The sequence below is a fragment of the Schistosoma haematobium genome, chromosome 1 (genome assembly GCF_000699445.3).
Source record: "Schistosoma haematobium chromosome 1, whole genome shotgun sequence".
In the NCBI taxonomy this organism is placed as follows: Eukaryota; Metazoa; Platyhelminthes; class Trematoda; order Strigeidida; family Schistosomatidae; genus Schistosoma; species Schistosoma haematobium.
In genome coordinates, this window is record NC_067196.1 from 75370900 (window position 1) to 75442988 (window position 72089).

General features: G+C 36.1%; 2 protein-coding genes across 3 annotated transcripts; one reads left to right on the forward strand and one right to left on the reverse strand.

Moving 5' to 3' along the window:
- Window positions 1-6832: 6832 nt before the first annotated feature.
- On the forward strand, window positions 6833-22605 carry CTDSPL2_1 (CTD small phosphatase-like protein 2; the record flags this gene model as incomplete). Of its 2 annotated transcripts, XM_012939869.3 has the most annotated exons (8): window positions 7156-7318; window positions 8235-8305; window positions 8869-9407; window positions 11914-12112; window positions 12718-12860; window positions 13455-13581; window positions 18383-18478; window positions 19128-22605. In XM_012939869.3, 8 exons carry the CDS (start codon window positions 7156-7158, stop codon window positions 19215-19217), a joined length of 1428 nt encoding a protein of 475 aa, XP_012795323.1. In that variant the 3' UTR covers window positions 19218-22605. The 2 variants fall into 2 exon arrangements, with proteins under 2 accessions (XP_051075150.1, XP_012795323.1); XM_051209689.1 differs by having other exon boundaries at window positions 6833-12860; window positions 18383-22605.
- A 159-nt stretch (window positions 22606-22764) lies between these two features.
- EFHC1 (EF-hand domain-containing protein 1) lies at window positions 22765-59581 on the reverse strand. Its single transcript, XM_051209690.1, has 12 exons — window positions 59450-59581; window positions 59083-59395; window positions 58671-59046; window positions 56190-56326; window positions 54647-54874; window positions 52434-52584; window positions 50615-50802; window positions 47956-48096; window positions 37511-37644; window positions 33226-33492; window positions 28564-28756; window positions 22765-26916 (listed from the first exon to the last, which is right to left on the reverse strand). The coding sequence occupies exons 2-12, from the start codon at window positions 59128-59130 to the stop codon at window positions 26845-26847; spliced, it is 1935 nt and encodes a 644-aa protein (XP_051075151.1). The 5' UTR covers window positions 59131-59395; window positions 59450-59581; the 3' UTR covers window positions 22765-26844.
- Window positions 59582-72089: the final 12508 nt, after the last annotated feature.

The following is a 72089-nucleotide window of genomic DNA, read 5'->3' on the forward strand; positions in this document are numbered from 1 at the left end:
TTCATTTGAAATGACTGAAGTTATTTTAGTACATAATTTTACTTACGAGTAGAGTGGTACATGTCACTCAATAAGACATTTGCTTAGTTCGTTAACTGGTCATGTACGCACTGTATTCAAATCAGTACCAGTATCCCGTTCTTTTCAGTTTATTTACGAGGCTCATAGTAAAGATAACTGCGTTTATTCATGTTAATTTCGTCCTTAAACCACCTAGTATATGTATGTAGTAAATAAAAATCTTTATAATTACATCATTCATACTTTCAACTAATATCAACAATTGAATATTTGTAAAGTTATTTAATGACAGACACTTTATTGTTTAGATATTTTTGATGTGTTACTTACCATATGAGCATTATCGATAGCTTGGCATTTAGCATAAACAATGAGATACATACAGAAATATTTTTGAATATGTTTGATTCACGTAGACACTAGGTAACTATTAAAGAAATATATAAATATCAGGAGTTTTGTGGAGATTTTAATCATTTCAGTAGTTGAAATCATGAGTCATTTGAAGCTAGACCACCATGGAAAACCTGAAAGCACTGGACGACTGTTTTGTCCTAGTATGAGACTCCTCAGCAGTGCGCATCCACAATCCCGCCTCCTGCGAGATTCAAACCCAGGACCTATCAGTCTCGGGCTCGAGCGATTAACCATGTCTAACTTCAACCAATCCACGAAATTGCGCCACCGTACACCATTGTCTTCAGTGAGTTGATATCTCACAACAGACCTGGTTAAACTCCGCTGGTCACGGCTTCTCACTAGAACTCTATGAGTGTCTCTTGAAGTCAGTCACTGGTGAGCAGATGATTGATATCAGAAGGGGTTTTGGGGAGATTTTAATCATTTCAATAGTTGAAATCATGAGTCATTTGAAGCTAGACCACCATGGAAAACCTGGAAGCACTAGACGACCGTTTCGTGCTAGTATGGGACTCCTCAGCAGTGCGCATCCACGATCCCCTCCGCGAGATTCGAAATATGTAATTAACGCAAGGTTCTTAAATATTTACATTTAATTATCATTTCCAAATTATATCTTTCAACAATTTATTTGTTATGTGAAATCAAAAGTTTTAAATAGTCAGATTCATATGTTACGCACACACATACACACACACATTGTTTCTACAGTTTCTGGAGCAATCTGTTTTAATTAATAATAACATGTTTATCCAGTATTTTATTTTTTTCTAACCACGTATAAATTTGTTCAGGAGAAGCGATTTCGTAAAAATATTTATCCATTTTAGTAATAAACATTTTACAGTTATCTAAGGAGTTTGGTGAACTAACATAATTTCTTTACATTTATAGTTTTTCTAGAACATACCTAAATTATTGTATAACACATTTCTCCGTTCTATTTAAGGTATTATGTTTAAAAATTAGTCAGTTAAGATAAATTCACCAAATTCTCCTTGTTATCTAATTGGGTTTCTTGACATTTATTTAGTGTTTGATATATAAATGTCAATGAGTTATTTTTTTGGTTAATTTAAAGTATAAAATATAACAAATAATCATATTTCATTAAAAGCTTTAACTACAAAATCTTAATTATGACATTGTTTTGTATAATGACCCTTATATCAATATACAAAATTCTCCATCATCATTAGATGTGGCCATTTTGTTTGCTCGAAACTATTAAATTCAGATTCAGCCACATGTAAATCTCGTTCAAATAGAATTGTTTTTTGTACTTTGAATCTATTGTTCTGTATTATAAGTTATTATGAAATGTAAAAACGTTGCACGACCTATGTCGATGGAGATCTGATTACCTAGTATTTATTGGCTATTCTATCTAGTGGATATCAAGAATGTATATATATAAGTGAAGTAATGTGTATTGTTTTTTTGATGATTTCATAACTGTGAGTATAACCATTACCTTAGAGAACGAAACTCCACCAAAGTTTATTTCTTTACGATGGTGGCATTGGATTATTAATAATATTCAAGTGAAGCAATTATTTAATTATTGTTACAATAATTCATGCAGTACGACTTATGTTACTGGCGAATGAATTATAGCTCACTATCTTGTCAATTAAGACAATTTTTTCGTTTCATTACTCACTCTTCTTGGTTTTCGTCACTGGCAGTATTTTGTTACCCTGCCTTCGGTTGTCTGGTTTTGGAATTAGATTCAACCATCCTTTTCGATTTAAACATTTGCTTTCTGACTGGTATATTACACTAGGTTTTCAGGTAAACTAAGTTCGAATACCTTGCCCGTAAAAGAGGTTATCAGTTTCAAATTTCCGTTTTAAAAAATGATGGGAACGTTGAATCCTCAAGTAACAAGCCTTCATAAGTGAATTTCTCATTTTATGATCGATGAAAACTCAGATGAATGAGCTGTCTGGAAAACCGGTGCTCCAGGTGGTTTGTAAAATACACAAGTCAGATGGGAGTAACCATTGCTATGCAAATTGCATCACAATACGTCCAGATGACTTACCTTGAGAGAGGAAATTTTACGCTTTCTGAAAGAGCTAGATATACCAAACACTATCTTATTATCTACAGTGCCGGATATGTTGCTGCAAAATACTTGGAGGTTGTCAGTAGGAAGTTCACTATTCACACATGTTTCGGTGAATTGATTAACCAGGATCATTGTTTTACTAGAACGTTTATCATATGAAAGCTTCCTAACCGTAATGATTTTCGACCAACAGCTTTTTACATTCTTGCCCAGATATGAGATGGGCGGTCTTCGAGTATTGTTTATTCAGGATAAATCAACCTAAGAGAGAGAGATCATCAGGCAGTAGACTGGTATCTAGGACTGGTATCTAGACTGCTCTTTTCGGTTTTTTGGATTACTGACTTTTGGGTGAACTGTCTTATTTAGACCAAATATGCTTCATGTATTCGGAGTTTAACAATGCCTTTACCCGAAACACCTTGATAGGCAAAGGATACTAACCCATTCAAATCAGAAGTTAGAAATGAACGGGTTCGAATATATATATATATATATATATATATATATATATCGTGAAGTTATCGATATGTCGAGGAGTGACTGGTCTTAGCTGGCTAGCAATTGCAAGGGATAAGTAGCAGTGCGTACCCACTCGTGATCTGGTGAGGATGGATGACTGAACGCCTTCAGCTGGGTTAGTCCAGTAAAACTAATGTGGTCAGCACCAAATGTCGAAGACATACAGAGCTTTTGATTTTGGGGATTTATTTACCACTACAGATCACTCCCTCCCTAGTTGGGTAGTGATGACCCTAAGACGTGGCCAGTCAAATGTTTAAACCAGACGCGCTCGCCGTTGACAACCACTCTTCTGGTAGCTTGCTATATTCAGCAGTATCTGATGGTCTTTCCTTAATATAATGGGTCAGGTGGAACAATGCAGCAATTTAAACAATTTACAATGAAAGTTTCGATTCGTCGTATTCTTCACTGAATTTTCGTATTTTCCATCCATCCTAGAAAACAAAAAAGGAAACAGAAAGTGCATGTCGAAACACACTCGTACGATCATGACGAATAGGAAAGTGAGCAAACTAAAAAAGTGACATGTATGCGTAAAGATAACGCGCGATAGCGTAAAGCAATTTTTACACAATAATTTTTCGATTTTGGATTCTTTCAGATAACGAATATACCCATACATATGGGCACACTAGAATAAACATGTTTGTTTTTTGTCTTAGTTATAAAAACAAACTGGACGAAACATATGTTATAGTGTCCTTCGAGTAGTCATTATTTCAGGGTCCTGGAAACATTATATCACTTCCAGAGGGTGTTGTTTTGGGACAGTTCTCAGATACCAGATAAGTTTCATCATGATTGTTGATTTTTGTGTTTAGCATCGTAACTGTGTGGCTCGTGGCGTTCCATTGTGTAAGAAGAAAATCAAAATTATTAAGGTTTCTTTCAAAGTATTTTGCTTTAAGATGGTCAGTGCTGAAGTTATCAATGGTTCCGTTGTAGTTGGTGATATAGTATGTGAATTTTCGATGGAGGACTAAATACAATGCTTCGTGTGCCATTTCGAGAGGCCGTTGAAGTGAGTCGCGACGTACAAAGGCGTGTGTACTATATCGTAGGACATGTTGAACGTAAACATCAATCAACTGAAGTTGAGTGGAAACAGGTTTAAGTAAACATATGGCGTTTGTTAGCCTGTTTGTGTAAGAGTTTAGATGCATATTCATTGAAGGAGATGAAGGATCAAAGAAGTCCTCCTCTTCTCATAGTAGGTAGTCATTCGGAATCGTGTGATTCCGAGTAGTGTCGTAGGATAATGGACAATTCGAGATTGTAACTGGTGTCCATGGTCTGCAGTGGTGGTTGAAGGATAACCGAAGTTTGCTGCCCAGCGCTCGACGAAGGCATAGACCAAAATTTAAGTAGTAATCTCTTTGAGAGGTAATGATTCTGCCCGTCGTGTGAAGCGATCTACACACATCAAGACGTAATAGTATTAAATTGACACTGGTAAGGGTCCTATCTAATCCAGATTAACATGTTCGAAACAAGCGTTGGGAGTTGTGAAATATCCTAAAGGGTATTCGTTGTGTCAAATCACCTTAGAGTTATGACAACTTTCACAGGGGATAGCCAACTCCCTCACGTATTTATTCATACTAAACCAACAACGTCTTCCTACTGTGAGCCTGATGGTTGCTCAGACACCCGAACGAGAAAGTTCGTGCAACTTATCCAAGACGTTGTGTGATTAATGTTTCGACACAACCGCACAATCCTTACCTATAGATAAATCAGATGATAACGTTTCCTCATCAGTTCTCATCTGTTTGACCCGTAGTCATAGGGTAGTTGAATATAACTCGTGCTGAAGATCAGTGTCTTCTTCCTGACGCTAGGTGAGTTGAGGAACACTACTCAAGAAAGTTATTCGAGACACAGCTTATGCCACCACATTGTTTGCCCCCTAAATATGTCATATATCTGAAGTAAATAGTCCGGTTGTCGGGACTGTCGAGGAGAGTACCTTCCTGACGACGAGCTTAAAGGAAGTGTCACAGGTTTGTGGTCGGTAGACAACGTGATTTTCATATTGTTTAATGTGCCATGCGGCTCAGTGAAAGGCTAGAGTTTCCATGCCGTAAGTTTTATACCTTGATTCATTGTCTTGCAACTGTTTCGAGAAGGGGAATTAAGGTGGTTGATTGTTGTCAACTCATTGTTGGAAAACCTATCTGGTTACTAAGACGGATTCATCTACAGAGATATTAATGGGTGCTTTGATGTCCTGGTGTGCTAGCACAGTTGATATTGCGATGGCTTGATCATGTGTCAATTGCATTCTCACGAGAATTGATGATTTTCGCGTTGCTACGAAGTTGGTCTGTTAAGAGTCCTGTATGAACTGTCGATGAAAACTTACCAGGCCTTCTAACGCGCTTTTCAGAAGGCGAATACCTCGAGAATCATTAGTGTGTCCGATAAGGTTCAGCGATTTTTTCCAACCGAACATTTCTAAATGCTTACCATCTACTAATAAAGGGCTATTTCCACAGACTACGGTTGCTGTTACTGATAGAAGAAGTTTCCTGAAGGGTTTTTCATGTCAGACGACTTGAAAATTAAGAAACTGTTGGATTTTCTGAGATTTCTAGAAGATTTACCATACTCACTGTGTTTCTAACCCTAGTCAGGATTATCTGACCTCCGTAATTTACAGATAAATCGTTGTCGCGACGTTCTTCCTCGAGTAGTTAGCAAGCGTTCCAAATTATGACGAATACTAAGATGCGAGTGAGAGTACGAAAGAAATCAGCGACATGGTGTTGTGTCGATTTAGGTTTTTCTTTGTCAGAATAAACCTCTGGGCTGAAGGTTCTGGTGATCTCGATAATCCGATCGACAAATGCAGCCAATTCGTCCTCGGCGTGTTTGTGAAATGAGACAAGAACCGCCTGCACCTGTTGATGAAGCTTAGACAAAACGAACTGTTTAAACAGGCCCTCGTCAAAGTTCTCTTGATCAATGACTTCTTGCATACGTAGTTACATTTCTTTTTCTGAGCCAATGCACAGTTCCATATTGTGGAAAAGCTGATCAAATATTTGTTGGCTGGTTTGATCTCCACATTTAGGAATGGGGTTCTTTAAAGAGGTGCAAGGTTCTGAAACATAAATAGTGGACATATTAGGTGTGAAGATGACACAGGTATTCAGTGTTTAGCAACGTTTTTACCAGCAACACCTTCTAATATATTTTGTACCCACCGAGAGAAATCAAAAGACAGAGTCGAGGAGATCGGAAGAGTGTATTTGGCGATTACCAATACATCGGAGTTCTCTGATCTAATCTGGCTAGCGATTGCGGTAGACGTTGAACACAGAGTTATCACACGTGATCTGGTGCAGATGCATGACTGAGCGCCTTCAGCTAGATGAGTCCACCAAAACATATGGTCAGCATCCAATGTCGAAAACTTACAGAGCTATTTATTTTGGGGATTTATTTACCGCTACAGGTGTGACATACCTGCTAAAATGGTCCATTGTTTCACATGTCACGGGTAACTTTAACAAATGCTATTCGTCTTTGATAAGGAATGAAAGACTTTCACACATAATTATAGAGTGTTTGTAACCACCCCAGGCGAAACTGGGATTATTCGGGGTAATTAAAGTAACGGTGATGAAGTAGGATGCATAAACTTGAACAGTTTGGTGGTATGATTGGTTCTCGTGTTACTATTCTATTTCAATGATTGATTTCATCCCTTCTAATCTAGTCGCTATGTCACCCTGACGATTCTCAATATTAAAACGTTATGTTTGTTTAAGTCAGTTCTTAAACGTTGTTGGCAGCTTTTCGAACTGTATGCCGCTGTAGGTCTTAATGCTCTTGGAATTTATTTTGTTGTCAGTCGCAGTTATGGTTGCAGACTACTCTTCTCACTAATTTGACTTACGAACTCAACATTTGGCTTAATTTAGTGCTTGAGATGTGATGCTTCGTGTTGACTGTTGAGGTGACCACTGGCTTGGAGTTATATTTCAGTTTACCTAATAAATCCTATTGGCTTATTTGCTGAAATCATTAAAACTTCTTGTACGAGACAATTTTCCCAGATTTGAACTGCCTTCATATTTATTTCATCAAAGGGACGAGTATACATTACAATGCTTCGCATGATTCACAGCTGGTCTGCTAGAAGGCGTCTTAGTGGATCAAGCTACCCCTTAAAAAGAAAGGATCCTAAAATAACCCCAACAAGGACTAAAAAGCACCAGAAATGTATAACTCTTCAGAAATCTAGTCGCACACCAACGGGACTACCATCAGGTGAGTTTCTATTGAGGGACTTTTTCCCCATGAGCCTAGCTGTATGATGCTATATCTCTTTATGATTTAGTGAATTCTCGGTGAACCTCGCTCACGAGTTGATTCGAAACTTTCACGTTGAAGTATTTTGTCGAAGAATTCGGCTTCAGATTGTCAGGTGGCAAGTTCATAATTCGCCGTACCGGTGAGACTGATTTGTGGGCGACCTTAATGACCTTGGAAATGTCCACCTACTTACTAGGGCTTATCGTTTTCATCACGAACTGAAATCAGCCAAAATGCAAAAACGCTATTTAGACAGATGAATGAATAAATTTCCTGTTTTCATACATCTGATTGGTTGGTCCATAATCCGTCGGTTAACAGTCCTGCCCCATACTTGAGGGACCTGAGTTGTTCAAGTCAAGGTTGTTCGGCAGCCCTTTATTCCCAATTGCCGTTGTCCGAAGGAATGCTGATATTCAGTAGCGATACTTATGGATAACCTCGAGATTCGTTATCAGTGGGCTCACTGATAATAATTCTATTTATTTCACCCTGGAACATTGGATTCAGTGTTACGAATATCGTTTGTCAGTTGCTGATGGTAGGAGAGAGTGGCAGTATTTATCCCTATTAAATGGACGAAATATAAACTTGCTCGTGCCAATCAACCATAGTAGTCCTCCTGATTATGTTCTGATAACCAAATATCCTCTCATCGAGAGCTTACATGAATTAAAATTTTGTGTTATTTTTGGTGGTTCATTCATTCTGCTTGATTACACTTAAGAATTAGATCAAATCTTCAACATGTTATTAAAGTTACGCTATTAGGATTCTTATATTTACAGCTTTTCATCGAAAAATATTGACTATCCTTTTTTCCAAGTTATGCAATAAAGTGAAAGTGTTTTTATTTATCTTCTCATTTTAGTCACAAAACCAAGAGCGCGAAAAATCCACAAAGCGCCTATTCCTGAATCTCAAAGTGTGACCAACCACAATGTAAGTATTGGTTTTGTACCGGTTATGTCGTCCATTCCTTTCTTGTTTACCTATTTTTTCGTAACGTACAATCAATTGCTAGTAACCTATTTTATATGTAGTCTCAACGGCTACTAGAATTTACTCTTGAATTCAAACTAATCATAATCCATAGTTCAAAGTGATGAGATTAATTTGTGGACGACCTTTGAGCGACTCTACACTGACCTTGAATGTCCACCTAATAACTAGGACCAAATGAGTGTCATAAATATGTGTGGAATTAGAAATATGATTTATGATTTATGATTAAGATTATGAAGTCGATTTAGGGTTTTCATCACGAACTAACATTAGCTGTAATGCCAAAACTATTTATCCAAATGGATGAGTGAATTTCGTGCCAAAATCCAAGGTCTGTTATCGTATACGTGAATAGTTCATCCATAAATTATAGTCTCGCCGTTGAAGTCATGAGAACTTGTAGATGTATTCTCATAAGCCTTAGTTTCACCTTATGCTTTCTCTTCGTTCACAGCTAAAGCATCATCTCCATAAGTGAACGTATTTTTGTTAAATTTCAGTTGCTAGGTAATATAGATATTCAAATCCCTTCAGATTGTTGTCATCGTAATTCAGCTCATATGAAAATTCACCATAATAACGTCATAAACCCTCCAAATTTATCTTCATTGTGTACTTCTGATTCTTGCGAAAATGCCAACGAAGAGTTATATCATAACTGCCAAAACCATGATAATTCAGAAAATGATCATGTATTATCAAAACTACAAAGTACATCAAAAACAGAATCATTGGTGGAAATTAGTACAAGCTTACCTGTAAAACCAAACCCAAATGTTACGCTAATTGAGTGCACTGAACAATTTACTTTTCCAAATTTGATTACCAGTTCTGATCAACAAGTCGATCCATCTGGTGATATGAAACCTCACTTATTCAGTGAGGTTGGATTTATTGGCGAAGATGAAACTATGCAACCTTCGGACGAGGAAAGTGAGCCAAGCGATTCCTCGTCTTCCATCGCTCCTCCGCAAGAACTTTCTACGGAAATCTCTGCAATCGAAGAGTGCGACGATGGGGATTTTGAGGAAGCTGACGCGTAAGTTCCCACATTTACAGATCACTAGTGAACTCATAAACAGTGCAAAATACCTAAAGGCTGGTTGTATTACCTTTTGTTATGATGATGGCAAAAAATTACTACTAGCATCTTATTTTTATGACCAAAAGTGATTGGTTTTTATGTCAGTAACCGTACCAGTGCTTACCTCACGTCTGGTTTCCTTAATGTATTAATGGGGTCGTGTTCTTTACATTGTGCTTTTTCGCAAAGCTTTTGCTTAAAAAGACGCTGAAAGCATTATCACGGCTGAGAATAGTAACCAATAAGCATCGTTCTTTGTTACGTTTCATGTAAAAGGTATTAATCTCCTTGACCGGAAAAACGTCATTGATCCCTTGATAAATTTAAACCGTAAGAACAAGATTTCGAGGAGCGTTCCTTGACTATATTTTGTTTAATACTAATCTCGTTTATTAATTTTAGATTACACAACTCTTCTCTTCCCCAAGAAGCTTTCTCTACATATTTTACCCAGATTAGGATAGTAACTAAACGGCCCATGTTAGATGTGGTACAGTGGTAAATAATTTTCATTTTCCCACACTCCAGATAAAGCGTATGAAGATGAAGGAAGCTGAGTAATTTTAGATCTCGACTGTATTATCTGCATAATTTTTACTTAATACCCTAACACTTAAGAAAGTTTACTGAAGTCCGTGGTCCAATGTTTTCTTTGTGGTTCAGTAAGTTAATCGAGTTTTTATTTCACTCTTCATCATGCATTTGTCTCCCTCAAATTCGTTAAGTGTCGGTTGCGTCTTAGTACATTGCCAAATGAGTTTTACTAAGATCCTCGTTTTGATCATACGTGTCTTCGAAGTATTGCTCGTATATCCTGGGACTATCGAGTAAGTAACGCAGTTGTTAGGAAACGGGTACTAGATAAGGATGGCAAATCAATTGATGACGTAGTGAAACTTCATTAGTTGAGATGGCTGCGACACGTGTTACGTATGCCCAACGACCGACTGCCTCGACGTGTGATGTTCAGTGGTATAGGAGTAGGTTAGAAGAAAGCTAGGGGCGGCCAGACCAAAACATGGCACAAGTCCATGAAGTCACTGACAAGTGGACTGAGTCATGTTGGTAGGTGTAGACTACCTGGTTGGGGATCGCGAGATGATAGCAACCGATGGTTAGAGACCCTGAATGACATGGTTCAAAATCGTTTGCAATGGCGCAGGTGCATAAACTCTTTGTGTTCTCTCAAATTTTTATTTCTCCTTATTCCTCCTTGTCTTTTTTTTCTCTTCCCAAATTTATTTCACTGTATTATACTCTTTAAATAATATCTCCAAACACTAATTTTCCCAATTACTGCTCATACTCTTATTACCTCTACCACTACGGGATTTGAATCGACCACTGCATATGTGTGCTAATGTGTGGCAACTCGAACTGATGTACGTACGTACGAAGTTCTACGTTGTTATTGACTGACTGACCTCGTTTTACTCCCAGTTGTAAGTTCCTATAAACATTGATATTACATTCTATTTTTATCTGGTTATTATCGGTGACTGTAAGATTTATCCACTGCTCCAGTTGTTTTATTGAAGGTTTATTCTCTAGCATCTAGGTAGCTGCATAAGTGCTGGTGGGGGTGTGAGTGATGAGATCAATGCACGTATAGTGAAAGCCAGAGCAGCTTATGCCAATCTGGGCCATCTTTGGCGCCTTCGTGATGTTAGTCTGGCTGTAAAAGGTCGGATCTACAACGCGTCGGTGAGAGCAGTTTTGCTCTATGCTTGTGAAATCTGGCCTCCGAGTTGAGGATGTTAGACGACTCTCTGTGTTCGATCATCGTTGTCTCCGAAGGATTGCTGACATCCAGTGGCAACACCATGTTAGTAATGCAGAGGTTCGGCATCGTGTGTTCGGGCACAGAGACGATAATGCAATTGGTGTCACCATCTTGAAACACCGAATTCGGTGGCTTGGACATGTTCTACGAATGTCGTCCCAAAGAATTCCACGTAGTGCATTACTTGCCGACGCTGGGACTGGTTGGAAAAAGCAGAGAGGTGGCCAGTGTATGATATGGTGTCGTGGTATGAAAGAAAGCTACAAAGGGCTGGCTTCTGTTGGTCCTTCAGGACTCTAGCTGGGGTCCGAAAGATGGCGCTACACAGTGGCTAGAGACGTTATCAGATATGGCTCAGAATAGAAGCCAGTGGCGATCCTGCTGTAACCTTCTTTTACTTTCTTCATAAAAAGTGGTTGTGTCTTCCTTAACTGAAAGATTTCTTTTGATTGTACCTTTCCGTTCCCCCATTTTTACCATTATTATTATTACACCACCTTACATCAATCTCTTCGTTATTATTCTCTCTTTTTTCTTTTCCCTCCCCTTAAATTCTCATTGTTTTGTGTGGCGCATATATATTTTGCGCATTCTTTTACCAATATTTATGTGTTCAAATAAATAAATGATAATCACAGTATCGTAGAAGTTTCATTCGTTTCGCGTTTTTATTTCCAGATATGCCTTCATACGCAGCCTCCCACCACTGCCTCCTGATATTATTTGTCGTCCACCGGCGCTGCCGAAAAAAACTCGCTCCTCTCCAGAGTTTTGTTTAGTTCTTGATTTAGATGAAACTTTGGTTCATTGTAGTTTGAACCCTCTTTTGGACGCTCAGTTTATTTTCCAAGTTGTTTTCCAAGGTGTTGTCTACATGGTACGTTATCAAATTCTATTTTCCTAATGTTATTTAGATCAGAATGTAGCATTAGATCATAGGATTGCCATCAAAGTTATAGCATGTATCCTGTTCTGGAGGAGGCTTTCTGTTTTGATTTGATGGACTTTTCGGTTGTCAAAATCAATGAATAGGATGTTAATCGATAGATGAACGCTGTGATGTAGGTTGAGTGAATGGTGTCTACTTACAAGGTCGTATTATTGACTTGAGCAGTCAAATGATTAGAAATCAAAGACAAGACCACTAGTCAAATGAATAGTTTTTCCCTGTACTAAAATAAAATGGTTATTTGTAGAATACAAACAAAGTGAACATAATAAAATAGTCATAAGAGATTAGAAGAAATGGGCTTGTATGTCACTCATTATTCTCCAAGTAATTGAGTATAGACTCTTCAGCCGAATTTCAGAGTATCATATCATATAAATTAGATTCTGCCTCGCTATAGTAATGGCTATTAAAAAAAACCGTTTATTTTATTTACCTTACTTAGTTTACCATAAAACTGTCTACATGAATGCTAAGTTTATATATAAATTACGTATTGTAGTGGATTTTCGCAACTTTTTCACACTATACAGGTGTACGTCCGAATTCGACCACACTTATACGAATTTCTTACCAATGTATCTGAACATTTCGAAGTTGTGCTTTTTACAGCTAGCACGAAAGTATACGCTGATCGTCTTGTAAACTTGATTGATCCTAAAAAGAAATGGATTAAGTAAGTTTTCCTTAATCTATGTACCCTATCTATTTCATGTTCATTACCTCGTAGACCTACTAACTAACATTTTCATCTGTTATTTCAAATTAACGATTTATTGTCATTCACAGCTCAGTTTCCGTAATCATTTTATTGACTACGGAACCTAAAGTCTTCTGTTACATTGAATTGTAGTCACTTTGTTAATTTCTTAAGGGTTGATTCTATGGGCCAGACACAATGTCATCCACGATGGTACATTAGATGCCACTCATATTTCTTTTGGGAAGAAGCATTGGTTTAATTCCCAGTTTCAGCTCGTTCTCATCAAAAATGATCTATTACGTACTATCAATGCCTTGGGAGTTTGCTTCACTCCCGATTAAGTGTAGGATAAGTTCCCAGAGGCGTAGAAATTTGATTACCATAGTAGTTTAGTGATGTTGAAGTATTATGATGCAATTATTCTTTTCTACAATATACTTCTTTTGAAGTTATCTGCTTTTTCATCGTATTTCAATTTGTTTTTTTGTACTAGATTATGCTTTGTTCAGTAAGAACTTGTTTGACTTTGGCATAAGTACTAAATTGCAAAATTTTCTCCCTTTCTAGGCATAGATTATTCCGTGAACACTGTGTCTGTGTAAATGGTAACTACGTCAAAGACTTACGAGTCCTAGGCCGAGACCTCCGCAAAACTGTGATTATTGATAACTCTCCGCAGGCGTTTGGCTATCAGGTATTTGTTTTATTGTTAATAATTACCTTCTATAAATATGAGTGTCATCATAGTATTACGTTGGAATATATTTCTAGTGCGTCATTACATGATTATTTCTACCAGCCTAAATATTTCATTGGTATTATCATTTTCATTCATTTGGATTTTTCGCTTATCTCCTCTTGGTGCTCTAACTTTGAACATAACTAATATGGTTGTTGCATTGATTCTGTTTACTGTAACCAGTCGGAACTTCAGGCTCCTCATGCTTGTGTGTGCGTTATCAGTTTGGTCGTATAATTCAGTGTATCTAATTGGCAATCGTATTGCGCGATAATAGTATAAGCTAAGGACATAACCACTTTCTTTGTAACTGATTATTAGTTGGTGTAGCTAATTTAAGCGAAGGTTGGTCAGCTACAATGTAGGACCAGGCACATATATTCATCGATCCAAGTTGCCACATCTCATTATCACAAGATAAACACCGAATTCATAGAAGTAGTTACTTTCATGGTAGTAATATGTAAAAAGAATATTGCATATAACGGTATGAAAGAATTAGTTCGTAGAAAGAAAGGTATAAAGTAATTTTAATCTCATAGTTTAACGGAAGACAAAGAGTGTATACACCTACGCCATTGAGATCGATTATGAGCCATGCCACAGTGTCTCCTACCACGGGTTACGATAGTCGCATGGACTCCAAACAGGTAGTCTACATCTACCAACATGGCTCACACCACAAGTTAGTGACTTCAAAGACTGATATCACGTTTTGGTTTGGCCACCCCTAACTTTCTTTTAACCATCCCCAACGCTAGTCAACATTGCGCGTCGTAGTAATCGGTGTTGAGACACACGTAACTCGTGGCCGAACCATCTCAGTCGATGAAGATTCACAACCTCATGATTTGCCACCATTTTCTAATACCCTACGTCTAACCTCACTATTACTTACTCGGTGATCCCAGCAGATGCTGGCAATATTTCTAAGACATCTGTAAGCAAATACTAATAACTTACGAGTATTCTCAGCCGTAAATTAGAATAGAACGAACTGTTGCGCAGTATACTCGTCCCTTAATTGGTAGACGAATATCTCGCCTTCGCCATAGGTGACGTAAGTTGGCAAAAGCCAAGCGAGCTTTTCGAATCCATACAGATATTTCGTCAAACATCAACCCATTAGGGCTGATAATTGAAGTTGTCAAAGCGTTCGACTACTTCATTCTCTATCCTTAGTTCAGGTGTTGACACAGACCAGTCCTGAAGCAACAACTTGCACTTAGAGGCGGAGAAATGTATCCCAAACATTCTGGCATTGTTGCTCAGTGCTACTGAAAGACTTTGTATTTTATCAGCGTCTTCACCAAACAGGACTATGTCATCTGCGTATTCTAAGTTCATAAGTGGACCTCCTGGTATGAGATTTAGACGACGAGAACGTTATTTCCCGAAGTAGGTCTATGATGAAACTAGATAGAAATGGAGATGGTGGATAGCCTTGACGGACACCACTTGAGGTTCAAAATAAAATGGCAGTTCGCCATAAGCTCTTACTCGACTGGTATTGTTCGAGTAAAGAGCCTTCACAAGGTTTTAAGACAAAAAAGACCACCATTATCGGACGCCGATAATAATGCCTGTGTTCTAAAATCTGTGAATATGTGGTCGATGCAGCCACGACCAGCTCTGAAGCCAGTTTGGTTTTCTCGTGTTTGCAGTTCACGAGTCTTTGTTTGGCGTCCGATAATTATTGAGGCTAGTATTTTAGACGCTACATTAGTGAAACTAATCCCCCTATGGTTAGCACAGGATGATTTTGACCCTTTTTTATATATTGGGACAATCAGTGATTGCCACCAATCAGATGGGATTACGTCCAGTCCCCATACTTTAACTAAAATATTAGTCAACCTAATCGCTGAAACTGGACCACCATACCTATAAACCTCTGGAGCCAATCCATCTGGACCAGCTGATCTTCCTCGTTTCAGATTAGCTATAGCTTTATCAACTTTAATCCGAGTCGGGGGGCCTATCTCAATGTTCCATTCAGACTGTTTGGGAATGTTGGGTAGCTGTAGAGTATCTGAAAGCTATCTGAATTGCTCTTTAAAGTATTTCGGCCACCGTTTTAAACGTCTGGACTGGGAGCACATAAGTGTCGTCATTTTCCGAGATGGTCTCACACTTAACTTCTTAATTCCAGTTTGTTTTATTAGTCTGTAAAGCTGTCTTGCTTTACCTACAGCCGCTGCCTTTCCCATCTATTTTGCTTCCGTAGGACGAATTCACTTGTCTGAATAGATCCTTATCCTAAGATCATTGTTCCAAACCCTGCCCCTTCTGATGGGGTTTAGGTTTACATTTTAGGTAGTCCAGCTTATTTGGAATTACTTCCTTACGCCTGTTACTCCTCGTGAAGGAGCATAGGCCGCTCACCAGCATTCTCCATCCAACCCTGTCCTGGGCAATCCTTTCCAGCTCCTTCCAGTTGCTATTCATCCTTTCCATATCTGCTTTTACTTCCTGACGTAATGTGTTCTTTGGCCTCCCTCTTTTCCGCCTTCCTTCAGGACTCCAAGTTAGGGCCTGTCTCGTGATGCAGTTTGACGATTTGCGTAGCGTATGTACTATCCATTTCCATCGTCTTTTCGTAATTTCCTCTTCAGCTGGAAGCTGGTTTGTTCTCTCAAACAAAAGGCTATTGCTGATGGTATCCGGCCAATGGATGTTGAGTATCTTGAGTAGACAACAATTTATAAATACTTGTACCTTCTTGATGGTGGTTGTTGTAGTTCTCCAAGTTTCAGCTCCATACAGTAGAACTGCCTTGACGTTCGTATTGAAGATTCTCACTTTGATATTGGTTGAAAGTTGTTTTGAGTTCCATATGTTATTCAGTTGTAGGAATGCTGTCCTTGATTTGCCAATCCTTGCGTTTACGTCGGCATCGGATCATCCTTTTTTATCGATGATGTTTCTCAGGTATGTGAAGGACTCTACATCTTCCAGAGTTTCGCCATCAAGTGTGATTGGATTGGTGTTTTCCGCTTTGCATTTGAGGACCTTGGTTTCCCCTTTGTGTATGCTGAGGCCTACTGATGCAGAGACTGCTGCTACACTGGCTGTCTTCATCTGCATCTGTTCGTGTGTACGTGATAGGAGGGCTAGGTCATCTGCGAAGTCCAAATCGTCTAATTGGTTCTGAGCTGTCCATTGTATTCCGTTTTTTCCTTCAGATGTCGAGGTCTTCATAATCCAGTCGACCACCAGAAGAAAGAGGAAGGGAGAGAGTAAACAGCTTTGTCTGACTCCGGTAGTTACTTGGAATGCATCTGTCAGCTGTCCTCCATGCACTACTTTGCACTGTAGTCCGTCGTATGAGTTCCGGATAATATTGACAATCTTCTCAGGAACTCCGTAGTGTTGAAGAAGTTTCCATAATGTCCTCCTATCTACACTGTCGAATGGAATTACTAGAATAATTATACTTTATGTAGTACTCCGATAAAAGGCTTATTCGTCTTACGAGGACAACTATATATTTTTGGTATCTTGGCTTTGTTTCTGATCTGCCCGTGTTTGACATTTGATTTTCGATCTTAACAACTTGAAGTTACGTTATTTGGTTTTTTGTCTACTGACTGTTGGCAAGAGTTTTTTCTCTTTTTCTTGAAATCAGTTATTTTATCATAATTTCAATAGATTTCAGTGTTTCACTGAAATTCGTTATTGAGGGCATGTTTTCGTCATTCGTATCGTTGCTATACCTACATTATAGCAACATCGCCCCCGAATGCCCTGGTACGGCCGAGAGTGGGGAGAGTCTGCTCTCCCTCTCGAAATGCTCTCACATGGCCACGCGTATATAGCCTATGCCATGGAAGTCCTAATCACTGCCTTCTCGTGACGGGTGTGTTGTTTACGAAATTGAGAGGACGAAAAGCGAATGTTCGGCGCTTTAACCGGGTCGATGGACATGGAGAGTCCACCTTGGGGAGTTGGAGAACCCTGATTTCTAACCAATGGTGCACATGGGCTCTAGTATCCTGAGGGAACAAATGGCGTATGAACCAGTCGTTGGTCACCGGCTACCATGGCACTGCATCTCTTTACGATGCTCCAGTGCCTTGTGGATCAAAGCTTTAGGTCGAAGGCTCCGGGTGTGCCCCCATAAGAAAACCACCTGCTTCGGTTTGGGCACGCAGGCAATATCACAGCCCTCGCACATATCAAATAAGATTTGTGTGGTGCATTTGTCTCTGGTGCCTTCTTGTACCAGTATTTATGTGTTCAAATAAATAAATAAATATAACATCTCCTGGCCCACTTCGTATTGACCTATTCGTTTATCCCACCCGATTTAATGATAGAAACTTGTAGTAGTAACGGTGTTCTAGCGTCCGGCAAATTCACCTCCAAAAATCTTGTATAGTTTCAAGAAAAAGCATTCTATTACATGTTTGACCTTAGTTATGGTCTTCTCTGTTTTAACGACTAGTCATTAATTTAGTAAAATAAATTTACATACTCTGTGTTCTTGTTTGTTTAATCTTACAGATTTTACTTTAACTTGTTCGCATTTATTAGTGAAATGATTTTCATGACTCCAGTTTGATAAATGGAAACTGGATTCATTTTAATGTCAATTTTCATAGCGTAATAGTAGTGTTGTGTATCTTCCCAGTAGGTAAAGTTCAGTCTAGAATATAGTTATTGAGTTATTTTGTTTTTGGTATATTGAAAAAAGTTCCAACATAATTCTAATAATGAATAAATCTTTATTTCTGCATTTCCATATCATTCCCAGTTGGATAATGGTGTTCCAATCGAGAGTTGGTTTGTTGATTCAAATGATTGTGAACTCCTTAAACTTATTCCGTTTTTAAAAGAAATAACTAAAGCCGTAAGTATTTATGATCATTTTCAATTACATTCGTTTATGTTCAGCAGTTATTTTAATCTAAGGTTTTCTCATACTACATTTTTGTTACTGTATGTGATATTCTGAAACTAGTCTTGAGTGAATACCAGCTTTTGCTCTAATTTCTATAAATTTGTTCATGTGAAGCTGTTTTAGTAATCCTGACACCAATAATTTTACACCATTGGGTTATCGATTCTAGTAGCCGAATTTCATACTTCAATCACTAGTTAATGCTCTACCCGAACACTTAATATTCGTAGCACGCTTGAGTATATGTGACTGATATAATGCTACGAAATTCGTCAGAACAGCCTATCCTTAATTACTTGGAGAATAATGAGTGACCTACAAGCCAATCTCTTCCAATCACCTATGACTTTTATCATGTTTACATTTTGTAAATATATATGTATATAATATTGTTGCTAAATTAATGGAATATATTGTGTTTGGAAACTGAATACTTAGCCGACTCAATCATGTTAGACTAAGTCGACTTTAAATAACCTCGTAGTGTGTTGGTTCGTATGAGTGCCATCTAACACTCGGAGTAAATTTATGATGAAATAATATGTCTTTGACTATATTTCTCAGCTTTAAATTCGAATATGTTCACATTTTCTTTCAGGATGATGTTAGACCATTAATAGTTGATCGATTCCGGTTACATGAGAAAGTTCTGGCAGCTCCTCTTACACCACCCGATGTTCAGAATTGATACATTTCAATACTTTGTAGGTCTCAGTTAAGCTTGAAACAAGAAAATTGTTTTTAAGCAGCAGTTATTTATTTTCTATTTTTCACGAATAAAGCTTCCTTTAAATCACTTTTGTTTATTACGGTAAATCTTCTTTATATTTTTAATTCCAATAATCTTTTTATCTCATCATAACTTATCTTTTAACATATTAGACAGATTAATAATCGCATAGCTAACATGGACATATTCAATGCACTGCAGCATTTATATGCTGTGTAAATTTGATAATATTCACAATGTAATCTGCATTCGTCCATTCACTCATCCAATTACGTGAGGAAACAAACGTATTTGAATAATTTTGTTTTATTACCATTTCTGACAGTAAAGATTACTTGTTTTTTATTATAATCATTATAAATAATCAATATATCTTGCTTATTTTAGTCGAAATTATTTGCATCATAGTTACGATATTATTATTATTGCCACTATTTTTAATTTCTATATTCATCAAGATTTATGGCCTGACATCTATTGCTGATTATTACGCATTCATTATTCGGAAGGATTATATATTCTTTTATTTCTTGTCAACATTTGCATTTACATTATATTTGTATTTATATATCACTAATAAATATCCTTATAATCATATAATTTACATGTGTACAAAGATGTGTGTGTGCTCATGTATTTTCACCTTTTCCTTATCTATCACTCACTGCTTTTTTTGACGATAATCAATAAAAATACTGCATCGTGTGTTTATTTTGTCAGAACTTAATTCTATTGCTGTTCACGGAAAAAGACGTTTTCCATCCTTATCTGTCTGCTCTTGAAACTGGTGAACATTACATATTCTCCCTAAATTTTTATAATCATTCTTATAGACGATTAATACCGCGGTTAATAATGTTGTTTTCAGTACTTTGTTTTACTTTCATTCAGTTGTCAGTTTTCTGTTGTTTTTAATCGTCGTCGTCATTAATTCTTTAGATATTTTGTTTTTTTTTGCATTGCCCATTGCATTTTTACAATTGGAACTTCGTGTTTTAGCGCTCATAAAATAGTTTTACTGATATTACAACTTTTTTTCAATTTGGGATGTCTGCTGTGGTGTACAGAAAAATTGCATTTTTGAGAGAAAATTCCTTTTCTTTCTTTTTAATTTGTTTCCTGTGTGTGGTTTACCTTGTCGGTCTTTTTGTCATTGTTGGTGATTTACTTTTAAGATTTTAAATACCTTGTTTTTCTCTCGCCGTTTATTTACTGCACAGTTTATACACATCTTATTAGTAATTTCAATAAAACATGTATTTGGTACTTTTAATTTTTAAGGTTTTTGATTTGACTTTTTTGAGACTCGTTAATACTTGCAAACTTGGTTATTGCGTCTCTTTAATAAGATTTTTATAAGGATGTAAACACCGCGAATCCTATAGCACATTTGATTACCCTTAAGTGCGTTTTTTCTACAAATCTTTACGGTCAAAGAAGCATGGACTACTGGGATTCATGTTCTTTCAGTCCAGCAGGTTTATATTTTCAAACTTGATTGTTTTTTAACTACCTAAAGAATGTGGAGATAACAACTTGAAGTAGTCTCTGACGTAGTTGGTGTCATATGTTATTGGAAATATAAATGAACATCATGAAAGCATTTATCGAGTTTCGAATATTACACTGATCTCACTTATTATAGATGGGAAATATCCTAGTGAATTATTGGTTACATGACATTAATAGTGTAAATTTTTATCACCGAGAAAACCTCAGCAAGACCGGGTAACAATGCTGGTTAGTTTAGTTACTAACGCATTCTTCTGTCTTTCATGCGATTGTTTTTAATGAGTAATGCTAATTAGATCTTTATGGACTGATAAGTACATGGGACAGGTATTTCATACAATTTACGACAGCGCGTTACAAAAATCATTGACGCACCCCCCTGTGATAGATCATGTGTGTGTGGGATGGCTTTAAAGACAGTTTGCTTATCAGGACAAATCGTGTGCTGGGAATGGAGCTGGATAGAGTATCCAGACGACAAAGAATCAGTAGGTTTGACTTGATTATGGATTCAGCGTTATCTCAAATAAACTCCCCTATGATAAGCTCCCGTTGTGTCTAGAAAATTTAAGAATCCCTTGAGACAACATAACAATGAGCTGAACCCATTTTTCAACGTCTGAAAAGCTATTAGAAGATTAATACACACTCAGTATCACACACTCCCTAAATCTAGACCCGAAAATAGCTTTTAAGTAGTCGTTACGACAAGCCTCGTTGAACCATTCACGAGGATCGACTTATCTTGTATTCAATCGAAAGAAAATTTGCTTACACTTGCAAGCAAGCATCTCCGAAGTTTTGCCTCTTTAACAGATTGTAAGGTGTATGTTGGCGACACTTAGAGGTCCACTGTAAATGGTTATCAGGACTTTTAATCATAACTTACGAGTCGTATTCTACTGCTTGGATTCTTCCATGATAACGTGAACATTAAGCGAATACCTTAAGGGGTCTAGATCTGGATTCATGTCTTCCGAAATGTCTCACAAAGTTTGAACAATATGAAGAATCTAAGTAAACACTAAGGATCTATGGTTACCTTAATAATTAACAGGAGCTTGAGACACCTAAGGTTGAAAGTTCCTATTATTCTAGATATTTACTAGTCGTAAGCTAGGTTCTGTTCGATTGATCTTTTACTCGAGTATTTCATTACTGTCCAGAAGTTTATTCCTACCACTGATGTGTGAACTGAAATTTTCCGAAGACTTCACTTAAGTATTTACTACTAAAAATGCTCCCCAAACATAATTTTCCTCAGTGTTTTTTTCTTTGATGAAGTGGTTGTTTTTTTAATATTCAACTAAAATACGAAATGCAGAGAGCAAACTTTTTGATCTAGAAATCCAGATTTTATCAGTTTTTCAGATTAAGATATTACTGAGCATCTTAATTGATTAACTAAGGTTTATTTTTTGTAAAAACCTGACATCATTCATGTAAACCTTTCGAATTGAAGTATATTGAAGTACCATATATAGTCGAGAGGAATAGTTGAACTACTCTCCTAAGATTTCAATAAAAAATGTTATGTTATTGCAAACTTTCATTGATAACTACAGGTTTAAGTAAATTTTCACATGAAGATAAGTGGATCACTCTATCATATCCAACTTTTTTCTACAATACCAGCCTATAAATCATCTACATATGATGTAGATTTAGATTAGAAACAATCCACAATATATTATTTTTGCCATCAATCTGTAAGTGTTACTTGGATTTTTTTATCGAATGAGCACTTATTAAATTATTTTAAGAACCTATTACATCAGTAGCTATTATTTCATTAAAAGTAATGATGCTTTGAAGTCACAATATCAGTTTTTCTCTATGAAAGCTAGCTATCGTTGTAGTTTTTTCACCCTTTCTACTTGCATGGAAAATACTTTCTAAACAAATGCTTTCTTAAATCTTAGTTCAAGAATAGAATAGTATGTATTAGTTAGTTGCCAAGGGGAGTGTCTTTTGTTATCTGGGCATTTAAAAACTACTTTATTTTATATCATACAGTTATAACTAGGATTACCTTACTTTCGACGAATTAACACATCCTCGGTAGTATTTTAAATTCACAATACACTAGCGGCCTTTAATGTTATCTGGTTGTTAACTTTACTTTTAGTTTGCTGTTTTTATTATGCAACTCTTAAGGTTACTGCCGGTCTCAAGCCCGTGTAAAGGAGGAGGGTTGGGTATGAGGCCAGCAACCTCATACCATAGAAAACAACCTTACTAAAAAACGATAACTAGAATTAACAAATTAAACCATTTAAACTCTGTCCTCCGAGTTGAAGGATCTCCGCCCAGAAGAATTATGGCGCCTTATGGTGAAAGCCGACATCCTTTGGAAATCACGGGGCTGATGTCCCTTTTGACGACCAGAGCAACGATTAATATAGGTACATGGAATGTTCGGACAATGTGAGAGATCGGGAGGACCAATCAACTAGCTATGAAAATGGGAGATACAACTTGACGGTTATCGAAATCCGTGAAAACCATTATACCCAAGCTGAACAGAAAAGGTTAGATTCGGGATAAGTGCTGCTGTACTCTGGCCATGAAGAAGAGAATCCTCAGCTCACCCAGGGAGCATGTAATGCACTTATAGGATGAGAATCTCATGGACCTATGATAATCAAGGCATACTTCAACAAAAAGAGGGAGGGAATCACGATGAATGTTATGCAATTTTATGCACCCACCAATGATAGCAACGATGAAAATAAAGACCGGTTCTCCTTGAGGCTGCAATCAATCATAGCGAAGTGCCCCAGAAGGGATCTCACCATTCTGATGGGATATTTAAACGCCAAAGTCGGAATGGACAACATGGAATATGAAGATATCATGGGACAACATGGACTTACTGGGGGATAGAAACGAGAATGGAGAGAGATTTGCAAATCTATGTGCATTCAACAAATTAGTTATAGGCGGCTTAATATTGACACACAAATGCATATACGAAGCTACATGGATCTCACCAAATCACACTTCACAGAACCAGATAGATAATGTTTGCATTAATGGAAAATTCACAAGGTCAATAGAAGACGTGTGAACCAGGAGAGGAACTGACATAGCTTCAGATCAACACCTGGTGGTTGCCAAGATGAAACTGAAGCTAAAGAAGCATTAGAAATCTAGACAAACAGCAGAATAAACGTTCAATAAAGTCTTCACTCCATATGCTGACAGACTCAACCAATTCAAGATAACTCTCAACAACAGGTTCTAGGCCTTACAAGATCTACTGGAAGAAGATAAAACTACTGTGTAGGACAATTGGAAAAAGATCAAAATGAACTAACTTCAACATGTCAGGAGGTGCTGGGCTGCAAGAAGCATCATCGTAGGGTATGGATCTTCATTGGAACCCTGAACAAGATTCATGAAAGGAAGAACGAGGACGCAGCAATTAACAACTGCCGAACAAGAACAGAGAAGGTCAAGGCACAAGCTGAATATATAGCAGCAAACAAGCAAGTGAAGAATGGCAATAGAGTTGACAAGCAGAAATAGGTGGAAGATTTAGCAACGAAAAGAAAAAGCTGCAAGAGAAGGAAATATGAAGCGACTATGTGATACAACGAAGAAACTAGCAGGGAAATATAGTAAACCGGAAAGGCTAGACAAGGACAACGAAGGCAACCCACTCAATGTGATTCAAAATCAGAGGATCACAGGGTTGGGACACTTGAATAGGTAAGCTACATTGGGTCCTCCTGACATCAAAGAAGCGCCTACAGACACTCCAAAAAATGTCACTCCACTAACGATCGAAGAGATCAGGAAGGCCATCACACAGATCAATATTGGGAGAGCAGTTGGTCCTGAAAACATACCATCTAAAGCACAAACGTCAGACATTGAATTGAATACAAACATGCTCTACGTACTATTTAGGAAGATTTGGAAGGAAGAAGAAGTGTCAACAGATTGGAAAGAAGGATATCTCATCAAGATACCAAATAATGTAGTTTTGAACAGGTGTGAGAACTAAAGAGGCACCACAATACTATCGGTACGAGGAAACGTTTTCAACAGAGTGTTGCTGAACCTGATGAAAGATTCAGTAGACACTCAACTTCCACATCAACAGGTCGGATTCTATAAGGATCAATCGTGCACAGACCAAATGGGCACAATACATATCACCGTCGAACAATCAATTGAGTGCGACTCGTCACCAAACATCAACCACATTGACTATGAGAAATCGTTTGACAGTGTGAATACTAGGAAGTTATGGAATCATCTTCCACACTACAGTGTGAGTAGCTGAGAACATCGTCAACATCAGACAGATTACATACGACGAACTTCACTGCAGAGTCGTGCATGGACAACTTGTATACAGCTAGATGATTTGGACACCGAACATGACCTCACCATTTCATCGCATATATAATAACAAATGCAGGTCAAGGAAACCAGAGTAGCAGCAGCAGCCTCTGAATCACTAGGCCTCAACATTCACATGTGTAAAGGAAAGATCCTCAACTACAACACAGACAACACCAAACAAACTTGATGGAGAAACTCTGGAACAGGTGGAAACATTCACAGACATGATATTTTCAAAATCATCGATGAACAATTGAGGATCCAATGCAGACGTAAAGGCAGGGATCACATTCCTACTGTGGAACAACATCTCGAAACCAAAACAACTGTCTACAAGCGATTATCAAAATCAGAATCTTCAATACGAACGTCAAGACAATCCCATTGTACTGAACTGAAACATGGAGAACTACCACAACCATCATCGAAAATGTACAAGTATTTGCAAACAATTGTCTACGCAACACACTAATTATCCTTTTATCGGATATCATCAGCAATAGCCTACTGTGTGCGAAAATAAACCAACATCTTATTGAGGGGAAAATTAGGGAAAGACGTTGTTAGTGGATGGGACACACATTGTGGAAATCATCAAACTGCATCACGAAATAAGCATTAACATGGAACTCTGAAGGGAAATGGAAAAATAAAAGACTAAATAACCATTGTTTTGGGTGTGTGTGGAAGTGTGCATCAAAGGTATGAGTGTCAAATGGAAACAAGTGGAGGGGATTGTCCAGGTCATATTGGAATGGAGAATGCTGGTTGTCGGTCTATGCTCCCCCACTAGTGGTAACAGGTATTAAAAAGTAAGTTTTATTACGCATCACGAAGTCGTATTTGCTACCATGTAAGCAGTTTTTGTCACAATTTGAACTGCTAGTAGTAGAAAACTAATGTAGTGAACACTTTTCTCTTTGTGCGGCATTTTGTGGATATCACAGTTGTCGGCGAGACTATAATTTATTTACGAACCAATTAGATATGGGATAAGGAGTCACGAATTTTGGCGCGAAATTCACTCATACATTTGGCTAAATAGAGTTTTGGCATTATAGCTGATGCCCGTTCGTGAGGAAGACCCCAAGTCTAATTTCTAACCCTGACCATCAACTTTTAATGAGAATTCTAACTGCTTTATAACCCTCATTTATTCCTAATCAGTACGTGTTCACCCTCAAGGTCACTTCAGCGTCGCTCAAAGGTCGTCCATGTATTGCAATCTCACCAAGTTGTTATAAGGTTGGAAACAACTACCAAGAGAAAATAGGACGAATAACGTTTCTTTAGGCTTAATTGGCTAGTTTTAATGTAATTCTGTTACAGATAAAGACGATTCATCAATTAAAATCAGGGTTAAGAAACAAATGAAATCTTAGGTTCCAGGTCAATTTTTAGTGGCTGGGCTCTATGTCAAGCCTAGATAGGTTATCCTAGCTTCTGGACAGACTAATTTATTCGTTCTTCTCAATCCAATTTTTGGCCTTGTTGATTATTGGCATTTCATCAATTGCAAATGATGTGATAATAAACTGACTTGTACAAAAAATGGCATACATATATGGTTATGTATATTAAATTTGTTTTGTTTTATGAACTCAACTATCTTAAAGAAAAATTAGAAGTTAGTTATATCTCATTCAACTCTTCTACTACAGACAAACAACTGCAAAAAGTTTATTTCATTATAAGTACTATTCATGGTTCATTATAATTATGGTTGTTCAAAAAATCTTCCAAATTGTTCTAGTGACATTTTTCCTTCAGTACCATATTTATCAAGTAACTACAAAATTAGAAAAAAAAGACAACATGAAATGACTTGATTACTAAACTAAGTATATTACAATTTGAAATGTTAAAGTGATGAAATGGTGTATTTGTATTTTAATTGTTTAAATCATCAAGTATAATGAGGCATAATAGGTCAATCACTATTTGATGACTGTGACCATGTATTAAACAGTAATACGGAATATCTAGTTCCATGCTTATAAGATCATTATAATCTGTTTAACGAAAAAACTGGTTAAGTCATTTGTAACTTTAAATAAGTTATTGTGTAAAATGTTTTCTTAACTAAGTTGATTGAGATTTGAATGAAATGACTAGTTTTGGACTGAAGCTAATCAAGTTGAAGTCAATCCACATTGTTAACGTCAACACAAACTGCAACAATCCCTTTAGAATAAGATGTATATACTTAAAAAATTCCTCCAGTAACTAATTAAATCACAGATCTCTATGAATGATTTGACTTTAAAACTAGGAAGTATTAAGGAGCTGTATCAACGCAATGTGAGACTACTTATTAGTGTTCATCGACGGCCCCACCGAGGAATGAACCTGGGATATTAAGGAATCATCGTGAGCGCGTAATCTTTAAATAACCTATGTAGTGATCAAAGAACCTTGTTGTAAGAGGACGAAAATTTAAGGAAGGATTACACTCGAAAACATTTTACGGACTTTCGATGTATGTGTATATTTATTTATTATACAATTACTAAATTACTGAACTATCATGCTTTTATTTTCTATTTGTTGTAAGCTTCTGTCTTACCTATTAACTATCACCACGCATGTTAGCGGGATACAGATTGGATTAAAGCATATCCCTTGAAGGAATGTGTTGGGTCATACTGGCTGGCTATTTCTCAACGATAGCGGAGACTTGGGATGACTCTGGAATCTTCTTATGTAAAAATCTTAAATATACTAATGTTTTTCTTATTGTGATTCCTACTTCCATCCAGCCTTGTTATTTGGAATTCTACTACGTCCCTGTTCAACCGTGTTCTGATTTGGGGACTTCTTGTTTGAAGCAATGTCCAAGATATACTAAGCAATAAGAATAGCTAGTTTCTAATATGAGAAATTATAACACTTCGTATGTTTCCTTATTTATTGTCAGTCAATTATTTAAAGCTTCTCCACTTTCATTAGCACCTGTGGCCTGTTTCTGTATAACAATGATTTTCTGTTTTATGTCATCCTGTCTAATGTGTCCGTATATGAACCCGAGTGTGCGGAGAACAATGAATGGTAGAAGCTTGTAGGCTGTCTTCATGCCTACACAAAAAGAAAGAGTGCTTATTAGCTAACCAATAGGAGTCGAGATTATTTGCTCAAGTTTAATCGAGTATGTCGGGATCATCCATCAAGGCCTTGTACACTTTGCCGTAAACCAAATAGCTTTCACCCGGTAAATCATAACAGGAGTTCTGATTAGTCAATCGATAAAGTGATATACATTATCTTCTCAGATCTAACAAACCCATATTAATATTCTGAAATCTGTGTAACAAAACTCTGACTCAATTCTGCATTTCTAATTAAACGTATTCTCAAAATTACTTTTAAGAATAACTACTGATTGAAGAAAGCAATCATTTATTACCATAATCAATTTTCATTAAATTAGGTTACTTACCGCCTTGAGTACATCCTCATCTGGCGGAATGTGGATTTTCTTACACATGTCTTTCAAATTTTCAATGTCAATACAACCACGTCTGTCTTTATTATATGTAAGAAACATATCATCAATTCTACATTTATCTGTTATTGACATTTTCTTTAATTGCATTCTGACTTCATTCATAATATCGTTAATATCACCATCTCTGAGAAAATCACATTGAACAATTAACCGAATCCAATAATGATAGTAATAATAATTATTAGTTTTATTTTAAAAGGATGTTTTATACAAATGATATTCAGGAAATAATTATACACTTAATTTAATTATAAATAAAGTAGAAACTGCCGAATAAAACAAATTTCTGACTTAGGTGAATGTGTCCTAGTCGAAGTTTCATCTTGAACACACACCTGGATCGTACGGTGGCTACTTTCTGCAAATTAATGATGACTTCTTAGCTTTGATTATTGGACAGGAATGTAAGTTGTTTACAGTAAATACAATATTACGTTTACAACAAGATATGAAACAGACTACAAAGTGATTCACGTCTGAGATGTAAGATAGACTATGGAAATGAAAGTAATTACAGAGCTTGTTTCCTACTATCAACCGGTGTGTTTCATAATTCAAACTAAACAGAATTTCAGTTTCTCAACTCACATAAAATTGAGAAAACTGATTGCATACTCAGATTAATGGACATACACTAAAATGTCTGTTTATCAGAGGATCCAGGTCCTGTAGAGGAAAAGGTTTTATATCAATTTATTTCACAATAAAAGTTGATGACGGACTAGTTTCGATAAACAGGTTATTTTTTGCTTTGTTTCCTGATACGCAGTTAGCTTCAATGTAGTGAAATCTCTCTAATTGGATGTCAGCTGTATAATTTAATCCGTCATTGTCTTTGAACGTGACCATATTTTCAAAAACAATTAAAACAAAGCCGTATAGTCTCCGTCACCTTAGTTCCTGCCAAGTAGCTGTTATGGTGCACAATTATGTGTACGATTGAAATAGTCTTGACCTTTGTAGTTGAGATCTATTGTTTGTCATTGGATTTCTGAACAATAGGAGTATCAATAGGAAACGATTACTAGTCTACCAATTTTTTTTTATTTACCAGCTATAAATCAGCAAATAAAAACAACACATGTAAGCGAATAATTGTTTTCAATTAGATCTTCACCAGGCCTTATTTAATATACATGATTATTTATACGAAAATGTTAAACCAATCAAGGCTCTTTGGGTCAAAAATCACAATGAAATAAGACACGTCACCGCACATAATAGGTAAAAGTACAAGTTGATAGTGGGAAGACATGTGTACTGATAGTAGTAAGAACAATAAAATAAGATAACAAATGTCTTATCAATAGTTCCAGTTTGGAAATAGAAGGTCAAACGTATAAAGACTCATGTATATTAGAATAAAGCCCGATGACGATTTAATTGAAAACCATTGTTGTTCTAAAATCAGCAAATCATATACTAAGCTATTGCGCTTTGTAGGACTCATCAGCTTAAAATACGTAAAAATTAATTAATGCTAAGAAATAGCACCAACCCAAATCATTGTTTTTGTTTCCGTCTACTTGATGACCAATTATAAATGAATTATAATAAGAACTTGAATGGTAATATTCTTGAATGTATATTTAAGTAATTAAATTAGCTGACATGTACCGGTGAGTGAATGGTGCTTATAAGATGATAGCTTTGACTGGAGATTTCATTTCAAGCTCTAACTTTGCTTTATCTGTTTTTTCCCATATGGCAAATTGGGTTGATCTACAGTGAAGTTTTTATAGAAGGCACATGTAAACACTTTTAGATAATTAGAATGAAATGTCCAGTGAAAATTGCACTCTTATATCCAGCACTAATACATTAAATGAACGAAATGAAGTTAGAAAATGCCAAATATCGCATTTGAATTGAACACTGAGAACAGATGTTTATCCTTACGCAACAATATAAATATAGGCAATCGAATTAGACATACAAGTGAGCACAATTTAGACAATAAAACTGAATTACTAGTACATTTGACAGTCAAATGCTCGATCAGATTCTGTATTCTGAAATAGGTGTACATTTGTGTGAATTTAACATGACTGTACTAATCCTCATCTGACTGTCTATAATAGAGTTTGTAAATTAAACTTAACACACAAGTTCTGAACGCATTTACTAATTATTAGCTTACAACAAGCTTCGTTTTACACTTACGTAAACACGAAAGGATTTTGTGTTGTCCTCTGACACTTACGTGAAACATGTACGGGGACTACCATCAATCAAATGAATTCAACTGCAAACTTTGTTTACAATGAATAGTTTTCCAACTATTCCAATCCAGTACTCTCCAGCACTTTCTAAATAGACTATTTTAGGAGTACACGCAAAATTATTTCGTTCGTGTATTACCCTTTGATTTACTTACTCAAATTGGTCATTTTCCATTTAAGTGACCGAAAGTTAACAAAACATTAGCGCTCAATACCATTGAATTCTTCAAACTCGTACATGTAATACGTCAGAATTTCTATATGGTACTATTTGAACTAGTCTATTATTACTGGTTTTCATAGTTCATATGATTAGTGAAAGACAAATTATTCAATTGTATGGTATAAACATTGGATATCTGGTATTTTTAAACTATATGTAGGACACATATCCTCATACATCTACATGTCCGAGCAACATATCGTATAACGTTGAGAATTGTTAGGATGTTTCCAGACGTTAGATCACGTTAGTCCTAATCCATTCCTATTTCTTGACGATATGTGAAATATCCCTAAGACATATATTTATGTTAAACATTGACTGAATGCAAATTCTGGGTACTATCGGATAGACTAACCATCTGGCTAAACTAATTTAAGGGATTTATGGAGATTGTAGTGTTTTTAGGTCTAGTTCACGAGTCAATCTAAGCTACGCCACCATTGGAAACTTGAAAACAATGGGTGGCCGTTTCGTTCTAGTATGGGACTTCTCAGAAGTGCTCATCGATGATGCTGCGCGCGGGATCCGAACCTATGATATTCGGTCTCGCGCCCAACCGCTTAAGCTCTAGACCACTGAGCTGGCATCCAACGATGTCAGTGTCTAACTTCAATTAATCCATGGTCTTGTTCAACTCTTTATCCATTGTCTGAAATGGATAACTGTCTCACACCCTATACGGATTAGACTTCACTGGTCACGGCCGCGAGACCATAATTTATGAATGAACCAGTCAGATTCACTCATCCATATGGCTAAATAGAGTCTTGGTATTAAAGCTGATGTTAGTTCGTCATGAAAACTCTAAATTTAATTCCTAACCCCAACCATCAGCTGTAAATCATGATTCGAATTCCTCACACTAATTTATAACCCTCATTTGGTCCTAGTTATCATGTGGACACTCTCAAGGTCAGTCTAGCGTTACTCAAAGGTCGTCCATAAAGTTTAGTCGCACCGTCATGGCTTCTCACTAGAACTTCACGTGGTATATCTTGAAGCTAGTAGTATTTTCAGAGTCATATCCCGGCTCAGTGTCCTAGAGGTTACGCGCTTATGCACGAGACTGAAGGCCCTGAGTTTGAGTCCCACATATGGGATCGTGGATTCGCACTGCCTAGGTGTTGTGAGTTTATGTCCGGCTTTTTATCACGTGATTTATCCAACAAACAAAATACGACTTGTACAATCTTAGAACTGCGCCAAATCAATGATGTTCGACCGGTATGGGCAGTCTAGCGTCCTTATTGGTCCTATGTCCACCTAGCCCGTCCACTTGAGTCCAGAACACCAATACCAGCTCCTACTATGCGAATCGATTCGAATCATTTATTTCAGACATATTGAGTTTATATATCAACCAAACAGACCGCAACGCACCATAAAATAGGAAATAACATTTGTACACAATTAAGCCAAAAAGTCACTGTGAACGTGGGAGGCAGTAGTTAATAAACTGAGCATAATTTAGGGACAGTAAATCGTACAATAATAAATTATAGGTCAAAATGAAGCTCATTATAAGGGGAATATAAATATACAAAATATAATTATTGAATAGTTACACCATAAGTATATATAGATAATATTAGTCAATTAATATGTCTCAGAAGTTACTCGTGATTTAATCTTTGCTGGGATATAACACTAAGCGTGAAAATACTAGGCGAAACGGCCGTCCGGTGCTCTTAGGTTTCCAGTGGTGGTCTAGCTTAGATTGACTCGTGAATTCAAGTTAGTTATACATTTACGTTCACCTGTTAATAGTATACAAGTAAGCATTTTAGATTTAACCTTTTTTAATATCGTTTACCGTTCATACATTAGAGTATATTAATTATTAATCTGTTAGTCAGATGTGTACACATGGATATGTATTATTTATTTTAGGTTTTAGTCTTTTGTTCTACGTAAACAATCACAAAAGTTTTCAAGTCTGGATAATACAGAATAATAAAATGTACTTGGAAGGTTTTCCCAGTGTTCTGATTGGTATATGGGGAACATGTGAGATTTTTTATGCTATCTATCAATTGTGTATTTATAAAGTAACTAGGTTAGTCAATTCATTATTAGTTAGATTTAAAGAGAAATTATTAATAGAAACATTTAGATTATAAATTGTTGATTTTAACTTCAACTTACTCTCGTTTAAAGTCAACATTACCTCCTTTATGATGAAACTGTTGTTTAATTGTTGTTTGATTTTCTTTATTATTTAAATGTTCATGTAAACCATTAATTAATTCATCAGAAAATTGATCACGATTAGCTTCAAGAAATTTAAGAACATATTCATCAGCATCGGTTATAATGAAACGTGTACCAAATATATCAATTTTTGAATTAATTGAAAAATCTATAGGACCATAATAAATTGGATTATCTAATGTACTTCCAGGTTTCATAACTCTAAAGTATTAAAGAAGAGAATATTATGGGAGATAACCACATAGTATAAATTAAAGAAAAATAATTATTATTTAATATAAAGATTTAGTCGTTATTATGGTTATGTTGCAGAATTAAACACATATTGTAATGTAATAAGAAGGGGTTTGTGGAGATTTTAGAAATTTCATAGATTGAAATCATGAATCAATTGGAGCTAGACCAACATGGAAAATCTGGAAGCACTGGATGGCCGTTTCGTCCCAGTATGAGACTCCTCAGAAGTGCGCATCCACGATCCGGCCCCCCTGGCGAGATTCGAAATATGTAGTGGTTAAGTGCTCGTGCGCGAAACCAGTAGGCCCCGGGTTCGAATCCCGCGGGGTGCGGGAACATATTGTAATGTTCAATCACGATTTCATTTAGTTTCACGTCAAAGTGTTGAACAAAATAGACTTATATTTTTAAAAATGGTTACAGTTGTTTAAACGGTACGCAGCTGATTATTCTCGGCAGTTAATAAACATTTTAAACTAAATTTCTAAAAAACGTTACGAGGAAAGTGTTGGAGTGATTCAGAATATTTCTTGCAAAAGACAAGCAAGGATCAGGAAACACTAAGAAGCGTTTCATTCACTCAGCGTTCACTTGAAGTTTTAGCCAAAAGTATCAAGGAAGTGAAACGTCACATGCGCAGGTACTGATTGGCTGATTGCTACACTGCTACTATGTTTAGTAGCATTCCAGAATCTTCTAGCAACCCAAGGACATTGAAAATATTATAAAAACCCTGTATTTTCTGTATTGAAATGAACCTTGGAGTAAACTACCCCTCGCATACTTTGCGTTTTCTCTCTCGATGTTCAGGTCGCTGTATAGTTCTAGCTCGGGGATTAAAGAATAGCTTAGGAAACGAATATAGCGTTAAATTCGCAAGACCTATCAGAAAGTGTACTTGATATACATTTTTTTATCTAAATTCCCTGAACCGTCAGAATTTTAGTCTATTCACTGATAAGAATTTCTCTTCAGTAAAACAGTGCCATTAGACTGGAAAGAAAAAGATCTCATCAAGATACCAAATAATGTAGATTTGAACAGGTGTGAGAACTAAAGAGGCATCACAATACTATCGGTACGAGGAAACGTTTTCAACAGAGTGTTGCTGAACCTGATGAAAGATTCAGTAGACACTCAACTTCCACATCAACAGGTCGGATTCTATAAGGATCAATCGTGCACAGACCAAATGGGCACAATACATATCACCGTCGAACAATCAATTGAGTGCGACTCGTCACCAAACATCAACCACATTGACTATGAGAAATCGTTTGACAGTGTGAATACTAGGAAGTTATGGAATCATCTTCCACACTACAGTGTGAGTAGCTGAGAACATCGTCAACATCAGACAGATTACATACGACGAACTTCACTGCAGAGTCGTGCATGGACAACTTGTATACAGCTAGATGATTTGGACACCGAACATGACCTCACCATTTCATCGCATATATAATAACAAATGCAGGTCAAGGAAACCAGAGTAGCAGCAGCAGCCTCTGAATCACTAGGCCTCAACATTCACATGTGTAAAGGAAAGATCCTCAACTACAACACAGACAACACCAAACAAACTTGATGGAGAAACTCTGGAACAGGTGGAAACATTCACAGACATGATATTTTCAAAATCATCGATGAACAATTGAGGATCCAATGCAGACGTAAAGGCAGGGATCACATTCCTACTGTGGAACAACATCTCGAAACCAAAACAACTGTCTACAAGCGATTATCAAAATCAGAATCTTCAATACGAACGTCAAGACAATCCCATTGTACTGAACTGAAACATGGAGAACTACCACAACCATCATCGAAAATGTACAAGTATTTGCAAACAATTGTCTACGCAACACACTAATTATCCTTTTATCGGATATCATCAGCAATAGCCTACTGTGTGTGAGAACAAACTAACTTCTTATTGAGGGGAAAATTAGGAAAAGATGTTGTTAGTGGATGGGACATGCATTGTGGAAATCATCAAACTGCATCACGAAATAAGCATTAACATGGAACTCTGAAGGGAAATGGAAAAATGGAATACCAAATAACACTATGTTTTGGGAAACGGAAGTGTGCATCAAAGGTATGAGTGTCAAATGGAGACAAGTGGAGGGGACTGTCCAGGTCATATTTGAATGGACAATGCTCTTGATCAGCCTATCCTCCTCCACGTATGGTAGCAGGCGTTAGGAAGTAATGTAAGTAGTATTAAATTCTGGCAAAATAGTCGAAATTTTATTGTTGTATTTAGCCACACTTTCAATGTCGTCCTTCATTCTCAGAAATTTTTTATACTGTTTAGTGTTACAGCAGATAGATACTAGTAGTTGTTTACTTCAAACGTAAATCTGTCTCTTGAACATATGATACCGTAAAGAGGTTTCTATTCGTAGTTGTCCCTCATAAACCATGTTCAATATCAACTTGAAATAGTGAAGACCTAGAAAGTGCTTTATTGTGTTATTAATTGCTTATATGTGGCACATGTTTGGAAATATTTTAACTAAGTAAAGATATACTAATCGAATAATCCTATACTCAGGAAAGACGTTCTCGAACCGATAAGCTTTATTTCTAAATGTTCATTCAATGTATTATGGTGCATCATAACTCTTTGATTAACCATAGAAACTTCAGTAATTAGCAATTCATTTACCTTAGCAACAGAGGTTGCTACAGATCCCATTGTTTGCCGACTTACGTTTAAATATTAGCTTAACGAAACACGATGTATACATCGTTAGCGCTAAATATGAACTATTTACCCGATCTAGAAAAAACAGCACAGCGGATCAGTCTTTTAAATTTCAGTCACTGACTGTATTTTATTGATTAATCCAAACAGAACTTTGTAAGTCATAATAGTAAGAGATTATGAGGTGTCAAATACATGAGAGAGTTAGGTGTAACGATCAACTGGTTATTATTTTGACTACGATCAGCGTACACAAATGTGGTGTGTGGAAGATCCTAGACATAGTAAAAACATATTAACTATGGGTGTCACTTATATGATAAAGCAAAAATCTGTATTCTATTTTGTTGTACTGATAGAGAGTTTAGAGCATGCATTAGTAACAAGACTTGATAAATAAAACCAATTTACTCCATTTTGGCCCTTTGCTTCAAATTCAGGTACTTAAAGGCTTGCGTCGAAAAGAAGACCTTGAAATTTTCACCCCAGTTGTGACCCAATATACTCACATGATTGAGAACTATTTAGTGAAATGATCGGTCACGAACATGTGAATAACTTAAATCGAAATAATGTAGTTACTGACGTAATGATATAAAGGTAAATAGGTTGGTCTAAATAAAACACTATCATTTTCCTACAATCGATTACCGTGTCTTACCATCATATAGTTCGTCCTGAGCCAAAAGCACTGTGAAAACCAAGTAACGTCTTATTAATTAATAAACATGTAGGGGCTGGGTACTGTGTCAAGCCCACATAGGTTATTCTAAACTCTGGACAGATCAATCTATTAACTCATCCTAACTACACCTTCACCCTGTCACTTATTCGCTTAATAATCCTGACTGTCTTTTATATGAATGTATGTGTGCTAATTAAGTACCTTACTCATAATGTGTCTAACTTATTTTTGTTTGATTATAAATGTCGGTTAACGCTTGGCTGAACTGAGCTGACTCACTCGCCTTACCCATTGCTTGTTTTGCTTTGCTTTCCGTTCAGCGATTGTATGAAATATACGTATTCAAAAATCCATTCTCGCATTTGACTTGTTTAATTCCGCTATTCACCAACGCGATTTGAGCAGATGATTATATACGAGGATTGGCGACATGTATATTTCGATAAAAGCAGCAAAGGACCAGCCTGGAGTCAAACTTCAGGCCACTACACCATTGATGTAGCTAACTGTACTGTGACTTCCTCAAAACTATCAACTAGATAAAATATCAAAAATTTACGGAAACAATCTAATCCATGTTTTACCTTGATCTTTTGAGAAATGTCCCACCAAGGAAACCAGAGTTTCTTATCGGAGTTTCAAAAATTGATATCATATCATCAGCCAGATGATACGATATGATAAATCGTCGATATGCATCTTCAGGTCGAAAACTATCCTACAAGGACAAAAATGAAAAATAATGTATTTCCATGAGATGAAACATTTTTATGTTGTCACACAATATATACAGCCAATGGATTATCAATAAAGTTTGTACATACACCTAAGTTCATTTTGTCATACACTTTATTTGTAGTTTCTTATGAAAGTAGATCTACGATGTTTTATTTCTAATGACAAGCAGATCATTTAGAAATTTAGTTTAGTATTATGTTCAAGCATTTTATCTAATATATACATCATTTTATACTAATATGGTAAACTAGATGTACTTCTGTGTTACTTTTGTGTTTAAACATAAAAATCGAAATGATACTGACATCTATTTCAACGTAATCAACAGTACTAAAGTCGAATGTTTGGATTGTAAATTTGGAATAAATACAAAGTATACTGTGGTGGTATTCAATATAATCCTTAAACTTCGTATACAGTTCGTCCTGATAACTATCACTAGATAAAATCCCAATGGTGTATTAATCAGAAGGCAAGTACGAAGTGTTGATTAAATTTATTATTGCACCACGCAAAGATAACCAAAATTACAGCTCCGCTAAGCAAGTATGAAAGAATAGTACCGAAAGGCAAGCGGGTAAGCGAGTGACCGAGCAAGTGAACAGGATTAAAATCTACATATGTATATACATACATATACATAGTGAAATGAATGAATCATCGAATCAATCAAGCGGTTAAAAGAAGGCTAACAGAATGAATATATATGCGTAGGCAGTAAGCAATGTCCAAGTATTGAGATTAGATGGTGGTTGGAGGTAGTCAACAGGAAACCCTGGACCCGGGTTTCGTGCTACTTGGCACTCGTCAGCAAGGTGTACCTGTAATCTTGAGGGAACTGGTGCTCCCTGGCGGATTCGATCTCGTGTCACCCAGCTTCACAGTCAGAGACGTTACCACTGAGCTATCCGAGCCGTGACTAACCTCCTGTAGGACTGAGATGTAATCACAATTGATTGATCACTGGGTGGTGATCAATCTCATGCTTGTCTAGTCCAAGTATACATATTCATACAAATGTAACAATAATTAAGGTACAATAATATAGATAAATTGTTATTGTACAGATGACTCTATCCGTTAAATAAATTAACAAAAGGGCTTAACCAGATTAAATGTGGACAAATTTAATTGCATGCGAGCTGCTATAATACATAAGTGAACACATCAGCTAATTAATATACATTCAATATATCAGTACCATATTCTAGATGGTAGTTGGAGGTAGTCAACAGGAAACCCTGGACCCGGGTTCCGTGCTACTTGGCACTCGTCAGTCACGGCTAGGATAGCTCAGTGGTAACGTCTCTGACTGTGAAGCTGGGTGACACGAGATCGTAATCCGCCAGGGAGCATCAGTTCCCTCAAGATTACAGGTACACCTTGCTGACGCTGCACTAATAAGGACTAGACAAGCATGACATTGAGTACCACCCAGTGATCAATCAATTGTGAAGTACCATATTCTCAAAAATGATCTGAAACTTTTGAAATATTTTTTTTCTTAAGAAGAATGTAACAAGTTTGATAATAAGGTTAGAAACGAACATAAACATAACTTATGATGAAGATCTTTAATTTTTTCTTAAGTAAAAGTTACTATCTGCGGAATGATGTGAGCGAATTCTCGGTGTATGTTCATGATTGTTAGTAAATAAACATAAACATATTTGAATATTCTTACTTTTTTCAATCATTTTAAACAAAATATCAGACAGTCTAGTAAAATTAAACAGTCATAACAACATTATTTTAAAACAATAAACATTTTTGTAATAACACTAATATAAATAATATGAGTCCTTAATCATTGTTTAATTATAACATTTCAATAATGCTTACGATAAAATTCATGGTAATTGATTCACTATTCACTGTGGTAAGCTATTTTAATTTACTGTTGTTCATCCCAATCCTAATTTAGTTATTGATCAGGAGTCAAACAATAACAGAAAGTAACTGACTATTTATTAGTTGATGATTCTCAAAGATTTTTTAAACGATTGGAATCATCTTCAGAAGCATATATATATATATATATATATATATATATATATATATATATATATTGTGGAAAAGTACTAGTTTAGGCAACAACCTGTTTTGTATAGTCAGAAAGAAAACTAAGAAGATCAATGGTTAAGAACTTCTAAACGTTTGAAAATTCTTCCCGTTTAATGTGTCTACAAACCTTATCAATGGAGTGATAGAAATAAATGGATTAATTGGCTTTAAAAAAATCACTCTTGATTTAAGAAGAAAAGATAAATACTATAACAGAGATTTTGTTCGATGATCATTAGTTTTAAGTACTTCCTAAAGATGTAAGACCTCAAATCTGACTACGTATATGTTTAAGGAAATCAGTTGAAAAATATTCATGGAAGAAATAAAGAACCAGACATTGAGTGAAAATGTTTCGAGTGCTATATCCCGGCAAAAATTATGAATGGCAACTTTTGAGAACTATTAATGAACCAGTATTCAATATATATTCTTATCGTATGACTATTCAATAACTAGATTATGTATATCTTTATTCCTCTTATCACAGACTTCACTTTGACCTATAGATTAATAATATTATACGATTTACTGTTCATAAGTTATGTTGAGTTCATTGATTACAGTCTCCCATGTTCACAGCCACTTTTTGGCTTGATCATGTATAAATGTTATTTTCTATTTTATGATGGGATGCGGTATGTTTGGCTGGTATTTAAACCAAGTATGTTTGAAATAAATGATTTGCATAGTGGAAACTGTTATTGGCGCTCTGAACTCAACTGGTCGGGCTAGGCGAACAAGGGAATAATAAGGACGCTAGGCTGCTCATACCAGTGGAACGTCATTGTTTTGGTATAGTACTAAGATTGAATAAGTCGTATTTCGATTGGCAGATAAATCATGTATTAAAAGGCCGGCCCTAAAGTCGCAATCGCAGATGACCTAGCCCTCGTATCCAATACACACGAACAAATGCAGTCGAAGACAACTCGTGTCGCAGCAACCTCTGCATCAGTAGGCTTCAACATACACAACGGGAAAGCCAAGGTCCTCAAATTCAACACGGAGAACACCAAGCCGATCACACTTGATGGCGAAACTATGGAAAATGTGGAATGTTTCACGTACCTGGGAAGCATCTTCGATGAACAAAGAGGATCACATGCAGACGTAAAGGCAAGGATCGGCAAAGCAAGGGCTGCATTCCTACAATTGAAGAACATATGGGACTCAAAACAACTTTCAACCAATATCAAAGTCACAATCTTCAGTACTAACGTCAAAACAGTTCTGCTTTAGGGAGCTGAAACTTGGAGAACTACTACAACCATCATCAAGAAGATATAAGTATTTATAAGTAGCTATCTACGCAAAATATTCAACATCCATTGGCAGGATATCATCAGCAACAGCCTAATGTGGGAAAGAACAAACCAGCTTTCAGCTGAAGAAGAAAATTAGGGAAAGACGATGGAAATGGGTAGGGCATACATTACGCAAATCACCAAACTGCATCACCAGACAAACCCCAACTTGGAATCCTGAAGGGAAGCGGAATAGAGGAAGGTCAAAGAACGCATTACTTCTGGAAATAGAATCATATATGAAAAGGATGAATAACAACTGCAAAGAGCTGGAAAAAATTGCATAGGACAGGGTTGGATGGAGAATGCTAGTGAGTGGCTTATGCTCCTCCACAAGGAGTAACAAATGTAAGTAAATAAGTCACAACAAAGAGCATATCTCATTATAAAGTTGCTGACAACAAAAACTATATTGTTAAATTGAATGTTTCATAATAGTTTCTAATAAGTCAAACTAAATGATCTAATTAATAAAATAAAATGAATTAATCATAAAATTGAACCATTAAAATAGACAATGAATAATAAACTATTTGAAAATAAATAATTAAAACAAGGGTGTGTTTTTTTAAATAAAAATCAAATTAATGAATGTAAAAATTTAATTTAGTAAACGTGACTTCTCAATTTTATTCAATTACTAATTAATTAAATTAGTTAAAATTTGTTTGAATCGATTTAATAATCCACATTTAATGTGTTAACATTCATTTCAATGTTAAATGTTAAATAGTTTATAAGGTATTATACAGATTGATAAATATATAGTTAATAGTGTTTGACATTGAAACGCTTTTAATTTTCAATTCCATTATTTGAATAATAAACTAAATGTAGATTATATTCTCACTGAAAATTTAAAGTTTAACTATTTTAAATATGAACCGGGCTACGGTCGGTCCCAAGACCGGATAAAGGAGTAGGGTTAGACATGGGGTTATCAACCCCATTCTCGTAGTAAACTAACTCGATAAAAACAAACACTAACCAGAAAAAAAAATAATTCAAACCATTTAAACTCTGCCCTGAGAGTAAGAAAAGTAAGTAAAATAATTTAGATGGAAATTTAAGCATTTGACTGAAGGAACAAATTACCTACTGAAAAGTAAATTTTTCAAAAATATAAGAAAATATTTTAAGCTAAATTTTGTAATTGGAGATTTCATAGGTTTTTAAAAATGATATTGTGTGCAGGTAGTTTAGAAAAGTAAATTGTGGTGGCAACTTGTGATAAGATTTGATGTAAATGTATCAGGTAGTGAATTCGAAAATAGTATTCACTAGTCAATTTTTCTGGTTACCGTTTTTTGTGAGAGTTAGGCAAGGTTGTTTACTCTCACCCTTTCTTTTTCTCCCGGTGATCGATTGAATCATGAAGACGTCAACATCCGAGGGGAAGCATGGGATACAGTGGAGAGCTAGAATGCAGCTGGACGATCTGGACTTCGCAGATGATCTGGCCCTTCTATCGCAAACGCAACAACAAATGCAGGAGAAGACGACCAGTGTGGCAGCAGTCTCAGCAGCAGTAGGTATCAACATACACAAAGGGAAAAGCAAGATTTTCAAATACAACACAGCATGCACCAATCAAATCACACTCGACAGAGAAGCTTTGGAGGCACAATGGATCTGATGCAAATGTGAAGGCGCGAATCGGCAAATCAAGAGCAGTATATTTAAAACTGAAGAAAATCTGGAACTCAAAACAACTCTCAACCAACACCGAAGTCAGAATTTTCAATACAAATGTCAAGGCAGTTCTACTGTATGGGGAGGAAACCTGAAGAACTACGAAAGCCATCATCCAGAAGATACTAGTGTTCATTAACAGCTACTTACGCAAAATACTTCGGATTTGTTGGCCGGACACTATCAGCAACAATCTACTGTGGGAGAGAACAAACCGGATTCCAGTGGAGGAAGAAATCATGAAGAATCGCTGGAAGTGGATAGGACACACATTGAGGAAAGCACCGAACTGTGTCACAAGACAAGCCCTCACATGGAATCCTGAAGGGCAAAGGAAAAGAGGAAGACCAAAGAACACATTACGCTGAGAAATGGAGATAGACATGAGAAAAATGAACGAGAATTGGATGGAACTAGAAAGGAAGGCCCAGGACAGAGTGGGTTGGAGAATGCTGGTCGGCGGCCTATGCTCCATTAGGAGTAACAGGCGTTAGCAGGTTAGTAAGTAGGAACTAACTAACTAAGTACGTAAGTAAGTAATTCACTAGTCAGTATATCCTACCTTCAAGCACTATGAATAAATCTATTTACTTTCTTGATCTGATGTACCACCCTTGCCATACATCATTCTCAGTCGAGGTCTTCAGTCGAAAACCTAGTTGACTTCTTCAATTATTTTAAATAGTTGCTGTTAAATGTGCGATAGCTGAACTGCACACTGATAAAAAATTAGTTTCAACCCTCAACTTATCTTAAACATAACATTTTGGTAACTTAAACCATTTACCGTATTTACAGCATTTCATATATGTAGATCTAGACGAAGTGTATGTTCAGTTGATTACTTATAGTTTTACTGTGCTTATGAATGAATTTTAAAAACCTATGGATAAGATTTAAGAAAATATTCAACAGAGTAAAAGTTTAGAGGATTTATATACATTAGTTTGAGGAAACCCGAATATTGAAAAATCCTTCTGAATTAGATAGAATATCTCACAAACAATTAAATAGATTGTTTAAATTGTTTAAATACACTAATATTATCTTACTCGATAAGTAAGTCAATAGAAATGAGGTATATCACAAGCTAAAATAAAGTGACATAATCTCCATCATAACAAATAAATTAATTCCACTGGAATAAGAAAATCATATTCATAAATTAAGTAAACATTATGAAGAGATGTTGTAGCATGTTACAAAACAATCTACCAGACAAAGTTGAGAAATAAATATCTGCTTAAGATTTCTATGGAAGGGGATAAAGTATGATAAACTTGAAGTGCTAGATATAAAACTATTGTATATAATTTCAATGGTTGAGATCATGAGTCAATTGAAACTAGACCACCACGGAAAACCTGGAAGTACTGGACTGCCGTTTCGTCCTAGTATGGGATTCCCCAACAGTGCACATCCATGACCCCGCCTCGCGGGATTCGAACCCAGGACCTGTCAGTCTTGCGCGCGAAGGCTTAAACACTAGACCACTGAGCCGACCGGTATCCAACGCTGTTAATGTCTAACTTCAACCGATCCACGAAATCGAGCGACACATCCACCATTGTCTTCAGTGAATTACTATCTCACAACAGACCTGGTTGAACCCTACTGTTCACTGCTTCTCACTAGAACTCCAGGATGTACATCTTGAAGCCAGTCACTAGTGAGCATATGTTGATTAGTATCAACAGTTTTGCATGGGAGACTGATATGTCCTCGGTTCGAATCCCGCGAGGCGGAGTCGTGGATGTGCAGTGCCGAAGAGTCCCACAATAGGACGAAGCGGCCGTCCAGTGCTTCCACGTTTTCCATGGTGGTCTAGCTTCAATTGACTAATGGTCTCAACTATTAAAATATCATTAGAGTTGAAGAAAACAGTGTAGCTCAAAACTGATTACATAAACTTGTACTTACTTACGCACGCATGTTACCCTTCATAGAGGAGTAACATTGAATAAAATTGAATTATAATGATCAAAGCAACCGATGGTTAGAGACCCTGAATGACATGGCTCAAAATCGTTTGCAATGGCGCAGGTGCATACACTCTTTGTGTTCTCCCAAGTTTTAATCTTCTGATTCCTCCTTGTCTCTTTTTTCTCTTCCCAAATCTATTTTACTGGATTATATTCCTTAAATAACATCTCCAAACACTAATCTTCCTGATTACTGCTTGTACTCTTACTACCTCTGCCACTACGGGGTTTGAATCGACCACTGCATCTCTGTGCTAATGTGGTATGGCAACTCGAACTGACGTACGTACTTACGAAGTTCTGCGTTGTTACTGACTGACTTTCGTATTGTGTTGATACATTAGTAAAGACATACTATATACTAATAAATTTACTATCAAAATTAATTATTCTGAAATGATCATTATAATAAAAACAACCAAAACATTGTATTGTAACCCGCATTTTACTTCTTGTTTAATGTATTCTGTCTTTTTTCTCTCTCGTTTTCCTGTCATTTGAACTGGCATGTACATGCATAAATAAGCAGTTATTCATAGCAGACAATAAACAAAAGAATTTATACAGTAAGAGTATCAAAAAAGATAGCACAACAGAAATTCACAATCAGGAAATACAAAATTTAATTTATGATTGAAAATGATCCATGATTATTAGATGTTTATAATAACGAATTTTATGAGAGAAAACAACAACAACAACGACAACAACAACAACAAAATATTTACTCAAATATGAATCAGTTTGGTAAAGATAAACTAAGAAATTTTATTTTAACAATGAACTTTGATAGTGACTTCGAAATTAGATTATCATTTGAATATAAACTAAACGATTATTTAAAGCAATTGATACGTTTTATAAATGTTGATAGAGCAATTAGAAGATGGAGTTGATCTAAAAAGTGTAATGTATTTGTGTTATACATTTCGAACAATTTGGTTACACATATACTTGTCAAGGCATTTTATATGAAAATTAATAAAGGTCAATTAAATAATAATTCAAAGGGAAGAGAAACATTTTACATCGTATAGAAAGAATATGAAATTGTCTCATTATCCTAGGCCATGAAATGACTTAAGGATTACCAGGGTAAAGTCAGGGTTACTGTTACATCCTACTGAAGATTAAATTACAGGTAACTTCCGAGGACGATTAATGGACTAATATTCTATAAATATTCTTATTGTATAATTATTCAATATATATATATATATATATATATATATATATATATATATATATATATATGTATATTTATATTCCCCTTATAATGAGCTTCATTTTGACCTATAATTTATTATTGTACGATTTACTGTCCCTAAATTATGCTCAGTTTATTAACTACTGCCTCCCACGTTCACAGTGACTTTTTGGCTTAATTGTGTACAAATGTTATTTCCTATTTTATGGTGCGTTGCGGTCTGTTTGGTTGATATATAAACTTAGTATGTCTGGAATAAATGATTCGCAATTGGAAGCTTGTACTAGTGTTCTGGACTCAAGTGGACGGGCTAGGTAGATAAGGTTCAGTAAGGATGCTAGACTGCCCATACCGGTCGATCGTCATTGGTTTTGGTACAGTTCTAAGATTGTATAAGTCGTATTTTGATTGGTGGGTAGATCCTGTGATAAAAAGGCCGGACATAAAATCATAACAGTTACGACAAATGGTTTTCGTACACATAAAAGGGGTTTACATTTACGAATGTCCGAGGCTTAAATAAACAGTTATTTTCTTAAATTATAGATAGGAGATTGTTCAGAAAATTCAAATATTTAATACAATACACAAAAATTACTTCTTAGCTATGATCAGAATCATGTAATAATCCTCAATTTTTATGGAAATCTATTTGTTAAAAAAAGGATAGTGAACGTGGATGGAAAAGACAGTTATTTAGGTGGAAAATAAATTATGCTTTATAATCTCATCACTTTTGAATAAATTCATCAAAGTTTTTTCAATCATTAATTTGCAAAATCTTTAACATTCTTATAACAAAGTAAAGCATCACTCTGTACAAGTTAAGGTAAAAGTTAGAAACTAGACGAGCACTCTCGTTCGCAATGTTGACCTTGCAACTAGTAACAAACCACCGTTGTAATTCATGGTGGAGGACGTGTTTCATCTTCTGTAGTTTTCACTAGCTTACACAAAAATGTACAGTTTTCTACGAATAACATACCACTCTATCATGCTACGGACGTGTCAAATGTAGCGCAGTCAGTCACGATGGAAAGAAACTACAACACTCCAAAAGTAATACCTCCAATTAATTCTATGATAGGGAGTATTCCAAAGTATTTACAACTGAGTGACTAGATGAACGAAAACATGACCGTAACCACTGACCATGATACACTTAGATGACTTGACATCATGTAGTTAATCCCCAGCCATTTTAACGCGTTTAGTTCAAAAGATCCTTACTCTTTCTAACTGAATCCCACGATGATAAACTTTACACATTTCAATAGGAAGTGGAGTAACACATTGGTTATTCTAGTTTCTGGACAGACCGATTTATTCATTCTTCTCGAGTTACATTTTGACTTTGCCAATCATTCGCTTACTGACCTTGACTTTTTATGTGAGCGCATGTGTGTATCGCTTGCTCTATTCATCAAATATATTTAGCTTATTTTTGTCTGACTATAAATATTGAGTTACGCTTTATCAAATTAACTCAGGACACTTGCCTTCTGCGACCTGCTTCTCCGCTGTGTTTCCTTGATTGTCTGCCTGGATCAACGATTGTATGAAATATACGTATCCGAAATTCATTTTCGTATTCGACTTATTCTATTCCGTTATTCACTAACACGCATTAAGTTGATAATTGCGTACAAAGGTAGCCGGGATAAATATTTCGTTAGCATCGTCACTCGGTCATATTGGAGTCAGATCAACGAGCCATATAAAACTCACGCCCCAATCACCTTACTCAATTCATACTTATTATCTTACTAACGTCTATGCTGGAAAGCTTTAGACCTAATTTCACAACTAAATTCACGAAAACGACACAATTCACTTATCTCATAGCTTGATACTATTTCTTAATATCAACATTAAAATTCCTCTTTCGCATCATTCGAATAAAGTTTACAAAAGAAATTGTCAAGAAATAATGGAGTATCCTCAAGAGAAAAATTGTTAGACTTTATAAAAGTAACTCAAATAGCAATGAAAAACAATTCAACAATTTCTTAAAAATAATGATATTCCTTCATACTTACTAAACGAGCTTCATATCTTAACACTTTTTGTGCATAATCCACCTGTTTTGCGAAATCAACTTTTGGAGGTTTTAAAATGAATGATTTTGTAGAAACTAAACTATCTTCAATTGTTCCAAATCCATTATATGGTGGAATTTCCTATGTTAACGAGAAAAAGAAAGTGTTGAAAATACACTGAAAACATTAAGTGTAAATAAATAATGAGAGAAAGTGGATTATGGGTAGCAGTGGAGTGCGTGATATGTATGAGACGCATAAGTTTTATGTACTTGCACCCATTTTAGCATTCATACTGGAAGTCAAAGCCATAAGCTTCCGCTAAAGAAACCAATGTGATATTCATTGAGCTACTAGGTCCAGATAGCTATTACCATGTTCATCAAGCATAATGTTCATATTATTATTAGTAAACGTTTGAGTTATCCCTTTGAATATTTGTTCGAGACTCCCAAAAGATCGCACCCACTAGCTAACATAGAATTAGATCTAGAACCTTCAAATGTCTTGGCAAGGGTATAACCTTTGGACAACTGGATAAAAGTCTTACGAACTAGTGAACTCATTATATAGCGTGATGAGACTATTCGTTGAATTTCCACCATCAAATGGCTGGAAATTCCACTATTAGAGTTGAAATATTAGTATCTTCTTAGTTGGTCAAAGATGTTTCCAATCACGTTTTTCTCCATTACGAAAGTAGAAACACATCATAGAGATTGATAATAAATTTTATACCTAGCTTTTTTATTTACCAACACTCTAAAATAAATTATACTACCTATCTCATCTAAAAGTGAAATCCATTTATCATAGGATAGTAGTCAGATATATTACTGCTTAGCTATATAAAGTAGAAATAACTTCTCGTAGAATTAACTTTAATAAATGGTAAGCCGCAAAAACATCCATTAAAAATGAAATTATATTTGTAAAAATCTCAGCGTTTAAAATTAAAAATAAATCTGTTTCATTTGAAAATTTTGTAAGTGCTTCTTAAAGGAAGTAACGAGAAATCAAAATTATCCAATATAAATAAGATCATAAAACAAAAGTATATTAAAAGAGTATTGAATTATGTTAAATATAAATTTTTAAAATGAGAATGTTTGGTGTGAGATGCATTTTAACTGTAGTCAATGAAGAAATGCGTTTATTTACCCGGGTTATATTTGAAAACCACTGGGCATACATAGGTCCTGGCTACTATCTGAATGTCCTGAATGTTAGCCACTAGTCTGAGTATGTATGGTTTGAGAATGAATAAATGGATTAGTATATATATATATATGTTTGTGATGAATAAAAACATGGTTATCAGAGGCAGATTCAAACAAAATTTTGATTTCCGTCACCAAGACTTTTGCTGATTTAATTTCATTTTACTGTTTTCCATATAATAGGGTCTCAACTATTGTGAAACTATTTGTTTAAAATAGGTCAACTTTTCTTATATATTATATCTAGTCTATTAGTTATGAATATCAAAGTTGACTATTCAATATTAAGTGACTTGTTTTAGTTCATATCAAATGTACTGTCATCGATTTTAGACTTATGTTTTTATCGTGTACCAACTATAAAACTTTGAACCAGTTTGTTAAACAACAAGTTACCTAAGAAGAATGTAATTCAAGTTTAAAAAAATAACATTCTCCTATGCATACACGTCAAATTTTTAAAAATGAACTTTATTTATGTACTTCAAATATTTACTTCAATAAAAACTTATATTTTATGTTGTAACAAGATAGGCTTTGGATTTTATGACAGATGGGTTCATTATGTCTCATTAATTGATAATACAACAAAGTGTTTTAGTTCTTACAAACCATTTGTAACAGTAGAAATTTATCAAAAATATCATGGAAATGAGGAACCATCAATTTTTATGTAGCTGTAAATGATAGAATAACATAAAACGTAGTGAAATGCAGCATTTTATTATTCTGTTACGTTTTATGGTAAGGATCAACCATTCATACTACTCGTACATCGATTTTATAACGTATAACTAATCCAAGAGGAATTATGACAATAAGCCTTTTAACAATGACGTGGTTATCTTCAAGTGCTTACGACAATCTGTAGTACTTTTTGTCAGTAAGTAGTATGATTTGTATTAACTCATTTTAAGTTCCATATTGAACAAATACTAGTCGACAGTTATATTATACTGATAAACTCCAAGTATCAATTAAAATTTTTATTTATAATCATTATTGTTTGTAATAATGAGGGGTTTTGAAATAAAATGGTTAACATTTAATCTTTATTATCTATAGTTGATTTATCTGGTTAAGTTCAATGATGAATCAGCTGTTCTACCGAAAACTTAGTAAATTGGATATATTTGAAGATGTAGTAGAACAATAAAGTAAACCATGTAGCTGTACTTTATAAGTATATCAAGATAAAATAAAAAGCTATCAAAACCCCAAAGAAAATAGAGTGCATCATTGACAGCTATGAAGAATGTTGATGATTAAAATTGGTCACACATTATCTTGAGTTGATTAAAGTTAAAATTGTAACTAGAATTCAACTCAATTTACTATGAATAAAATGAGGTTAATAGGTCCACGGTTCAATTCTTGATGAGTTCATTGATGAAATTATATATACATAATTACACAAAGGTTATATACATTTAACTAACCTTTTTCGGTAATTCCGGTTGTTTAATTTCTATATCTAATGGAGTAAATTCTGTTAATCCAAAATTATTATGATACCATGCTTTTGTAAAATTATCACAATCATATATTAAATATTTCCGACCAAGAATATTAACTGATTGACCAACATGAAAATCTTTCGGTGAGAAATATTCTTTCACTTCATTTTCTTAAACGTGAAAAAATTAAGTAAATTATATTGGGATAAATCGAAAATTGAGAAGAAAATCACTATGTGAACAATATATGGTCTGTAAGTATAAAATATCTAAATCTAGTGAGAAAAAATACTAATCTATCATAAATGGATTTTTATATGTATTCTGATGTTAAGTAATTTGGTCCCAGATAATCTTCTTCATCACTGGCTTCATGAGCTTTTAGCTCTAGTTCAGTACTGAATATCAGTTCATGTCGGGTAAGCGTTCCCGCTATAAGGAAGTGATCTTTCGAAGATATCACAAATCTTAAGTGCTGAAATAATCGAACCTGGAGACCATCTCACTTATCTTGGAAGTCTTAGCGACACTAACGGGTTGAAGGCTGATGACAAACTTTAAACATATTTGAAGATCTCGATTAATATCTTAAGACTTACACGTTGTAAAGGTGTACTAGAGATAGATGTCTGTCTATTAAATCACCAATGTGTTTGGTAGTAGAAGTCTTTGTTTTATGAGTTAGGTTTTTGATTATTTAGCGTGAGTCCTTACTAACTAAGGTGGTTGAAGCATGTTTTTGATGCTAAATTACTGTTTACCTCGACTACCCCATGGATATTCACATGCTACGGCTTATAATGGTTGTGTATAGATAATCAAACATTAACAAGCTATATATATTCTCAACCGACAGAAGCTGTGTTATACAGAAACAGAGTGAAATAAACTGATATCTTGTTTGTGAAAAGCTGTGCGAGCAGTTTGGATCATTGTTGATAACTCTTCAGTCTCCAAATCATTAGAGCTCTTGAGATTACTACAATAAGTTAACGGTTGAACAAGCTTAACAAATTCACTCCTAAATACCACACTGAACTAAAATCCTGTGTTGTGGATGCGGAGGAATAGACCAATAATTATGATGTTAAGTCCAATGGTGTCCTTGGACTTTAAATGGACATTTTCTATTGGTCGGTATCTGTTCACTCGTTGAGTATTGTACAAAATGTTGTTTTCTATTTTATGGTACGATGTGGTATGCTTGATTGGTATATAAACAAAGTATGTTTGAAATATAATGATTCATATCTCCGAGGCTGTGGCTTGTGTTCTGGACTCAACTGACTGGGCTAGACAGGGAAGCGAGACCAATAGAAACTCTAGGCCGTCCGTTCGTGTTTACGTGTCGCTGTAATCGATCGATAAGTACGCTGCTCTCTAATTTTCCAGTCAAGGACACAACAATTAGCGCAGGGTAAAAATCGACCGCAGCTTAAAGTCATAACATCCTGCTGAGCCTTTTTTCAACTCCAACTTATATTTCGGGACCACCAATATGATCATTAAGACTTTCTGAATCTATAGCTAATAAATAATCAATGGCCTCATTTTATATTATATTGAATGTGTCGGTAAGGCGGTGTAAAACCACCATGGAATTATAAATTATTAATATAATGTATCATTTGATTTATTTACGCGAAAACATAGTTCTACGTTTTAAATTATCCTTCCTTCACCTTTAATAAACTTTTTCACAGCTATCATGAGTGGTTAAAGTTATACTTCTTTTTAGTTGATCTTACATGTGAAAGTGGTGAAAATTACCAATTTTCATGACAAAAACAACGTAAATTACCAGTTATTTCCATACTGACACTTGGAAATGATTGAGGGATAGTATCACATTTTGGTATTCTTTGACGTCTCAATAATAAGGGGAATGGATCACGACCATCATTCGCTGTATGAATTTCACGTATTTCCAAAGTGTTATCAGCTAAATAATACTGTTTTTTATTTCATTTATTACAATTGTTGATAAGAATTTCACAAAAAGAGAAGGCAAATATGCATTACAAATAATTTATTGGTATGAATATGTATTTAATTTATTTCTTTTAAACTTATTTTATCTTGTACAGAAGTGTTGACGTACACAGATTGTTAGTTTAATTAGCTCACGTTTAGAACTCCGTTGTGACGACTATTAATTCGACTGTTTCACATGAATTCTTTAAAGATTTTTATTAATTATTTGTCCTGTATTGAATCATATCTATATGATATGTCCGTCAGTCAATGAGCTACAACGTAAGACCAGGTACATATGTGCATCGGTTCAAGTTACCACACCTCACTAGCACAACAAGATGAACACCGAGTTCATAGAAGTAGTTACTTCAAAGGTAGTAATATGTAAAAGAAAGATTTCATGCATTGGATATGATACATGGAGAAGGAATTAGTTCGTAAAAAAAAGATGTGAAGCGATCTTAATCTCATGGTTTAAGAAAATAGGAAGAGTGTATACACCTACGCCATTGTGATCGATTCTAAGCCATATCACTCAGTCTCCAACCATTGCTTAAGATAGTCACGCGAACCCCAACCAAGTAGTTTGCATCTACCAACATGGTTCACAATAGAAGTTAATGACTTCAAGCACCGATGCCACGTTTTCCTTTGGCCACCCCTAACTTTCTCTCAACCATCCCCAACGCTAGTCAACATTGCGCGTCGTGGTAATCAGTGTTGAGATACACGTAACACGTGGCCCAACCATCTCAGTCGATGAAGATTCACAACCTCATCAACTGATTTACCACCATTCCCTAATACCCTGCGTATAAAATCACTATTACTTACTCGGTTATCCCAGCAGATGCGAGCAATATTTCTAAGACATCTGTAATCAATTACTAATAACTAACGAGTATCTTCTGCTCTTAATGACCACGTTTCTCAGCCGTAAATTAAAATAGAACGAACTGTTGCGCAGTATACTCGTCCCTTAATTGATAGACGAATATCTCGCCTTCATCATAGGTGACGTAAGTTGGCAAAAGCCAAACAAACTTTTTGAATCCGTACAGATATTTCGTCAGACACCAGCTCATTAGGGCTGATCGAACTTCCAAGTTAAGTGAGGTTGTCGACGTTTTCGACTTCTTCACTACATATCCTTAGTTCAGGCGTTGACGCAGGCCAGTCCTGAAGCAACAACTTGCACTTAGAGGGGGAGGAACGCATTCCGAACGTTCTGGCATTGTTGCACAGTGCTACCAAAAGACTTTGTATTTTATCAGCGTTTTAACCAGACAGGACTATATCATCGGCGTATTCTAAGTCCATAAGTGGACCTCCTGGTACGAGATAAATCCACAAAAATTCAGACGACGAGAACATTATTTCCCGAAGTAGGTCTATGATGAAATTAGACAGAAATGGAGACGGTGGAAAGCCCTGTCGGACGCCACTTGAGGTTATGTGGGAAAATACTTAGTTTGGAAATAAATTTCTTCATAAATATTTCGAATTACATGTAATAGTTGAAGATAATCTTGTTTGGTCAGTATGTTTTGCAATCAAAAAAATTAACTTGAATAACGAAACGTTGACCAACCATATTTAAATTAAAACAGTTTAGGAATATGTTTAACGGCATTCAACTCAAGAAACTAAACTGATGACTGGAAAGATTGAAGCAAGATAGCCAATTTGACTTCTAAACATAAGAGGTCAGTTGAATAGTTTGATGTTTTAGTAAACTGTCAACACTCTTTTGTAAACGTTTATAGGCTGACCCTTAAAATTTCTTCGTTTAAGTCACTGATGAATTGGATCTCAAATGAACCTGTAAACATTCCAATCTGCCTAAATGATGTTACTATAGTGATGTGTATGTTTAGAAGAAGTTACAAGAAACAGAAACCTAACATTAAAGTTCAAGATGATAACTAACATTTTTTTTCTGCTCTACCATATTAAAAAATAGTCAAACTGAGAAAAGGAATTTTTTAATGATAAATGTTACTTTAAATATCATCTCATAAAATATTATGTACGTACATGTATAATAAATTTACGACATTCACCAAACATTTCATGTCGTTCATCCTGTACGGCGTAAAATCGTAAAACCTTACGGTCAAGTTCGAGATACTGACGTCGTTTATCAAAGGATGAAGGTGTTTTGCCAAGAGCTATAGCTTCACGTTTAGCTCTCTCAGCCAAATATGGATCTATTGGTTCCTGTTCAGGTTCATTCACAATAACTCCTTCGCTCTCTAAAAAGTCCTAAAAACATATTTGAAAATTATGAAGTGAATTTTAATAAACTATGTAATATATAAATTCACTTGGTATTGTTTTGCTTGTATCTTCCCATTGAGGTTTAAGACTGCAGTTGATCAGTCTGTTATTCAGATATGTGCATACTGTGCGTATGCCTCGATATTGCCTTGATTCACAAGCTTTTTTATAAGCAAGAATGGATAGTGGCTAGCATTGGAATCCACGACGCGCGTTTCGTTCTATTTGGGACTTGACAGCTGGATGTACCTGCATAAGATGAAACGCGCGTCCTGCATCCCACTGCTACGTACTACCCATCTTTGCTTATGTAATATTTAGTTTTCAATCTAGTGCATGTAAGTTGTTATATATCCACTGTCCGATTATTTTAAAATTTAATTAGTAAGTATTAAATAATAAAAGAAATGTATAGAGTTATTGAGAAAGAAAAGAAAGGCGATTCAAGTGAGAATATATTGTTTCACAATATTGTTCAGCTTAACAGTTGACTTCCATGTGTAATGAATTTCCGTTATAGTTTACTACATAATTTTGTAGTCTCAAAACGTTTCCGACCACCTTTCATATGATGTAGTAATTTTCTGTTTTACCACAGAATTATATGTTCTAACTGACTATAATCACGATTGTACGGGTTTAGAAAATAGTTTTGGCGAAAAGAACTAAGCAAATACATGGGTCTGATTGATGATATGTATATTCGTTTATTGTCTTCAAATGACAACCTAGTAATAAGTGGTATTTTAATGTTAGTTTCTCAAATTCAAAAATAAATTCAAACAGAACTGATTATTATATTTTTATATCAAGTATCATACTTCAACTAAACAAACGTTTGTGGTCGTAGCAAAAGATTACTCTGAATACCTAACTTGTACCTAAGGGAAGATTTTATCCTAACTTAAAAAGGACCAGTAGACCACTATAAATTACTGTGTTTCAATTAACTGTTTGTAATTATACCATAATATATTTATAAGATAATCATCAAAACCCTCAGCTTTCCTGAAAAATGTCATCAAAACTGTAGACGTTGTTAATAGTTAAGATTATGCAAAGTTGAGTGATTAGATATTCAGCCTTTTGTGGATAGTCGCTAATGATGTATCCCCATAATTTCGGTTTAATTGATCGATAAGTATTGAACAAAAATATATCATGATGCAACAAACATGAAGGAAGCCTTCTGTAAAAGATATTTCGAAATGGATCGTCGTTAATTGATCATACTAATATGAGATACCAACAAGTAAGTTGACTGACGGTTGATTTGAGTTACGTTAAAATATTCACAAACCTTTGTAAACTTGTCACAGTTTGTAATGCGATAAACTCGACCATATATAGCCAGATTTGTACCAAGATTCAGATCACGCCAATTGTAACAATCCCCGATATCATTCTTTGGAATTCTATGTCTACAAACTAATTTTCCTGTGATTGTATTAAAAAAGGATACAAACGATTTAGAGACTCAGTATAAAACTAATAAGTTCCTTCTTTAATTTATTACATGAACTTTACGTCTTTACATTAGAATTAACCAAAGCATAATTGTGGACTTAAGTCTTTTAAAGTGTTTAAACTTTAAAGTTCGCTTACTTATAAGTGCTTAGTTAATATTCTATTTTACCCGTGTTTCTAAGCTAAAGTAGTTAGTCATTACACGTTTAATAATGAACCGATAAATGAAGAATGACAACCATATGTGGTATTCTAAGTTTTTTTTTAAATGAGTAAGGTGATATATAGTGATTTCCTAATGTTGCAATTGAAATTAAATTTGAATTCAGCCATTTGATAACACATAAGTCATAATTGATAATCCATCATTTACAACGATGTTATGACCCTGTATCTAACAAACGGAGTGTAAGTCCTTTACAAATTGGTTTTGTTTGGCTGAGTTTAATTATTTACTGGATATTTGATGTCGTGTTCTCCTTATTGTAAATGCATCGTCAACGAATTTCAACAGCACATGTTTTCCAACCTATAGGCTTTCTCAGAATTGTTGAAAGTAATGTTTTTCAAATAAGAGGTTTTCGTAATGCTTCATAACAGATTTTATTAAAGCCTTTTTGAGTACAGTGGCAAAACTGAGATTGTAACTTTAAGGTTTTGAGTAGGTTAATGGGTACAGTTTGAAAGTTGATCGGAGATTCTGTGGAAATGTCTTGACTATAATGATCAAACGTTTTAGTATATACGAACAACTGCCTTTGTAGTTGTAGTGCTGATTGGAAAACTGGTAGCATAGGCAAGAAAGTATCAACACTTGAACTTATTAACTACGAAGCTGATCATCAGTTTAAGATTCAGATTTCTTAGTTAAGGATGGTTATTGGCTGTAATTAATGGTCATTGAATTTCTGTAACACGGCTCAAAATATGTTATGAAAAAGCAAATACAATGAGTTTTTTATTGCTATTTGGGCTTCCAACGCGTACGTGTCCTACACATTCCACTTCCCTCTATGTAATTGCTCCTTTTAACAATACTTCTTGTGTTTGGTATATCACTACCATCGATTTTACTATTTGACGTCTTTTTTTCATTTCATTTTTCGGCGTTTTGGTACTAAATACGAACGAAAGTACTTAGACTAGCGCATAGTTGTGCAGTGTCATGAATGACGTGATTGCTAAGGTTTATGATGGGCATAAAAATTAAACGCAGAAAGACAAGTGACTTACAGTGATTTCAATCAGCATGGTAACTTCTAATACGAATAAAAACTACTAATAAAACATTTAGTTGCTAGACATTTATCTTAATAATGGTTTGTTGCTGGTATGTTTGTTGCCACCAAATGTAAATTACTTATTTCCCACAGTTAATTTATCAGATCGCTAAAACTGCAAGTGTTTTTTTCAAGGATGATTCTATTATTCAAGTAAATTCTTTAGATAAACAGGTCGATAGGTTCAAGTAAGTCTTAAAGATAGAGAACGAATAAGAAAACGAATGGTTCAAGGCATACAAACCTGATCCTTTTTAGTTATTGTATGCCACAGGTTGATCAACATGACCATTTGGAATACAAAATAACGACTTCAATAAGAAGCTTAGTCATTCATTTCTTTCTGCATAATACAGATCTACTCCGAGAGCATTATCCAACAAAAAATCTTGTTGTATATAAACCTCTTGCCAATACTTCATGTACCACTAGTGCCAGCCTATAAACACTGTTTTTCGTTTGGTGATGCAGCTGACGTCTTTGAATAAGTATCCCTTAAGTTTTAAGCTATGTGGCTCTATCTTTTTTCACCCATCCTGTAGTCTCTTCTTCGTAGTAATTTTATCCCTTAAGTGAGTAAGATGAAAAAGATAACAGATTCGTCTTTTTGTTGATACTTTCTTATTATAGAAACACCCACAAACATTGAAGTTACCCGGGAGCCTAAGTTAAATGGCCACAAAAAGCTTATAAGATCTAAATGAATGGATACAAATGGAAAACGTTTACTTCATCAGGTGGTCAACAGCTGAAAAATTGTTAAAATCATCAACTTCAATTTAAATGGTGAAAAATTTTAAATAAAAACATTATTCTAACAGATGTTGTAACTAAAAAATTATTGAAGGCTAACTTTGTACCACTTTACCATTTTTAATCACATAAAATAGTTTCATGTAATAAAACAAGTTTTAGAACAGCAGGTATATGCTCATATAGACATGCTATAACTAATACGTTTTTCAAATGTAATATATTCAGTTAAGAACATGCTTTATGTGAAATAAAGTCGCTCCTAATGGTCTGGTAGTTACCTTGAGGTATACCACTATTGTTTTGTGGGGGTTCCATCACCAACATGCTGTCGTCCTCTAGGAAGTACAATATCTGAACCAGCCGGACTCTGTAGTGCTCAACTTGTGATTCGTTAACTGTTTCTTTGAAATATCCATAGAATCGAAGGACTTTATTATAAAACGCGACGTGGGCAGGAATGAATTCAGAAACAAGCGACTGTTTCGTCCTTCCATAAGTTAAAGTCGGCTGAAAATTTGCTAATTCGTCTAATTCTTCCTCGTTTAGCTGGTTGACTTTCAAAGGACGACCACCAATCCCAACTTCTGGGTAGGCTTTCGCATATCGTAAACCATTTTTCATATCCAGAGTGTGAGATAGGTGAAAATTGGTTTGCTAAACAAACATTAAATCAGTGGACAATATTCTTACCGTAGGGTCTTTAAAGGCATTTCCTGGCAAAAACGGCAGACCTTCCATAATTTTATCTTACGAACGAAATGCGATTACGTTCAGTAAATTTTAAAATTCAGTCAAAATAAAGTGGAACCGGTATGTTATTATATTAGGGACAACAAATGGACAGATTTTTAGTCCGCAAGTTTAACGAAAGTAAAACATGCACCCTAACCCGATGAATTAAACTGCTTCAATGGCAAATACCCAAATCAAACGTATATATTTACCGGCTGTCGTCTAGCTTGAACGTGTGTTTTGTGATAGCTTGAGAAACGTATGAAAAAATCTGAAGTAAAGATTAACATTATAAAAATGAGCCAATAATATGAAATGCGCCTACAATTGATAACAAAGGCAGTCGATAACAGATAACGATAACACAAGTAACTGCTCAAAAAACTTCAAAATCAAAAATGCATAGTAATAGGAACTTTTGAAAACTGCTTCACAGAGTTGTCATGTGAACGGGTATGGCCTTTAAACTTTTTAAATCGATGCTTTTAAACAAACGCTGCATTTGCAATAAGCTCACGTCGTTTAATTTTACAATGATTTTTCCACACGCCATCAAAAGCATTTCCTGAATTTTCTGACCACTAGAATGTTCAAATACAAGTTGGTCGAATGGAAAATGCATCGCGTGCTGCGTGCAGAATCTATAATACATACTTCTGAGGAATCCGATACTGGGATATGCCGGCTACCATGTGCCCTCAAGTCTTCAGTAGTGCTCTATCATTGATCGGGTCATGAACACGAGGAAAATGGAGAATCCAATTATGAAAAATATACGGAGACATTAATACAATGTGTTATTTGTGAGAAGTGCGTTGTTTCTGGAGCAGAAAATAATTCATTTGATATATCAGTTCAGATATTTAGTTCTTGCTTCATGGTCAACTGACCGAACGCTCATTATTTCAGCTCTGTCAAGTACTGAACAACTGTGACGTCTCTGTATTATACCAACCAAGATTTTCCGAGCCAGTTATGCACTACCACAATATTTTAATGACAATTGTGTTAAGAGGAGAGAACAACACATCATCAAGATCCCTTAAAAAGAAAATCCACCAAATGTGAGAACTATAGAGTAGTCACACTACTATCAGTACCAGGAACAGTTTTCGACAGAGTGTTGATGTAGTGAATGAAAGATTCCAGATCAACAGGTCGGATTCCAAAATGACCAGTCGTACACAGACCAAATAGGGACGCTACAAATCATCTTTATATCATCAGTTAAGTAGAACCCGTCCCTATACATCAACTTTCATTGAATATGAGAAGGCGTTTGACAGTGTGGATAAAAGTACATGATGGAAACTTCTTCAACACTATGTTGTAAGTGGATGAAACAATCGTCAAAATCATCCAGAATTCATACGCCAGACTACGTTGCAAGGTCGTGTGTGGAGGACAGCTGAAAGATGCATTCTAAGTGAGGACCAGAGTTGGACAAGTCTGCTTACTCTCCCACTCTCTCTTTCTTCTGGTGGTCGATTGAATTATGAATACCTCAATATATGAGGCAAAGCACGTAATGTAATGGACAGCTTGGCATCAAACAGAAGATTTAGAAGTCGCAGATGATCTGTACCTTCTATCACGTATGCACCAACAAATATCGGTTAAGACAACCAGTGTAGCAGCAGCCTCTGCATCAGCAGGCTTCAACATACACAAGGGCCTCAGCAAGATCCTCAAGTTCTATATAGAGAGCACAAACCATATTTGATGGAGAAACTCTGTAGCAGCTGAAAACATTCACAGACATGACATGTTCAGCATCATCGATGAACAGGGAAGATCCGATGCAGAATTTCTACAGTTGAAGAAAATCTCGTACTCAGAGCGACTGTCTGCAGGCCAATATTAAATTCACAACAAAAATAACATATTTCCGCATGAGCAGGTATACCCCATTTTTACAGACATAATCCATAAATTACAACATTTGTTGGCGTACAGCATGCCTCCAAACTTATTAAGTTTATAGTTGTTGTAAAGTAGACTTGTAGACCGCTTGCTGCAAACCATGACCTTGAGGAGACGCGTACGTTAATTTGTTCCAGACGTCATGAGTTTCATAGCTGTACCCTCAGAGCAAGATTCTGAAGTGAAAAAAAGAGAAACAGAGGAGCAGCAAGGCACTCGGATATGAACGCCAAACGTTGCTTAACATTTTGTTGTAGAACAGACAGAGGTATAATAAATTAGATTAAATTCATATTATCTCTTGTTAGAGTGAAATAAAGTCAGAGGCTCCATATAAGAGAATGTAGTAATAAAGAACAATGAGTTGCGGTGTTTAACAAGTTGGAGAAAGGTCTCATGAAGGAAGGAAATTCAAGGTCTGTACAAGGATAGCTGTTTATTAGAAGGGAGTGTACATGTAGAGGGTGAAGTGCTAAGAGTATTAATGACCATATCTTTTGTTGCCTAGTTTTTTCTTTTCTTTCTTTGTCCATCCGGTGCTAGCCACACGATCCCAGTGTAAAAGTCCGTGTTAGCACGTTATAGGTTGTCTTAATATAATAGCTAATCCAGCATAAAATTGGAAACATGATTCTGAGTGGTAAGCGTAGGAAGACAATCTGTATCACGGATTGATTGACTTATTCTCAATCGTAAAGAGCCCGGTACATACAAAATGTTCTGCCCCACAAACTTGGGTGGGTTCAGGTCATCGCCCTCACCATCAGTGCTTGCTGGTCAGTAACTCCAACCTCCCTCCTTTTGTGATGTTGGGCTCATTTAAGCTTATTTTTGGATATATGTCATACCTCACACAATCCTCTGTGTTTCACATCCTGTTGGAAAACACTTTCTATAAGTACCATTTTACAAGCTCATCAGGCAGGTGCAAGTTATGGACTATGGGTAATACATCGATGCAGTGCTTTAATTGACTATAGTATAAAGTATAGTTTGTTAGAGTATATGCATTATAAAGGGTATAATGTAGGACAGTTGTTTATCAAAGCAAACCAAAAATTATAGAAGTGTATGAGTTGTAGGTAAGGTAACGAGTAGAGAAATAATATTAATTGTCAGTCAACATAGTGTACAGAAGAGTAAAAAGCTAACAAAGAATGAACAGGAGGAAACTCACACTAACTTGGTGCTGATGTTATTTTGTGTTTTCCAAACCAGTTGATGGGTGACACGTTCCATTGATGCAAGACCATTGGTAGTAGACAGTCAATTGTGCAGTTCACTTGACTTTTTAGGGTGGTAGTGGGTGTCCCCTAGCGATCGAGTTTAGTTGAACAGTATCGATAGGTTCAGTGAGTTACCTGTCTACTTCAAGTGAAGAAACAGGGTGGAAAATGTAACAATACAACTTCAAAGTGGGAAAAATAAGGCAAATTGAACTTGCAGTCCATTTTGGTCTACACATGGAGAGAGCCTATGATGTCTGAGTGGGGCGCAGATATGTTCGTTCGTGCTAGATCAGTTCAAGTGAGGGCCTGATGAAGTAGTTTTACAAACTCATGTAATTCATCTGCAATGCGTATTTTGGAGGGAAGACTGATTCATATTATTCCATACCTGGTAAGGAAGAAGTTTTCACATGTTCTTGATCTGTATTTCTCAACTTTGTTTCGAAGTTCGTATTCATGTGAATCTTGTGCAAGAACTATCTTACATGTTGAATAAGTAAGGTTTTTGAGTAGTTTGAAGTAGAGGATCAAATTAGACCTAAGCCTTCTCTCCCAAAGGGGTGCTATTTGGCACCCGTCGGCAAGGTTTTCCTGTAATCTTGAGGGAACTGTTGCTCCCTGAAGGATTCGATCCAGTGTCACCCAGCTTTACAGTCAGAGTTGTTGCCACTGGGCTATCCAGGACGCCTCCTGTAGGACTGAGATGTAATCACAATTGATTGATCACTGGGTCGTGATCAATGTCATGTCATGTCATGTCATGGTCGTTAGCATTCGATCTGCACTAAGAAGGACTTGCTACACATGACATTGATCACCACGCGGTGATCAATCGATTGTGATACTTGTAGTGTCAGTTATTATGCCAAGCCCATATGCCTTATTCGAGCTTTCGGACATCCCATTCTATTCATATCACTTGAGTATTATTTTCGAAAACAGACATTTTTTAAATGTGCTATTTTCTACAGGGGAGCTATGTAGTGTCAGTTATTATGCCAAGCCCATATACCTTATTCGAGCTTTCGGACATCCCATTCTATTCATTTTACTTGAGCCATACATTGACCTTGTTATTTATTCGCTTATCAATCTAGACTGTTTTTATATGAGCGTATATGTGTGTGCCCTTCTTATTCCATTAATCACATCTCTGTAGCTTTATTTTGTCCGACTATAAATATTGAGTAACGCTTGACAAAGATGGAGTTGGCTTCCCAGCTATCATCCATGCGTCTCATTTTGCTTTGCTATGTTTCATTCGTTTCATGTACGAAATATATGTATTCTCAAGTCAATTTTCGTTATTCGACATATTTAATTCCGTTATTGGATAACGCGATTTAAGTCGACGATGATATACGAGAATCAGCGATAGCAAACATCTATACGATCTTGGAGTCAGATCCACGAGCCACCAAATACTCGAAGATCATCACCCAATCGTTTCTTTGATACAATATTTTATTCTAGTCAGCAAATAATGGCTGATAAGTGCACAGCTGTGTACCTGGCTATTCACGAAAAATATGGGATCACATTTCTGTATCCGACTATTTTAAGTTTTAACACGAACTGACATAAGCTATTAATCATTGCTTCTTCACCTTCTTATTTACAAACTTGAGAAACCGAAGTTTGAGATTTATAGTGAGAGTAAGAAAGGGAGAACGCTCAGCGTTTCTCAGTGAACCACATTTATGTCCAGTGAAATATTACTGGACACTAGTCAAGCCATCCAGCAGTCGAATCGCCAAATCTTAATTAGTTCACCGATCCTCGTCAATGTCAAGGACAATCAACACGCACCACATAACTGCGCTTCATGTACTGCTCCTCGTAACAATTGTCACACTGTCTCTTGTACCTACTCTAACTAATATATTTTTTAACGTCTTTCGTGTTGCACGGTCATCAAAGCAGCCATAGTACATGTTTACGACAAAAGGGTGGTCCACGTTAGGCACTAACCGTGAGGTGACTTCGAAGTCAGCTGGTGTATCACACTATTCCTGTCTAACTGGAGTAGGCGTCCAATCATTTGACACAAATTATCTACGTTGGTGATCTGCAGACATCAAGTACTAGCTTTGACTGCGCAGATAGATCAGTATTTCACTAAGCGATGCAACTGTAACGGCTTAGGTTGGTTGGTTAAGAGTTGACCCCAAACAACCAAGTATATGCCAAAACAGTATTGTTCAAGTATTCATTCACTTCCTTGTTTTATATAAGCGTTATATTCCCTATTATCTTATATTGAATGTTGAGAGCCTTTGTTTGTCTGAACAGATAATCCCACGCTTCACTGTGACTGCGCTAAGATCGAAATAAGGACCTATTCACTACTTGTCTGGTTTCTTCTATCAATAGCACGAGGGTTACCTTTAGACACGAAATTGGTGAGCCCTTTTGAACACAAATTTAACCTCATTTCTGTTATTAACATTTTTTTACTTAATCGTAAAAGTAGACCTGTTTATCCGTAAACTAATTTGAGTATATAACTAGTTTATTCCGTATTATCTTAAGTTATTCGTGTTATAGTAACCATTTTTCGTGCTAACTTTATTGCTATATTTGTCACATACCTCATGTCAGACTCAATAGAAACCCATAATCTGGAGGATTTGTCACCAGTGGAGATAGACACTGTTATGACTACGAAATCCCGACTTCCAGAATTTGATCGTAGTGATCCTGAGTTGTGGTTTGCTCAACTAGAGCATTATTTCACGAGACACAATATCAAATCTGAAGGGATTCGCTATAGAGACTTGTGTTCTATCCTTCCTCCTTCAGTCGTCAAAGAAGTCCGTGACTTGATTTTAAGTCCACCATCACCACAACCATACACCATCTTAAGACGAGAGATAATGAACCGTTTATCATTATCAGATAGTCAAAGAATCCAAAGACTTTTTCAAGGTGAAACACTAGGTGATCGATCGCCGTCACAGTTTTTACGTCACCTCCAAGTCTTAGTGGGTGATAACACAGTGGGTGAAGCAGTCCTAAAACAAGGATGGATACAAGCTCTCCCATGCTACGTCCAACACTGTTTGGATGCACAAGATCCTGAAACCTCATTATCTCATTTAGCGCGTATAGCCGACAGAACAATGGAAAGAGGTCCTCCAACTGGATCAGGCACAATAAATCACACACAAAAAGTAGAATCAGCAAAAGACCCCGTAATAGAAGGACTCATTGCGAGTGTTAAGAGTCTCACTGAGGCTGTCACCAGAATGCAAATGGGTCATAGAAACAGGAGCAGGTCACCACAACGACCACGACCCAAGTCACAAAACAGGTCACAAATGTCTAGACAATCTGGACAGTTTTGTTGGTACCACTGGAAGTTTGGTGTCAACTCAACCAAGTGCATGCAACCATGCGCCTGGCCTAAGCATAATCCTAAGGCAGCGGGAAACGAGTAACCCCTCCCCAGGTCGCGACGACTGAGGAGGGGCGCCTAAACAGTCGCTTGTTTTATGTTAGAGACAGAAACTCTGGCTTGAATTTCTTGGTGGATACTGGCGCTGCTCTTAGCATCATCCCTCAAAATAAAACTGAGATTAGTCGAGAAACATCATCAATTACACTTCAAGCTGCAAATAAAACTAAAATCGCGACATTTGGGCAGAAAACTTTAACCCTAGATTTGGGGTTCAGGAGGCAATTCCCTTGGGTTTTCACGGTAGCCGACTTAGATCTGGCAGTACTGGGGATGGACTTTCTAGAGAGATACGAATTTCTAGTTGACACCAAGAAACGGCGATTAACACTAAAAGAAACTTCGTATTACACAAAAGGCAAAGAAAGTCACATCAGCTCTCTTAACTTGATTCAAACTCCTCCAGTAACAACAGCGAAATTCCAAGATATACTCGCGGAATTTTCAAACTTAACTAAACCAAACCCACAGCCTTCTAAAGACAGACTAAAAGTAAGTCACACTATCAAAACCGAAGGTGCACCGGTGTTTGCAAAACCCAGGAGACTAGCACCAGATAAGCTCAACATCGCTAGGGCCGAGTTTGATTATATGCTACAATTGGGTATTATCCGTCCCTCAGATAGTCATTGGGCATCCCCTTTGCATATGGTCCCAAAGAAGAATGAAGGTGACTGGCGACCGTGTGGGGATTACAGAGCCCTAAACCGTCAAACCGTACCAGATAGGTACCCAATACCTCATATCCAAGATTTCACAAACGGTTTACAGGGTATGAACATATTCACTAAAATTGATTTAGTCAGGGCATATCACAATATCCCGGTGGCTGATGAAGATATTCCCAAGACAGCTATTACTACACCCTTTGGCTTATTCGAGTTTGTACGCATGCCATTCGGCCTGAGAAATGCGGCACAGACATTTCAAAGATTCATAGATAACCTACTTCGAGATATGTCATTTGCGCAGGGGTATATAGACGACTTGTTAATTGCCAGCCCCGATTTGCAATCACACGAACAGCATGTACAAGCAGTGTTGAAAAGACTGGATGAATATCGAATAAACATACATCAAAGTAAGTGTGTTTTCGGTGTTCAAACTTTAGAATTTCTCGGTCACACAATAAGCCCAGAAGGGATTAAACCTATCAAAAAAGAAGTGGATACCATCAAACAATACCCCATACCTAGTTCTCTAACACAACTGAGAAGTTTTCTAGGTCTAATTAACTTTTATCGCAGATTCATACCAGGTTGTGCACAATTAATGCAACCTTTGACAGATTTACTTAAAGGAAAACCAAAAGAATTCAAACTGTCTTCTGACGCCATCGAAGCTATTAAACAGCTTAAAGATAAACTGGCTCAAGCAACTACGTTGATATATCCGAATTCTCTTTCCCCACTTGCTTTGATGGTGGATACTTCAGATAAAGCAGTAGGCGGTACCCTTAACCAACTGGTTAAAAACGCCTGGAAACCAATTGCTTTCTTCTCGAAAAGACTCGCTCCAGCCGAAACAAGGTATTCTACCTTCGGGCGAGAACTTCTTGCAATCTACCTGACCATTAAACACTTCCGACACATGTTAGAAGGTAGGGAATTTATAGTCTTTACGGATCACAAACCTCTGACGAATGCTTTAAAAGCGAGAGCCGATAAATACTCACCTCGAGAAGTCCGACACCTTGACTATATATCACAGTTCACAAGCGATATCCGACATGTCAAAGGTCAGGACAATCAGGCGGCAGATGCTTTATCCAGACTAGAAATGAACGTGCTACAGCAGTCTACAGTAAACTTTGAGACGTTGAGACACGAACAAGAACAGGACCTAGAATTACAAAACCTACTTAAAACAAACAATTCAAGTCTTAATTTAAAACAATTCCCATCACCTATCGATGGTATTCTAATTTATTGTGACACGACCAAGGCAATGCCGCGACCTTTCGTTCCCAAAAATATGCGAAAGTTGATATATACTAACTTTCATTCTTTGTCTCATCCTGGCGCAAAAGCTTCAACAAAACTAATCAATGCCAGATATATATGGCCGAATTTACAGAAGGATGTACACAAATGGGTTAGAGAGTGTTCAGCATGTCAACAATCAAAGATTAATCGTCACACAAATTCACCCATAGGTGTTTTCTCGCAACCAGATGCACGTTTTGCCCATGTGCATATCGACTTGGTAGGTCCTTTACCACGTTCAAACGGTTTTAATTATCTTTTTACATGCATAGATCGATTTACCAGATTCCCTATAGCCATCCCGATAGCGGATATCACAGCGGAAACAGTAGCCAAGGTTTTCATGCAGAACTGGGTAACCATTTTTGGTACACTCATAACAATAACGACGGATAGAGGAGCGCAATTCGAATCCGAACTATTTAATAACTTGGCTAAACTTCTAGGCTCCAATAGGATACGCTGCACTGCATATCATCCTCAGGCTAATGGGATGGTAGAACGTTTTCACCGTCAGCTAAAAACCGCCCTTATATCTCACTCGAACCCCAATCAGTGGACAGAATTCCTACCATTAGTTATGTTGGGAATACGAACATCTGTCAAAACTGACGCACAGTGTTCAGCTGCGGAACTGGTTTTCGGAACAACTCTGAGACTACCCGGTGAATTTGTTAACCCTAATACTAACAGTCAAAAACTTAATTTAGAAAATTATGTAGGTCAACTACGGGACCACATGTCTAAACTTAAGCCGATTAATACTCGTGAACAATCGCGCGCCGTATATATACCTAAAGACCTAAGCAATTGCACGCACGTCTGGATAAGATGTGACAAAATAAAAGCACCACTCAGTCCTCCATTTGAAGGTCCTTTCAAAGTCGTCTCAAGAAAATCTAAATATTTCGTGATAGAAAAACATGGAAACATCGACACAGTAAGTATTGATAGGCTAAAGCCGGCTTATCTAGATCATGAACCACCATACGTGTTGTTAGATCGTTTAACTGACAAATCCATTACGGAATCAAAATGTAAAGATGATAAATCTTTACAAATGACTAAAACGGTTCGCTGGGCACATCCAATTAGTCAGTCAAGGATGTTGACAGTTTCGGCTGCAGAATAAAATCTAACCACGCAGCTAATCACACCCTGCATCTACTTAAAAATAATTTTTTTTTCCTCATTCCGCCTCACCTACAACTCCCCAGACCTTTTACCTTTGATATATACGTGTTATGTTAAATATTTTTTTTAAAATACTGGACACATAAGCTAGGTATTCCGAAACGATGGCTGAGAATTTTAATCAAACTCATACAACTAACACTGGCAAATACAACGAATTCAAAAAGCAACCCAGATATCTACACTATGTCTATTCTCTTCCAGAATACCAATCCGTTCTGGAGACCAAGCACTTACATGGAACCGAACAATTATCATTTACATTTATGTATTTCCATTTTGTATCTTATTATTTTTATGCAGGCAGTGGAGCAGTACTTCAGGTTTGCTTGATTTTCACCATTACCTTTGAAGTAGATTCTTCTTTACTTTTTACTTGAGGGCGACTCAAGAGGCAGGTGAGTAAACACCTGATAGCCGGTCTGAGCACGGAAAAATCGTACCTCACCAACATGGTGTTGGGTAGCCCGCTCGCGGCACTTCCTCAGATATTCTTATTCCACATTCTCACACTTTCTCTTGAAGGCACGCAGCAAACCATCGGCGATAGTTGCAGAAGAAATCACATGTTACAAAATAAGATGACATCCATGGACTATCGTTGACAGCGTCAGTCGTCACTGATTGTAAGTCAAACAGTGAGGGAGTTGATAATTTTCCCTTGGGATGAGAAATAAAACTAAGGTGTTTTCGATAGATAGGTTAATCGAACCGACGTTCCTACGGAAGTCGATTCTAGGGGGAAGCTAATGTAACGGCTTAGGTTGGTTGGTTAAGAGTTGACCCCAAACAACCAAGTATATGCCAAAACAGTATTGTTCAAGTATTCATTCACTTCCTTGTTTTATATAAGCGTTATATTCCCTATTATCTTATATTGATTGTTGAGAGCCTTTGTTTGTCTGAACAGATAATCCCACGCTTCACTGTGACTGCGCTAAGATCGAAATAAGGACCTATTCACTACTTGTCTGGTTTCTTCTATCAATAGCACGAGGGTTACCTTTAGACACGAAACAACAAAATGTCCAGAAAGTCAAAGTTTTTTTTACCTGAACCACAGAAACAGGCCACAAAGCGTAATTTCGGAGACCTACTCGAAACTCAACTTCGAGATCGGTTGATCGCTGATATTAATATTTCGAATTTAAAAAGAGAATAATTCAGAAACCTAAAATTTCATTCCAAGAAACTAGAACAGAATTTGTTATATGAGGCAGTGAATGAGCTTGATTTCCAGTCAGTGAAAATTCCTGATACTTTTCTCAGTCATCGTGATGAATTATATTCTTAATGTTGCACAAGTTCGTTTTTGTTTAATAATCCTTCCATTCTCGTGGAAATGTGAAAAGTAATTCATCAAAGAATCACAAGGCAGGTTACACGAAGCCTACTCAAGACCCTATAATACCTGAAAAAAAAATACAAATAAACGAAAGGGGCTCTAATAGCTTCGATAATAAAAGGAAGACAGCCAATTGTATATCACAATACTGTTTCTAGCACTATATTTATTTTATAATCACACATAATCCCATACTCTCAGCTCCTTTCCGAATCGGCTCCATTTGTCAGTTGTATGTCCACTCACACCTTGTTAACACTTATTTTCTTTAACCTATTAAAATGCTCTTTTTTAACGAATACCTTAATAAAAGAAAATTAGACTGAGTAATCATATCTTAAACATTCCTTCATGAATATTGGCTACTCTGCCCCTCGTGTTTTATTTTACTTGCTTCCTCTTTCAGCCCCCTTGTAATATGGAATGAAAGATTTTATCCTGCACCATCCTCAAAGCCTTAGACATTCCAAAGGGACATAAGGTTGTGACATTTAGAATCTCCCACCTTCAATGGACCTATTCTTGGCCATCAGTTGCACATTCGCAACGCAACTTTCGTGAAGTGCGCCAACTGTAATACTGATTAAAACCATCTACATTCATATCTTATAAATTATCAGCCCATTTATGTAATTTACTACAGTGGATATGGTATAATTTGTATCAATTTGATCTTGCCTGTAAACTTGCATGCATCATGTAACAAACTGTTATTTGAGAATAAATTATCATTATCATCATTATCATCATTACAGATGTGAGTCCAGGTTTGGTAAAAGTCTATTCTGTGGTAAATTCCACTTGCGTAATTCATGGGTCTTTCATCATGCTAAATGCATTAAGTGTGAAAGAATGGGATACATCAAGTTGGCCTGTAAAGCAACTGTCGGTTTTGACAAAAGTGTTGATAAACCCTGTGGTTCGGATTCTATTAAGTTAGGTGTTTCTAATGATTATTTATCCTTATCTACGATTTCAGTATTCAGAATAGATTAAATACCTCACTTAGTTCATTTTATGACTTTGTTGCTGTAGTCTAAGTGCAGTGGAAAGAAGAGAATTCAGCCTATTAAACTCAAAGTACAGGGTGATCCTGTCTTCCTAAAAAGACGAATAATTACTTGCGGTCTTCAAGAAGCGTCACGTAAGACATTGAATGAATTGTGTGCAAAACGAATAGTTAAACCGATCCAGTCCTCAGAATAAAGTTATCCAATTGTTAAGCACTTGAAGTCTGTTAGCAAAACCATTAGAGTATGTGATAATTATAGATTAACATTGACTTCCGTTTGTTGAGGCAAACATGAACGACGGTAGAAGCCGAAGATATTCTTAATCGACTTCATGGTTCTAAGGTGAACTAGAAAATCGACTTAAAATATTTCTATCTTCAAATTCCCTTTAGATCAATCTTCATCTATTTTGGCAACAATTACCACTCCCTTCGGTCTATTCAAATATAACTCCATTCAATTCGGTTTAAGTTGTTCTCTAGACATATTTCAGGAAATGATGAGTAATGTGATCAGTTATCTTAAAGATGTTGTAGTTTACCAAGATGATCTTATCATTCATGGTTTTTGTAAAGTAGCTCATGATCAGAGTAATTGCTTTATAACGTTGTTTATTTGAGAATAATAATGCGATCTATCCAAGAAGTATTCATTTTGTGTATCTAGAATTGAATGCTTTGGATACCTAGTCGGTTTTAAACCAGATATGAAGCAACTAGCTCCACCGGTTCAGATATGATGCAAATCGCCTGTAAACTGCTTCATGAGAAGTTGAAGTATACATCTACAACAATTCAAAGAAAAAAGCTGTCTTCAAAG

Excerpts from the sequence above, each read along its gene's own strand:
- EFHC1 (XM_051209690.1), bottom strand. The coding sequence starts at position 59,130 with ATGGAAGGTCTGCCGTTTTTGCCAGGAAATGCCTTTAAAGACCCTACG. Across the intron at positions 59,047-59,082 it reads ATGCCTTTAAAGACCCTACG|CAAACCAATTTTCACCTATC; the intron begins GTAAGAATATTG and ends ATGTTTGTTTAG. Across the intron at positions 48,097-50,614 it reads AACCGGAATTACCGAAAAAG|GAAATTCCACCATATAATGG; the intron begins GTTAGTTAAATG and ends TCGTTAACATAG.